Raw genomic sequence first — 72,089 nt, 5'->3', positions numbered from 1 at the left:
TGAAGACAACCTGTCCAGCAGCACTGGGGAGACCCCATCGCGGGTGGCCAGACGCCATGGCGATGCCCCAGGTCTCTGGCTCCGGGGCCAGAAGAAGAGCCTGGGTAAAAAACGGGAAGAATCATTAGAAGCAAAGAAGAGAAAACGGAGGTCCAGGTCCTTTGAGGTCACAGGACAGGGGGTAAGACCAGAGGGGCCCTGGCCGGCAGACTACTGCTGCCCTGTCCAGAGAAAACTGCAGACAGCCCAGTTTCCCCCTCTCCAGCTCCATGGTCACGTGCTCCACAGCTTTCTTCAGGAGGCCCAACCTGGAGGTGATGGATGTTGGGCTCCTTTTGAGATGGATTCTGCCCCAAGGACATCCGTTCAGATTCCTGGGAGGGAGTGGGAGCTTTAGTAGTCTCTTGGTGAAAGCACCCTGAATTCCATGAGAAACAGTCTGAACAGAATTGTTACTAGGGCAGGGCAGTCTGAGCTTTCATCCAGGGTGTCCAAATTCAGAGGCCACTGATTGTACTTCTTCATTGGGCAGAAACAACTGAACTTAGCACCTAGTTAGCAAGAATTGTTAGGTAAAATAGAAGGCTACCCTGACCCCTCCCCTGCATGACTACCATTAGGCTCCTCCTAAACCCAGGTCCTCCCTGTTCCCTTCCCTAGTATCTCAAGGTCTCTGTCTCCCACTCCATGGGGTGGTATCCCAAGATCTTTGACTCCACAGGGTCTTGTGTCCTGAAGTCAGTGCAGTAATATAGGGAGACCTCAAGGGGCCCTGCCCTGGGTGTAGTTTTCCCCCAGCTCATTCTATGGCCCTACCAGATACTGTTTACAGCATCCCATCTTGTCCTTCATTCCACAACTATAGTGAGGTTAGGCAGAAAAGCATCACTCTTTGGAAAACCCCACGCCTAGGAACTCTGCCTCACGGGAATGTGTTTGCTCTGTTGATCAAAAGTTGGCCAGCCCAGGACAAGGCAGATTGACAGACACCTAAGAACCTTGACTTCTTCTCAACTCTTCCTCCCCATTTGGACAGTGCCTTGTGCCTCACTTTCCCCCCATGCTTTCCCCTTGCATACCAAACAGAGTCCTCAATGGGTAGAGTAACCCTCAACTTGAAAATATGGGTTGCTATCCATCTCCTGGCAGAGGAATGATGGACTCAAGGTGCAGAATGAGACATATTTGGGGGTATGGCCAATGTGGGAATTTGTCCTGTTTGGCTGTGTATATTTGTTATCAGGTTCTATTTTTCTTTCTTTCTTTCACGATCTCCTTCCTCTCTGTAGTGGGGGATTTGAGGTAGGAGAGAGAACCAAAAAACCAAACCTCAGGTCCATGTTTTACTAACTCAGCTGAACAGGGGCCCGAGAGCCAGGAGATGTCTATTTTATATTCTTATTTCTATCCCAAACTGCTCAAAATCAAATCCTTGGGAAACTCTTTCGCTTTAATGTTCCCCTTTGTAGAAATGCGGATAATCATCTCCACTCTCCCCACCATGACTTTCTCCAGAGTGTTATGGACCCCTTCTCATAATGTTTTCCAAGGCATGAAATAAAATATATAGAGTTATAAAGGAAACTAAATATATTGAAATGCAATTGTTAAAATATTAAGAAAACAGGTAAAGTAGGGAGAGATAGGAGAAAGAGAAAATACATTTTTGTAAAACTGAAAAAACAGATTAAAAAACAAGAAAATGGGGTTTCCATGTATTTTTGTCCTCCTGCCTAATCCCATATCTCCATTCTGTCTGTCCATTCAGCTATCCCATCCTAAAAACCATCCCCTGCGTCCCCGCCCCCTGGAGAGCACCTCAGACTACAGGATACCCATCTCTGGTAACCCAGTACCCAGTATGCGGCACCTGAGTAAGATTGCACTGCCCCTCGCCAAAGTCAGGCTTCCTCCAAGCCAGACCACAGGTCAGTGACCCCTTTGGAAAAGGGAATAGAGTGAAAGGTCAACAGCAGGGTCTTTGCCAAGATAACTTTAATGATGAGCATTTGCCAGGCCATCAGGAGGGTGCTCTCAGGTGCCCTCAACAGGTTCAGGTGTCCAGGTCTGCTAAGTCACCTTGCTGCTAAAGATGCTGAAAATCCTGCCTATAGAGCTATGAGCCCGTTGTCCCTAGGGGGGGCCTCTGCAGAGATCAGGAATATTGACTGGGGGAAGAGGTCAGAAGGAGATGCTGACTTGGTTGAACTATTTACAATCATCCTTTCCCTCACAGCAGGTCCTGGAGACCCGATGCCCCTCACCGTGCCAGCTGCTTCCAGACGAGCCACTTGTGGTCCACATCAGCCCCAGGGCAAGGATGGGCGTTTCCGACCTAACTGAAGACCTCTGAAGCTTGGAACCAACCTACCCCCAAGAATGAAAGGGGAGAGAGATGAGAAGGAAAGGCCAGGGATGGAGGGGAGTACAGTGGGAGGTGACCTGGGCAGGAGAGCAGAGATGTCCAGATACCTGGCACCCCCTAAGCCCTGGTGGAGTTTGTGTCCTCGAGGTGCTGGAATGAGGAAGGCAGCTTCCTTCCACTTCAGTGACGTCAGTGCAGCCAGGGGTGGGGGGCGGGGGACTTCCTGGGGAAAGGAGATGATCCCAAGAAGGGATCCCCAGAATGACCTGGGGGAGATCTAACCCCAGGGCCAGAGCCCCTGGACCCCCTAGATGACACTGCACAGAATTGTGTTGCCAAAACTCTTTACCCACTGTCAGGCTTCCATGTGGTCAGCAGAGTCTATGGGCCTGAGCCTCTGCAGCAGGGTGGTGGGAAGACAGTGGGGTCCTGGGGCCAAATATAGCACAGGGGCATTGGAGCTGTCGGATTTGGGGAAGGGGGAACCTAGGAGACAGCCAGTACTGATGCAAGAGTCCAGGTTTGTATTGGAGGTGGGGGCTGAGGGTGATGGTTTAGTTTTCTCACATCACAGTGGCTTTCCCCCCTGCTTTTTAACAATAAAAAAATCCTACTTGGAGTTGCATGTTCATGTTTGAGACCAGATGTATAGGATCTGGGGCAGTTAAGTGGTGCGATGGATAAAGCACTGGCCCTGGAGTCAGAAGAACCTGAGTTGAAATCTGGCCTCAGATACTTACTAGCTGTGTGACCCTGGGCAAGTCACTCAACCTCAATTGCCTTCCCCATCCTCCAAGAGAAAAAAAGATGTGTAGGAGCCATTATTTTGCCAGGGCTGATAAAACTAAAAAAGATGAGTCTCAGGGCTCTATGCCCATCTCCGCCAAACTCCTTTGTATAGCAATGATAGAGACCCTGGTGAACAATGAATCACTAAGATCACAGATCTCTAGTACTGGAAGGGCATTCTAGCCTAACTCCCCTCATTTTGCAATTGGGGTAATTAAGGCCCAGGGAAATGGAGTGATTTGTCCAAGTAAGTAGCGGAGTCAGGATTGGAACCCAGGTCTGCCCATTCTACGTTTCCTTCTACTATATCACAACGTTTGCTTCCAAATCCTGAGAAAGAGTGTCAGGGACCTAGCAAGGTCCATTTGCCCTCCTTCCGGCCTCTCCTCACCTGCCTCAGCTGTGTGACCTATCTTCCTCCATACTCTGCTCTCCCCCAGACCAGATTTAACCGGGAGCCAAGAAGAGCAATCTGGCCCACAGGAGCCCCTGAACCTAGATGGGAGTTGGGAATGCCACAAATACCAGGACTGGAACCTTGAAGCCTGGCCTGGAACACTATTCCCACCCATCCCCCACTGTCCTAACATTGCCTGGAGAGAGAGCACGGACAAAGTGAATGGAAGGCTAGACCAGGAACCTAGATAGATCCGAGTTCAAATCTTGCCTCTTTTACTAGCTCTGTGACCATGGAAAGTCACTTAATCTCTCTGAAATTGTTTCCTCATCTCTAAAATGGGGAAAATAATAAATGTCATACTTATTTTCCAGAGTTGTTGTGAGCATCAAATGAGATGATATATTTACTCTTTAATCACTTTGCAAATCTTGAAGTATTATACAATAGTAATAATAATAATAATAATAGCTAACATTTCCATAGTGCTTACACTGTGCTAAGCACTTTACAATTATTATCTCATTTGATCCTTACAACAACCCTTGAAGATAGGTGTTATTATTATCCCTGTTTTATAGATGAGGAAATTAAGACAAATGGGGTTAAATGACTTGCTCAAGGTCACACAACTTGTGAGTCTGAGGTCACATTTGAACTCGGGTCTTCCTGACTCCAGCACAGGAGTGGTTGCAGGTTATTAGTATTATGACCCTACTCTGTCCCCAACCGCACACCTAGCAGCCACATAGCATGTTGAACAGTAAGGCAGAGTCTCTCTCTCTCTCTCTCTCTCTCTCTCTCTCTCTCTCTCTCTCTCCACCAAGACCAAAAGAACAGACCCAGCTCTCTTGGGGATGCTTTTAATGCCCCCATCAAAGGCCTTTGGCCACATGTCTGGCCACCATTCCAGGAAGTTCAGTTGCTTATGGCCACTGCCATTCATGATTGTCATCCTGGGGAGTCCATGGAGGCCTTCCCTTTTTCCTTCCCTCATTCCCTCTGTCCCTCCCTCCACTACTTGTGGGTCCGAATGAGGCTGTGGTAGATGGGCTTGATGATGAGATGCAGGTGAAGGGCATTCTCCACCAGGTACTCAGAGTTGCGCCGTTGCAGGTCAGTGTGGGCCAAGAAGTCCCCAGACTCATCACTGCTCTGATGGAAGCTGTAAGCATGGCGGATCAGCAGCCGCCCTTGCTGTCGAGCCCCGACCAGTACTGTCTTCTGGAAGCTGACGCCAGCGGCATCCCCACTGATGCTGGCCGGAGTCACGACCAGTCGGGGCCGCCCGTCCTCGGGGCGGGCGGCCGGCAGGGCAGCCCCGGCGGTGTCGGCATAGACGGGCCGCAGACTGATGGGCAGCCAGCGTGGGGAGAAGAGGACATTCCACGTCACCCGCCTGCCTGCATCGTGCCCACTGGGGCCCAGCTGCGTCTGGAAGCTGGTGCTTCGGTCATCCCTGGCGGGGTTGCTGATGACCCACAGGGCCCCCCAAGCTGGAGAGAGGTAGTTTCGAGGCAAGAAGGCACTGCCATTGACATCAAAGAATTTGGCATAGTGGAGAGGAGAGGCTGAATGGAACTGGTAGGCCTGCAGAAGGAGATCCCCCACAGCCTCTCCATGACGGGCCAGGGCTGGCGACTGGGCCTGCAGCTGGAACAGCTGGGCAGGCGGGATCATGGGGTAGCGAATGGCCCTAAGTGCCTGCTCAGCCACAGGCGTGGGAGGGCGGGCCCGGCCCAGCCAGACTTCCAGGGCCTGGAAGAGCTCTAATTCATCCTGGAGCACCAGGTCAGAGCGGTCTAGCAGCTGGGCCAAGAGCTCGGGGGTCACTTCCCCCCACTCGGAGCTCCCCACCACGGCCGACAGGTTCCAAGCCAGGAACTGGAGGCAGCTCTCCCTGAGGTCTTCGTTGCCTGTTCGTGCTGCATAGTGGTACCAACCCACAGCTGGGCCCGGACCCCCCATCTCTCCAGCAAGGTGTGACTTCATGTACTCAGCTATGCCCTGTTGTAGGGAAGTCACGCCGTATTTGCTGGCCAATCTGTGCAGAGGGATGGCCTGAGACATCAGGAGGGACAGCTCCCCACAGTACAGATACCTAGAAGGGGAGGAAAAAAGAGATGGTGGGGGCCGAGCTATGAAGCCCACCCTCACCCAGCCAAGATCACTCTGCTTTTCTATGCCCCAGGAAGGGGAGGGCTTGAGGGGATGATCCAGAACAAAGGTTGTGGAGAACTCTCTAGGGATTACGGTACCAACTCAGAATAGACTGAAGAATTACAGCTGGGGCCTCAGAGATCATCTAGTCCACCCTCTCATTTTATGTTGAGGGTCAGAGAGATTAAGGAACTTGTCAAAGGTCAAATTTGAACCCAGGTCTTATCCAAATCTAGAGCTTTCCTCTTCAGCATACTCCATCTTTTCTTCTTCTGATTAGTGTGTCTCCCCACCACCACCACCGTTTCTCTCATCCTCCCTCGCCAAACTTAACTGTTTCTTTCACGGTCCCACAAGCTTGTCCCATCTTTCTCATTGTCTCATCTCTGTCAGCGCCTTTCTCCGGATGATGATTTTTTTCCCCTCTATAAAATAAGGGGGGTTATCCTAAAGGATCTCTGATATTCCTTCTAGTTCCAACATTCTATGGATCAAGAGTTTATGTCTATCTCATATCACTGTCGTGTTCTTTCACTGTTCTTGTCTTCCTCTTCTGTTTGTTTCTCTTGTTGCCTCACTAATCTTCAGTCCTACCTGTCATCTCCCTTCCTTGCTATTTTGCTTTCATTGTCTTCCAAAGGCTGGCTCCCTCCCTCCCTCTCTCTCTCTCTCTCCTCTTCTCTCTCTTTCTCTCTCTTTCCTCTCTTCTCTCTCTTTCCTCTCTTTCTTCTCTCTCTCTTTCTCTTCTCTCTCTCTTTCTCTTCTCTCTTCTCTCTTGTTCCTCTCTCTCTCTCTTCCCCTCTCCTTCTTCCCTGTCTCTCTCAATCTATCTACCTATCATCTATTTATATCAATCTGTCTCTACTTTATATATTTATCTATTTATCCATCAATCTATTTCTATTCATCCATCTGTCTGTCTACATCTATCTCTATTTCTATTTCAGCAGCTAGGTGGTGCAGTGGATAGAGTGCTGGGCCTGGTGTCAGGAAGATCTGAGCTCAAATGTGACCTTGAATACTTACTAGTTATGTGACCCTGGGAAAATTGATTAACCTCTGTAGGCCTCAGTTTTCTGAACTGTAAAATGAAGGTAATAATAGCACCTTCCTCACAGGGCTGTTGTGAGGAACAAATGAGATAATATTTGCAAAGCATTTAGCACAGTGCCTGGCACACAGTAGGTGCTTAATGAATGCATATTTTCTTCCATCTGTATCTATTTATCTATATTCATCTATCTGTCTCTATCCAGCTATCCACTTATAGCTGTCTGTCTATTATCTCTCTATATCTTTAGTTAGTGAGTGATTGAGTGCTTATTTTTGACAGTACAAACACTCAAGAAATACAAATGAATAATTCAACAAAATATGGAATTCACCTTTAACGAAAATATTTGGGGTAAAAATATTTATATTTTGGTCGGCAAAAATAGAGTCAATTGTTTTTCACACAATAAGAATACCAGTTCATCTGTCCCGTGTCTCCTTTCTAAATCATATCTGTGTATGTATAAACTTTTATGGCCTGTGTTACTTCTTTATTGCTTTTAGTGTTTTTTATTATTATTGTTTTTATCACTTTATTACTTTTTTATTTACTTTTTTTTTGGTTGTTGTCAATGTGCATGTCATTCTTATTCTGCTGACCTGGGTTTGCATCACCTTGTATGAATCTTTCTATATGTCCTCATATTCTTCTTATCTGTTACTTTTATGGAACAATAGCATTATATTAAGATACTATAATTTAGTCAGCCATTCCCCAATTACTAAATGTATAAGTTAGTTTTCCCCAGATTTTTTTGTGTTTTTTTTCTACTTTAAGCAGGCTCTTTCCTCTCTTTCTCTGTCTTTCTCTCCTCTTTCTCTGTCTCTCCCTTACTCCCTCTTCCTTTCTCTAACTCTCTCTCTCTTTCTCTCTCTGTCTCTCTGTCTATCTGTCTCTGTCTCACACACACACACACACACACACACACACACACAGTTGTTTAAGATCTCCACTTGTCTTTTGTTGCCTCTGTCTCAACATATTTTTACTGCCACCCCCACAGTGGGATACAGGTCAGTCTATCCAGAGATGAGAAGGTAGAGGAGAAAACTGGATTGTCTACCTTATGGACAGAAAGCAAATGGTCTCCAACCCATGAAAGACCCAGAAAGAGAAAGTAGATTTGTATTGTGAGAGGCAATAGGAATACAATACTAACTAGGAATTTTTGTGAAAATTCATTGTGGGTTGAAAGGACTGTCATTGTACCATAGGTGTAGTCGAACTAATAAACTGTTATGACCCAGAGAGTTAGGCCTGTGCCACATGGGGATTGGGGAAGAAAATGGGCCTTTGGAGAAGGGTACCATGGCACTGGGATGCTGTGGGGGGGGCAGACCCTCACAAGAAGTACCCCCCAAAGTCAAGGTTCTGGAGCAAAGTTCTAATATCCCCATGTTAGTTATCGCTTCAGGTAGGAATACCTTTTATCCTTGTGGTTGCTTAGCAATAGGCTATATAGTGAAAGGAAACTGTCACATTTGCAAATAGGAGTGGCCCACATCTGTCTAGGCTGAAGAGATGCCATTTTGCCCACCAGTTGGGACATCATTTCTGGAGGCCCCTGAGCATCTATGAGTCACCAGAGAAAAGATTTAGGGGACTTAGAAAGGGAAAAGGATATCCCTTGTAGTAAAACTTCACTCCTCCACCCTCAGCCCATATCTGACTCCAGAGACTCCAGCTAAAGCACCCTGATGACCTTGACTTTCCAAAGATCCTAACAGAAAGACCCTGATGAACTTGATTACCCAAAGACCCCAGCAGAAAAACCCTGATGAATTTGACTCCCCAAAGACCCCAGCAGAAAGATCTTAATGAACTTGATTCCGCAAAGACCCCAGCAGAAAGACCCTGATGAACTTGACTCCCCCAAAACCCCAACTGAAGAACCCTAATGAACTTGACTCCCCAAAGACCCCAACTAAAAGACTCTGATCCCCAAAGACCCTAACTAAGGGATCCTGATTAACTTGACTCTACCTGATAAATTTGTCAAAGACAGCAGCACAGTCCCTGGGCTCCTGCAATGTCACCTCACTTTGGTTGTGCAGCAGTCCCTGGAACACCTCACTCTGCAGGCCCAGGAGCAGCCGGTGAGTGTGGAAGATGTGGACTTCATCTGTACCTGTGGCTTGCACCCGCAATACTGTGTCGCTGTCATTGCCCAGCTGTTGTAACTCCCGCAAGCGCTGGAGCATCGTCAAGGAGTGGTTAATAGAGGTATCTGCTGCTTCGCCAGAGACATGTGCTTTCTGAGCTGGGGAGGGAGGAACACAGACTGAAGGGAGACCCTGAGGCAGCACCTTGCAAGATCCACATGAGGAGGGCAGTGGGCGCCCTCCCGTGGCAGCTGCTCACCCGTGCAGTCAAAAAAGCATTTTTTCCATCAATGAGAATTTATTAAGTACTTACCATGTGCCAAGCACCATGCAAAGTGCTGCTGATACAAAAAAAAAAAAGTCTCTGTCCTCAGGGAGCCCATTCTAATCAAGAAGGCATCATTTAAATAACGAGATAGATACAGAGGTGATGGGAGGTAATATCTGAGGGAAGGCTCTAGCAGCTAAAGGGCTGCAAAAGGCCTCCTGCAGAAGGTGGCATTTGAGAAATTTATTTTTATTCTAAACTTAACAAATGCCAGATCCCTAATAGGGAAATATGTCTTGAGTGGCTGCACATGTATAATCCATATCAAACTGTTTGCCTTCTCAAAGAGGGAGAAAGGGAAGAAGGGACATAATTTGGAACTCAAATTTTTAAAAAACCAATGTTGAAAATTATTTTTATATGTAATTAAAAAAATATTAAACAATTTAAAACTAAAAAACAAAAAACATGTAAAATTCAATGAACCTTTCCATAGATATTGTAAAAGAGAAAAAGGGGATTATATATAGAACTACAAATTTCTACTACGTTCAACTTGCTTTTCTTTTTAAGTATATTAAATTCAACTTGTAGCTTTCAAAGCTGTCCTGCTTGTCTGTGTTTCTTTCTGACCTTCCTTTTGTTTGCTTCTATGAATTTTTCAAAGATGCCTCAATAATGTTCTTTTTTCTTTCTTTTCTTTTCTTTTTTTTTTTTTTTGCTAACTACCCCTTGCCACCTCCCACATTTAAACCACCACCCCAACTACTGGAAAAAGAAAAAAAGAAAGGAAAAATAAGCTGAGACTTGAAGGAAGCCAGGGAAATTAAGAGGCAGGTATAAGCAAGGAAAGCATTCCAGGCATGAGAGACAGCCATTACAAAGGTGCAGAGTCAGGAAATGAAGTCTCTTGTACACGAAATAACAACAAGTGGGCCAGGGTACCTGAATCATAGACTTGGTGGAAGAGAGTAAAACCTAAGAAGATTAGAAAGGTAGAAATGAGCCAGGTTATGAAGAGCTTTCAGTAACAAGCAGAGGACTTTGTAGTAATCTTAGAGGTAACAGGGAACCATTGAAGTTTATTGAGTAAGGGGGAGAGGGATGACATGATCAGACTTACATTTTTTTTTAATTTTAAAAAATTTGTTTTTATTTATTTTTAACATTCTTTTCTCTTTAAATTTTGAGTTCCAAATTCTCATCAGAAGGAGCAGGTAGGTGAAGAAGGACAGGTGTTACTGACCAAGGAAGGGCAGCTCAGAGAATTATTGGCAGAGGGGCACAATGCCACTCACTACCTCCAGGACCATTAGCAAATCATTTCACCTTTCCTGCCTCAGTTTCCTCATTTGTAAAATGTGGGGGTTGTACCAGATGATTTCAGAGGTCCTCCCAACTCTAAATCTATGATCATGTTACACATGCAAGCTAGTGGTAGCAGTAGTAGTGGTGATGATAGTGGGCAGGCCATCCAGGGAACCATGCTATTCTTCCTGGAGTTGTACCTAGGTTACCAGAGTAGCTCCCCCAGCTCTTGTATAGAGCTAATAATAAGAGCTAACATTGATACAGTACTTTAAGGTTTGCAAAGCTCTTTACATATGCTATCTCCTTGCATCCTAGCAACAATCCTGAGAGGTAGGTGCTGTTATCACCCCCGTTTTACAAATTAGTAAACTGAATCTGAGAGAAGTTAAATGAATTACTCAGAGTCACTCAATGAGGGAATGTCCGAAGCAGGATTCAAATTCAGGTCTTTGTGACCCCAACTTTGCCACCTAGCTGCCTAAGTGCTCCCATACCTTGCCTTAGGCCAGGGCGAGGGCAGCCTCAGGCCATGGTTCCATAGCCATCCTATACCTCTCTCTGCTTTTCTTCAAATCCTTTAACTACCAGCTGTCTAGGCTTTAGGGCTACTAAAGTAACTGGCTTTGGTTATAATAAGTCACTCCCTCCCCTAAACACACAGCACACACACACATACACACACACACACACACACACACACACACACACGCGCGCCCTTTGGGATGAGGAGGCTGCTGACCCAACTTGTTTAGCCAAAAGTTTTAGATTCTCTTTCCTATAGCTGTACCATAAGCTGATCCAATTGAGTCTTGCTCAAATTCTGATGGGAAAAGCACAGAAGTGAGCAACTCTGGATCCAGTTTTCAGAAGACCCCCTTGTGATCCATAATCAAGCTGGCCACATGGTGGAAAGGATTTTTAGAATGCCCTTATTGTGCTAGGACCAACACCACAGCTACAAGCTGATGATATTGCACCTACCTTTCACTCAGAGGTGTGCTGGAGGCAGCTCTAACCAATTTTGTTAAATTTTCAGCGTGAGCATTCACACCTCAGAAATCAGCATTCCTTAAGTATTAGGACTTGATTTATTGTTTTATTGATTGTCTAGACTTGTTGTTCATACATTTCAGTGGTGTCTGACTCTTTGTGATCACATGTAGGGTTTTCTTGGCAAAGATACTGGAGTCATTTGCCATTTCCTTCTACAGCTCATTTTACAGATGAGGAAACTGAGGCAAACAGGGATAAGTGACTTGCCCAAGGTCATACAACTAGTAGGTGTCTGAGGTCGGGTATGAACTCAGCTCTTTCTGACTCCAGATTCAACGTAGAACGCCACCTAGCTGCCCTATTGTCTAAACTTAAGAAAGTATAAATAATGTAGACTAAATTTAAAAGTATATTGCATTTTTTTTTTCTGGAGAACCAGTAGTTAAAGATTTACTAGTTACCCTTGTATTGTTCTATAACCATTGCTTCAATTCAGCAGGAGTACAGTAGAAGGCTCTGAAATGAAGTCATCACCATACTGGAGACCTGATGACTGCAGGCTAATAATAGTAATCATAACTTACATTTACATAGTGTTTTAAGGTTTGTAAAGTACTTTACATCCATCATTTCATTTGAGTCTCACAACACCCGTGCTTGCACTTCACAGGTTAGGGTTCCAGAGAAGTGCTATGCTTTGTTCTATAGCCAAACCTAAAGCACAAATGAGCCAAGTTATAATGGAGCTTGGAATGTGGTCTTTGCATTGTAAAGTGTATGAATATATTGGGGGAAGGCAGGAGACGAAAGTGCTTAAAAATACGAAAGGAAGGTGACCTCAGCATTAAATGATACAGATCCCCAGAAGTCCCAGATAACATCCCAGAGCAAAGGATATTATTCCACTGTTAATTAATATTGAAATAGCCCAGTAAGTTTAACCATTTACAAAGCACTTGGCTCACAACTTATTGTGATTTTTATTATTTTATAGCAGTGGTGGGGAACCTGCAACCTCAAGGCTACATGTGGCCCTCCAGGTCCTCAAGTGTGGCCCTTTGACTGATTTGCCACACTTGAGGACCTAGAGGGCCACATGTGACCTTGAGGCCCCAGGCTCCCCAGCCCTGTTTTACAGAATACAGACTAAACCTTTCATTTCCATTGTAGGGAAGTGTTAGATAAGGACACTCCAACCAACACAGGTTGTCATCTTATCTGCAACTTTTTTAGCCTTAGAGACTTGCCAGGATACTGAGAAGTTAAATTGACTTCCCCAGAGTTATAAGCCTAGTGTGCATCAGAGGTGGGATTTAAACTCAGGACCTCCTCATTCCAACGTCAACTCTCTATCCACTATAGATGCCAGGGTCACTAAATTGTACATAAGGATCACTGCAGGCTACATTATGGCTTAGAAAACCATATATTAACATTTTGTTGTTTTTTGTTATTTTGTCCTTTTCAGTCATGGCCAACTCTTCATGACCCCATTTGGGGTTTTCTTAGCGAAGATACTGGAATGGTTTGCCATTTCCTTCTCCAGTTCACTTTACAGATGAGGAAACTGAGACAAAGTGAAGTGACTTTAAAAAAAAAAAAAGTGAAGTGACATGCCGAGAATCACACAGCTAGTAAGTGTCTGAGGCCAGATTTGAACTCAAGCAGATGAGTCTTCCTGACTCCAGGCCCAGCGCTCTATCCACTGTGACAGCTAGCTATATATTAACATTTTCTACGTTCTATTTTATTTTATTTATTTTGTTAAATATTTCCCACTTACATTTTAATCTGTTTCTCACCCCATGGGTTTTGACACCCCCGGACTATACCATGCCACTATAAATTATTGTTTATAATAATAAATTATTACTGCCCTCCTCCCATTTTATAGGTAAGAAATTGAAGCTCAGAGAACTTAAATGATACCCCTGGTCTCATAGCTTGTAAATGACTGATCTGGGCCTTGAATGTTGCAATGAAAGCATTAGATTCTAGAATCAGAGGACTTAGCACCTTTGTGACCTCGGGCAAGTCACTTCATTTTTATTTTTTGCTGTTATATTTATTTTCTCACCTGTAAAATGGGGTGGGAGGGGTGAGGACTGGCCTAGATGATTTCTTTTTTTTTTTTAGGCAATTGGGGTTAAGTGACTTGCCCAGGGTCACACAGCTAGTAAGTAACAAGTGTTTGGTCTGAGGCCGGATTTGAATTCAGGTCCTCCTGAGTTCAGGGCCGGCGCTCTATCCACTGTGCCACCTAACTGCCCCGGATTAGATGATTTCTAAGGTGCCTTTTAGAGCTAAATCTACAATCCTATAAATGGAGGGATTATTGACTTGATTTCAAATCTGTTCTCAGACATTTACTAGCTATAAGACCCTGGGCAAATAACCTCTCTTAGACTCCATTTCCTCATCTGAAAATGGGGATAATAATAACATCCACCTCGAAGTGTTGTTGTGAATATCCAAAGAGATAACATATGCAAAATGTTTTGCAAACCTTAAAAAAAAGCTATATAAACGTTAGCGACCATTATTATTATTATTATTATTATGACTCCAACTCTGGTGAAGGAGGGCAGGACTGGGGGAGAGAATGAGAAAATAAAGAGAGGGGAAGAGGATAAAAGTAAAAACAAGTCAATTCAGACAGAGCTCCTAGGATGCCCCAAATCGACTTTTAGAGGGGCAGGGAGAGAAGAAGGAAAGCAAAGCTTCAGTCTGTTCTCTCCTGTCCAGATGCCAACGGCTTCTTTTCTGTCCCTGAGCTGACTAAGTAAGGGAGGGGGAGGGAAGAAGAGGAGACAAACCTTTCTTGGTAAGGATGTGGAGGGGGGAAGGATGAATGAAAAGATCTTTAAAGTCCCTTCCAACTTTAATACTCTATGGGTCAAAGAGGGGGGCAGCTGGTCAGTGAGAGCCTCCCTGGCCAGGACACTCAGAATCAGCTTCACTCCACCAACAAACCCTTCAAAGTTCTGGGACGAGAGAGTAGAGAGAGAGTATAGGCAGCCCCTCCCATGGACCCTACACACATGTCCCTGTGGCAACCAAGGGACCCCTTGCTACCCCTCCTATCCAGCGCCCTTTCCATCAGTTCTCTTTGCCCTTGGAAATGCCAAGGTGGATCCCACACCTTCCTCAGGCTCTATCACTTCTCCCTCACCAGATACTGATCTCTCCCACCTCCTAACCCCCACCCCCAACTCGAAAGGGAAAGGACTTCCTGCCTCTTTCTGTCTCACCCCCAGTCCTTACCTGCATGCACTGCTAGGCCCAGTAAGGTCATGGTGGCCCAGAAGTTGCCCCAGGGCCCAAACTTGGAGTGATGAGTCCCAGGCATCTTTGTGTCCTCACTCCCAACCCCAAGAGCAGGTTATACCCCACACTGATCCCTTCCCCACTGCCCTGGCTCCTTATATAGGATGCTGGCCTTTGGGGGGGAGCAAGTTCCCCTCCTTCCTCCCTCGCCTCCCTCCCCCAACCTATCTTTGCCATGGATTGGTGGAAACTGGCCTCCGCTGTTGCCCAGACAACCGCTTGAGCTTCAGCATGACAGCCACAGGGACTATTGTCCTGACCGGCTAGGCCCCTGAGGGGGGCAGTGGACCCTCTGCAATCCCCAGGCCTTCCCATCTGCTCCCAGAATCTGCTCTTCCCTTCCTGTCTTCCCAGGGGTGATGCAAGCCCCCTGGAGGGCAGGCAAACCAGAGGAGGTGGGAGTTTCTGGGGCCCCTGCCAATCCCTAGTCAAAGATGCCTCCTCCACTCCCATGACCCAGCCTGGCGCCCCAGAACGGAGAAAACTCGACAGCTCTTTGGCAAGCATGCTAGGGAGAGCTATGGTGAGCTGGCTGCAGAGATGGGCAGGAGAGAGAAGAGAAAGGAGGCTGGGTGGGCTTGCCCGCTTGTAGGTCCTGGACTGTTCCAACTCCAGTGCTTGGCTCTCCAGGACAGGCCTCCCACAGGAGGCAAAGACTTTCAGGGAAGTCCTCCTCAGGGCAGGGTGGGCACATACCACTGCAGCCAGTCCATTGGGCAGACTGTCCAGCGGTTCCTTCCTTCTTTTGGAAATATGTAAACATGGCTAAGAGTTTCTAAAGGACCCTAGGTACTTACCCTTTTGACTCTTAAACTAAGCCCCACCACCCTCTATCCATACAAAGCAACCCTGGAAAGTTGAAGTTAATGTAGGTAACCTTTCTCTCTGATGCTGGTTGACCCTTTTGCATGTTATACCGCATCCTCCCTAATTCCTCTTCCCTAGGCAGGTTCAGTGCGCCGGGCTAGGACCCTAATAAGGCTTCTCATTACTCTAAACTCCAAATTGCTATCTGGCGTATTTCTTTTTCCAGAAGTTCCAAAAGCCCCATTCCTCAGATGAGGGAACTGAGGCAGAGCTGGACAGGCTTACATTGTTTGCTGGGAGAACTTGGACGATCAATAATTGGAAAAAGTCTGAAATATGTGCAATACTTGTGGACCTCTCACCTCTGCAAAGGGGCGAGGTGACAAATGTAGTGCAGTGGATCAAGTTACTTTTCAAAGCAAAGGTTTTGGGATAGGAGGATGGAGGACTGGAGGGCTGAAACCCTTGAGATCTGGGGACTGGACCCTGACCTCAGGTCAGTAGGGAATCTTTTCCAGTCCAAATGCCTAGATGCCCACAAGGCACAGTTCCTCTCCATTAGCTTCCCCTTGATGGCTGTAAGGCACCTGTCCTGCTTAGCTTTCCTCCTTGGGCAAGGTCCATGAATAGGGCATGCATGGGTCAGTAGTTCTGCTCTCCCCCACTCAGCAGCCCAATGATCAGATCAGTGCATGGCTTTCTAACTCTGCCAGACCTGCCCCTTCCCTGGGGCCCAGACTGAGTGGTATTGAACCTGGCTTCTACTCTGATAGTGCTGGCATCAAACCACCGGCCATTGGAAACCCCCTTCCCGGCCCCTATGACTTTCACGCCTGGTTCCCCTCATCCGGATTGATCCCTGCCCCCACTCTGGCAGGCAGCCTGTATTTCCTAGAGCCTGACTCTCCCCAGCCCAGGGACTCAGAGGCCAAACCAGCTCCCTTGACACCAGCTCTGAGGCAACTGTGCTTCCTACAGCATTATTATCCATAAATAATGTGGTTGGTAAAAAAAAAAAATAGAGACCAAAGTCAGAGAAATATGGGAAGACCATATGCCACAATGCAGAGTGAAATCAGCAGAACCAGGAAAGCTCTTGTAACCAGGGGCTCAGAGTTCCCTCGGGAGAAGCGTGAGTGGAGGCTTCTCTGGAAAGACCCATTCCGGCCTCTCTTTGAGCCGCATCTAGACAGAGACATGTGGACATTTGTACCCTACCTGGGGAGAACTGGAGGGTGCACACACACTTTACGTAATATATGTAATGGCCACAACAATGAAAATGAAATAAAAAAAATTAAAATGAAGCTGAATGCTGCTGTTATAACAAGGTGGGAAGGATATGGGTGGGTGCAGAATGTCGTATACATTGACAGATACAGTCTACTTCATCATTTTCATTTTGATTAAATGATCAGTCAAAAAGCGCCTACTATGTGCTAGGCATTGGATACACAGTGGTCCCTGATCTTGAGGAGCCCTCTTTCTAATATGGGGGCAACACGCAAAAAAAAAATTATATGAGATGTATGGTATACCATAACGTAGTACAGAAGGTAATGTCAAAAGGAAGGTGTGAGTGGGGGGGGGGGGGGAACCAGGAAAAGTCTCCTGCAAAAGGTGGGATTTGAGCTGAATCCTGAAAGAAGCCTGGAAGTGGAAATGAGGAAGGAGAACATTCCAGCCATGGGAGATAGCCAGTGAAAAGACTACAAGAGCTCAATCAGCATGTGTATGGAGTGTTGTTATTGAGTTGTTTCAGTCCTGTCCGACTCTTCATGACCCCATTTGGGGTTTCTTAGCAAAGATACTGGAGTAGTTTGTCATTTTCTTCTCCAGTTCATTTTACAGATGAGGAAACTGAGGCAAACATGATTAAATGACTTGCCCAGGGTCACACAGCTAGTAACTATCTGAGGCCAGATTTGAACTCAGGTCGTCCTGATTCCAGGGCTGCTGCTCTATCCACTGCGCCACCTAGCTGCCCCCCAGGTCTATTCTCTGTATTTTTAAAAATACTTCTTATTTCTTTCATTAAGTATTTCCCAATTATATGTAAAAAAAAATTTTAACATTCTTTTTTTAAACTTTTGAGTTCCAAATTCTCTCCCTCTGGCCCCTCCTTGGGCAGGCAGGCAGAAGGCAAGTAATATATTAATTATAAATAAATGTGAAGTCCCGAAAAACATGGGAAATGACTGAATAACAATAAATAAAGAAAGCCAGGGAGGTCAGTAGTTGGAGTAGAGGAGGGAGAATGTTCCAGACATGGGGGACAGGTAGAGAAAAATGCCCAGAGTGGAGATATAGAGTGTTTTGTTCATGAATCAGCCAGGAGGCCAGTGTCACTGGATCAAAGAACATGTGTAGAGGTAGCTAGATAGTACAGTGATTAGAGCACTGGCCCTGGAATCAGGAGGACCTGAGTTCAAATGTGCCCTCAGATACTTATTAGCCATGTCACTTAACCCTGTTTGCCTCAAAAAAAGAAAAAAAAAGCATGCGTTGGGGAGTAAAGTATAAGAAGCCAGGAAAGGTAGGAGGGAGCTGAATTATGAAGGGCTTTTAATGCCAGACAGACCACTTTGTACTTGCTCCTGGAGGCAATAAGAGCCCACTGGAGTTTATTGAGTAGGGAAGTGATATGATCAGACCTGCATTTTAGGAAAATCACTTTAGTGGCTAAATGGAAGATGAATTGGAGAAAGGGGCAGACTTAAGGCAGGCAGACCCACCAGTAGGCTATTGTAGACATGAGGCGATGAGAGCCTGTACCATGGTGTAGCAATGTTAGAGTGTCAGAGGAGAGAAGGGGACATACTCTAAAGATGTTACAAAGGTGAAATCAGTGGGCTTTGGCAACAGTTTGGATATAGAGGCACGAGAGATAGTGAGTAGATGACTCCTAGTTTTTGAGCCTGAGGCACTGAGAAGGTGTTGCCCTCTGCAGTAATAAGGAAGATAGGAAGGGAGGGATAGGTTTAGGAGGAAAGCTAATGAGTTCAGTTTTGAACTTAAGGAGCTGAAGATGTCTACTGGACATGCAGTTGGAGACATCTAAAAGGTGGTTGGAGATGCAAGATTGGAGGCCAGCAGAGTCTCTGGCATCCCTAGATCCAGCCCTCACATAATACACCATAGCATGAATGACCTTGACAAGAAATCTCCATCCTTTTTTCTCCTTTTGGAAGTGAGGGTGACTTTTTTTCCTCCACCCCACCCCCTACAATTGCTACTTTCACCAAAGTCAGAGTAGATCACAAAGATAATCAGGTGTTAATGCGTAATTCCTTTACCAAATGTGAATACCTTTCTCTTATGGAATTAAAAAGAGCTAACTCGTTGGACATGAAAAAAAAAAAAGAGGAGGGGCATGCTTTTGTGTGACTTTAAATAGCGAAACCCTAGATGAGCATAAATTTGGCAGTTCAGGTGGGTCCATGGAAGAGAGTCAAAAAAGGAGGAGAAACCCAACTCCAGAGAGGGAATGTTTGCTTTACTGTGACAGGAGTCCAGACAGCTCCTCTGGGACACTTGCAGCCTGAAGGTGGCCCAGAAACCCTGAGTAATCGACCCCAAGGGCAGAATCTTTTCAAGGAGCCCCACGCCTCTCTATGACTTTTCTGAGTTTGTTTTCTGTCATAAATCAGCTTGTTTGGCTTACAGAAGGGAGAGTTTGAACTGCAGTTTGGATTATCCTGTGTGTTCCAGGGGTCCACTGCAGATTTTTCATATGCCCTATGTGTTACAAGAACCAAGAGGACTTTTCATACATGCACAACCTCTTCCCTCACGATTAAACCTAGTCTTCATGGGGGTCTATAGCAGAAGGGCCTCCCTCTCTAGCAGAAGGAGAAGCCCACACAGTCCTGGGCCAAAGCACCAAGACAAAGTGATTTGGTTCTTCACCTGAAGCTGACTTCAGATGACTTCAGAGTCCTTTGGACTCTAGGTCCCTGATTCCTGATGGGAAAGTCTCACATATTCTTCAAACTCTTGTAGGGGACCAGACTTTTCCTTTGATGGAAAGGAAGCTTGATTTTTTTCTTTATTATCTTTGGGATTATGGAGGTAAGTTCCAAGACAAAGGGTAACACTATAAAATCACATATACTTGTTAAAATGGTATAACTCTGAATCTGGAACTAAGTATAATCCCTAAGCCCACCACTTATGATAGGCCAGTATCTTTGTGGAAGAATGCTAATTTCTGGATCAAACTATGAACTTTGTTTCTGAACTATGTCACCTGGACTTTGGCAAAACAAAGCCCAGTGATTTTCCAGGGACAGCAAATGTTTAAATAGAGAGAAGAATATAAAGGAGAAGGGATTTCTTCCCTACCTACCACAGCAGAGGAGTCACAGAAAGTAAAGAAGAGATGAGAAGTAATAAGGTGTTAATAAGGTGCTAACAACTGGTACTCCCTTTACAAAGTGTGAACACTTCTCTATGATGGAATTAAAAGGAATAACCTCTTTGAACAAGCAAAAATCAGATACAACTTTGCTGGGCTTTAAACCTTGGGCAAGTTTGGCAGTTTGGATAGGTCCAAGCAAGAAGTGGAGGAAGAACCTGGGCCTTGAGAGGGAATTGCTCTTGGGGAAGAGGGGATTGTTCTATCCTCCCCCCAATCCCCACCCCACCCTCACCTTTGGTCACAGTTGCTTTGAAGCACTACTCAACCAGTGGGAAATGCGTATCCAGCAGGGAACAGAGACACACATTCCTTCTGTTGTTCAGCCATTCCAGTAGCGTCTGATTCTTTGTGACCCCATTTGGAGTTTTCTTGGCAAAGATACTGGAGTGGTTTGCCATTTCCTTCTCCAGCTCATTTGACAGATGAAGAAACTTAGGCAAACAGGGTTAAATGAGTTGCCCAGGGTCACCCAGCTAGTAAGTGTCTGAGGTTGGATTTGAACTCAGGAAGATGAGTCTTCCTGATTCTTGGCCCAGCACTCTATCCATTGTCACCCAGTTGCCCCACACATATTGCTAATGTATATAAATACATAAAGGCAGTCACTTGAGGAAGGAAGCAGCTTACAGGAGATGAACCTCTCATAGTAAAAAATGGAGCCCAGCTGTGGCTTCAAGAGAAAGCTGACCTTGCAGAGCAGCTAGGTGATGCAATGTATAGAGCTCTGGCCTTGGAGTCAGAAGGACCCAAGTTCAAATCTGACCTCAGACACTCGACACTAGCTGTGTGACCCTGGGTAAGTCACTTAACCCCGACTGACTCAGAGAGAGAGAGAGAGAGAGAGAGAGGGAGAGAGAGAGAGAGAGAGAGAGAGAGCTGATCTCAGGAGGCTGTGGAGATGATGCCACCCCAGGAGCTCATTTGAGCATCCTGCCCAACAGAGATGCAGTTCCCAAGGGTGAGCTTTATGAAGACTCAACAGGAGAGAAAGAACTTTAACCCTTGCAGTTCCAAAGTTGTTAGTTGCCTTGGCCACATAGATATGTGCTTCATTATCATTTTAAGTTTGCGCTCATCCTTCCCCGGGACACTGTGTAAGAATGAGTGTGCCGTAGGTCTACCGGAGAATGTTTTGTAACTACTCTTCTTACTATCTGGTCTCAGTAAATGCCACAGCTAATGGTGTCTACTGGCTGATGAAGGCTCATGAGCTGCAGCATTGGAAGTATGGCAGCACAGGAACCTGAGAGTGCTCAGTCTCTGCAGACCCAAACTTCGATTGTAAAGGCAGGTTGAGGAAGTGATCCAGAAAGGGGACAGGGTGTTACACTTTATTTCAATTGAGCCTAAGTTAGGGTTAAATGAAAAAAATAATAATAAATATACCTGTGTACATTTGACCTTGAAGAGTTTTTTTTTTTTTATTATTATTATATTCCCTATTTTCATTCCTGTTCCTTTTTGCCTTCATTTCTTGAAAGGTTCTGCTTTTCAATCAGACCATGTCTTCAAAGCAGTGTGGTCTAGTAGGCAGAGTGATTGTAATCAAGATGTGAGTTCAAATACCAGCTTTGTTACTTAGGACTGAATGAGCTTGGGTAAGTCAAAGAACTTCTCTAGGCATCAGTTTCCTCATCTATAAAACAAAGGGGCTATGATATGTAGAGAACTGATACAAATACGTGAGAAGAAAAGTCATTTCTCAATAGATGAGTAGTCAAAGGATTGAACAAGCAATTTAATTTTTTAAATTAATCTTTATTTTATTATAAACATAACAAACATCAATAAATATGAACTTCAATATGCAAAGAACAAAAAAGAATGTTGTATATGAAAATGTGAATTCTTGTTACATATATCTTGCTTTTTAAAAAAAGTATATGTTAAATTTATAATGGTAGTAACAAAACTGCTCTGTCGATGTTGAAGAAGTCCTGGGCTTGGGGTAGGGTGGGGTGGGGCAGGGGAGTGAGTTAGATGGTAAGGGAAATAGGAAGTGGAAGGAGAATAAACAGCTAAGAACGAAAGGTAGGTTGAACCCTACCCAACTAATAGATTCCCTAAAAAATTGAATGGAACAAAGAGAACTCAATGATTCCATGAGACAACATGAAATATTACAACAAATTAAAAAGATTGATAAAATAGAAGCACATATAAGGTAGCTACTATATATATATGTATATTATATATATTTTTAAACTAACCTAGAAAACACACTGAGCAGTAATCATTTAGGAATCATTTGGACTCCTTGAAAACCACAACCAAACAAAAACTTGGATGCTATATTTCAAGAAAACGCCTCAGATCTGTTAGAACCAGGTTGGGATAGGGAGAGGAAGGGTGAAAAGGGTGGAGGAGAAAAGAGAATATTTATAAGGAAAACAAACTTCAGCTTTGGAGTAGTAATCATAAAAAGGAGAGAAAGAAAGAGTAAGAATCAGTGATTAGGATTTTAGATAGATGGATAGACAGACATGTAAAAAACAAATAAATACACATATATGTATATTTTAATACACATAAAAATGTATATGCTCCTTTTTGCCTCTTTAGCTTTCACCTCTCTCATCTTTGCTTTGAGAAGCAAAACTACCAGTGTTGCCACCATATTGCTTCTTATAGCTTAGGGAAGTACCACCCTCCTCTTAGCACCTTGACCACCCAGTCTGCTTTGCTCACTAGTGCCACCAGCTGGTCATATATATTTTTGCATCCTTCATATTTATCACTTTGTAGCACAATAATATTCTGTAAAAATTTATATTAGAAGTTGTATTAAACACCTCTGTAAGGCACTGTGTTAGGTAGGCCCTGAGGATACAAAGTGAAAAAATAAAACAAAATAAAATGGTTCCTGCTGTCAAGGAATTTATTTCTGCAGGGGCAGAGGGAAGCATACAGTAAGTACACAGGTAAATCAATAAAAAAAAAGTATAAATTAATGTAAAGTGGTCTCAAAAGGAAAAAAGTGCATAAAGTTTTTTTCCCTTCTAAAAACATCCTTAGGATGTATCACTAGGAGCAAAATGACTGAGGTAAGGGATATGATCCCTTCTGTAACATCTATATTTTTGCAGATTATTTGCCAGCTAACCCTTGACCAAGTCTTTCTTTATTATTATTATTATTATGAACTTGACAAACATCAATAAACATGAACCTTTCTATAAATTTGCTTGTAACACTGCATTGCTTGTAACAACAATTTAGGCTCAGATGTGCTCAGATGGAGCTTGCATATCGAAAGGCCCAATTTCATAGCAATTCTTTCCTCAGAAGTGTAGTTATGAAACATATGGATGGCCCTAGATTATTCCCCCAGTTAAAGAGAAAAAACTCTCTAACAGGCTGTTCTGGGGAAGAGCACTCTATCCTATGTGAGTCACAAAACCATGAACAAAGGGACACAAGGAAACATACAGGACAGGGTCAGTCACAAGTGTTTATTGAAATAAGATTAGATCAGTCAGATGCAATCTTTAATAAAATTAAAGAGTACTCTTAGAAATATGTGCCACGCACATCCTGCTAAATTTAGGCAGGGGAAAGGAATAAAGACCAGATTCTTATTCCAAATTCCCCAGAAAGTACTTGCTGCTGTTGTTGTTGTTGTTGTTTTCTGATTTGTTTGTTTTTTAACTCGGTCTTCCAGTCACCAGAGCAAGAGCCTGCAATTTAAAAAGAAAACAAAACAATTTCATACCTTCCTTCTTGACCCTTTAGTTTTCACCTCTCCAGTCTTCAGCTTGAGAAGGGGAGCTACCAAGCAATCTGCCACCACTGGTGCTTTATGTGGCTTGGGGAAGTACCACCATCATCATTCACTCCCTCTTCTTGTTGTGTTCTCTCTCCCTTAACTCTCTCATAGGAGATTTTTAAAGGTCCCACTGAAGTGTAAGAGTCTTCCCTCCAGTACTAATCCCATGTTAGCTTCTTCTCTTTCCAAAATAGGAAGAAACACAATAACCTGCTGGAGCCAACTCTAACCAGCTCTTAAGAGCCAGTTGTTAAATTTTTAGTCTGAGCATTTGCACCTCAAAAATTGCCAATGCTACAATTCAGGGCTTGATTTCTTATTTATTATCTAAACTTAAGAAAGTGATAGAGAAAATATTAATAATGAAAATTAAACTTAAAAATATATCATGCATACATTTTTCCATTGTAAGAGCTGGTTGTTAAACATTTACCAGAACAATGATGCCCAGGGTCCTTAACAACTTACAGTCTCTCACAAGGCAGCCAGTCCAATCCTTGATGGAAGGACTGATACACAAAGAAAAACAGAAAAAGAGGATTGCACATGAAAAAATGAATCTCTATGCTCAACTTTTTGAAAAATATATATTAAGTTGCTACCTTACCCCAACTCTCCCTCAACTTCTTACCTCCCCCCTTGGAAAAAAAAATGCAAAGCCCTTTTAATAAATATGCATAGCCAAGCAAAATAAATTCCTGCTGTGGTCATGCCCCAAAATGTATGCCTCATTCTGTATTTTAGGTTTATCACCTCTCTGGCAGAAAGGGGGTAACCTGTTTAATTTTTTTGTTTGTTTGTTTTTTGGTTAGGCAATGGGGTTAAGTGACTTGCCCAGGGTCACACAGCTAGTAAAGGTTATGTTTCTGAGGTCGGATTTGAACTCAGATCCTCCTGACTCCAGGGCCGGTGCTTGTTTCATCTTTAATCCTCAGGAATGGTGGTTGATCATTCCATCGAACAGAGTTTTAAAGTCTCTCTTAGTAATATTATCATTGCATAAATTGTTCTGAGTTCTGTTTCACCTTGCAATAGTTCTTAGAGCTCTTCCCAGATCCCTCTGAAATTATCCATTTTACCTTTTCTTATAGCACAATTAATATTCTACCATATTCATATATCATAATTTGCTTAGTCATTCCCCAATAGGTGGGCACCCTTTTAGGTTTTTTTTTTTGCTACTAGAAAAAGAGCTGCTATTATTATTTTTGTATATATAGATCCTTTTCCTATTTCTTTGATCTCTTTGGGTATAGACCTAGTAGTGGTACTACTGAGTGTCAGACAAAAATGTAGTGACTTTGGGGGCATAGCTCCAAATTGCTTTCCAGAATGGCTAGACAAATTCACAGTTCCACCAACAATGCATTACAGCGCCTGTTTTCCTGCAGCTCCACCAACATTTGTCATTTTCCTCTTTTGTCATGCTTGTCACTCTAATGGGTACAAGGTGTGGTATATGTGGTTTTATTCAGAGTTTTGGTTTCAAGAATCTCTCCTTGCTTCACTTCGTACAAACATCTCTACGTTCCACTGTATTCTTTATATTGACAATTTTTATAGCACTCGCATATTGCATTGCATTAATACAGCATCATATATTCAGCCATTTTTGAACAGGAAATTTAAAAATTCAAGCTGTATGGGTTTAGGACATGTCGGCATCTGGGACAGCAGGGGGCACTGCATGCAAAGGGAAAGGGGCTGGACCAACTGGGTCTGGATGGTGGGAGGAGCCCTAGGACCGGACCTTGAACTTAGAAAAAGTGGCCAGCGCTTGGACGGAGAGAAGGGCTTTTTTAAAAGGAGGACTAGGGTCATTGCCAAGGAAATATACCCTGTGCCAACAGCCAGCAGGGGAGGGCGAGGGGGAGGGGAGGGAGAAAAGGGGTGTGGACCAGCTGTTCCAGTTGCTGATTGCGTCCTGACTGTAGCCATGGAGGGCGTGCCAACCTGGGGGCTGCCAGGCACTGCCGTTTTCTCAGATAACATTGGTGGTTGGATGGATTTCCTGTCCACTGCCCCCATGTGAAGGGCCCTTTCATACCCTCCTTACCGCTGCCCAGCAGGGTTGGCTGAATGCCTCCTCCCCTAACCCCACCCCACTTTCTCTACCAACCCTACTTCCTTCCAGGACAAGAGAGGCTCCAGGTCTATTGAACCTCCCTTCCCTGCTCTACAACCACCCTCCTTCCTCTCCTGCCCCCTCATACGGGGAGCCTCTCCAGATACCCAGGACCTCTGTCTCTATGGCCTCAGCCCGGCCCTCGTGTTCCAGCACTCCATGTTCTAGTCTCTTGAGCTTTTCTCCTTGACAACCCTGTCTGCTCTCTAGGGGTCCCTGTCCCCCTAACACGTCTGAGCCTGGATATCCCTGGCCAAGAATGGAGGGAACCAAGAAAAAAGTAACAGCCCCAAAATGGGAGGGGAGGCCACCAAGCCCCAGAGTGAGTCACTGGCAGAGCCGGGAACAGGACACAGGGGAGCTGGCACCCAGCCCAGGGCTCCATCCCCAGCTTGCTGCCTGCCACTCTCCTGGAGTTTGTCAGCTGTGAATTGGTGCTGGTTTACTCTCTCAGACCACAGTGGGGAGGAGTCCTCGCTGAGCTACAGATACATCAGTGCTCCACAGTGGGATTCAAACCAGAAGGGACATCTCCTGAGTAGACACTTGAGTTGTGGGCTGAAGGGCTTTGTGTATTGTGTCAGCTTTGGGGGGTGGGGAGGATTGATAGTGCTCTTCATTGATAGTGTCCCCTCTCCCTAGTGGCATATTATTATCCTGGACACGTGCCCCACCACTTTGAGGAAGCTATCTAACACTGGTCTTGGGGGTCCCCATGCAGAGAAGAAGAGGGAGACGGGTCACCAACACAAACCTGTGATGAGACACTCAGCTCCATGGGGTGGGAATTCATCCCAGCTCCTGAGTCCTTCACACCTGTATTCACAGTGCCCTGTAATGGGATCCGCCCTAGGGAAAAGTTTGGCCTGATGCCTAGTACTTGCTGTGAAAAAAAGAAGCAAAGAACCAAGATAATTAGTCAGGTTATTCAGTAAAAGTGGGTTAGGGCCTGGATTAATTAGGTTATTTATTGCCTCAGTGACTGCTGAATTTTGTGAGGAACTGATTTAACTGTTTTACCAATTCTTTGCCTCAGTTTCCCTTCAGGACAAAGGGAAATCAAGATAGAAAAACAGTATGATATAGTAACTCATGTATCAAGTGCAGTGTGGATTGCAGCGCCCTTTCCTTATATGGTGAGTATAATTAGATCTGTTTTTTTAGATGAAGAAAGGGTGATTTCAGAGAGGGTAATTTGCCCAGAGTCACACAGCCAATTAGTGTCAGACCTAGAACTTAAACGCAGGTCTTTTGGCTAGGATTTTTTTTTAATCACACCACTCTGTAGAAAAGCCTTTAGTCAGCATGCCAAGTAAAGCCACAAGAGACTGGTCCAATAGGCTCAAAGCCTTGCTGCTCTCATTCAGGATGGAAAAGTCCCAACTGGACAGACTGACCCTCAAACACATGCCTTACTAGACTCCAGGGCATTCTGTCCTGTAGAAGAAACTGAGTTCTTCCTAGGGTTATGGACTGGGTGACCCTGGACAACTCACTTATCCTCCCTGAGCCTCAGTTTCTTCATCTGTAAAATGAAAGGGTTGCATAAGACAATCTCTGAAGTCCCTCCCATCCCTAAATCTATGACCTTCCCAAAGAATATGAGGATGCCACGGGTCTTCTAAAGTACCCTATTATCTGGGGGTTTTTTCTCCCTAAGATGAGGGTGACCTCTCACCACTTCCTCTACAAGCCTCTCCCCTCCCAGCAGCTGACTATATGTGAAGGAGTTAAAACTGCCTATGGTGCTTCCTGCTGTGATTCCTCGGGAATGTATATTTAGTAGACAGGGCAGGGCCGTCCAGATGGAACACTATGATGTCCTGGAACCCAAATCTTTGACTTAGCACACCACTGCTCAGAGAATTAGGGTGGTATGGAGCAGAAAGAAAGGTATGAGAACACTGGTAGGATTACAGACATTAAGAAGTGAACCTACTACATCAGGAGAGTAAAGGGAGGAGATAGAGGGGAAAGGAAACATTTGGTATGCACCAAGTAGAGATGAAAGGAAAAGCTAGACTCCTAGAGCAGGAATTTTGAGGCCACAGAATGGGGAAAAAACGTTGTCTATACCAGGGATGGGGAACCTGTGGCCTTGAGGTCAAATGTGGCCTTCTAGGTACTTGGATGCAGGGTTTTGATTGAGTCCAAGTTTTACAGAACAAATCCTTTTATTAAGGGAATTTGTTCAGTAAAGTTTGGAGTCAGTCAAAGGGCCACACTTGAGGACCTAGAGGGCCACAGGTTCCCCCCCACCCCCACCCCGAAGTTATACATTTCCAGGATAGGAAAAATTAGTGATCTGAGCCCTCTGAACATTCAGTAGAGTAGCTTGGGCTCCTGGGGATATTCCTGTTACTTTTTGGGGGGAGGGGGAGTTACACCCTGGTGGCAGGGGATGAGTACTTACTTTATTATCACTGTATATAGTGCTATTGGAACTTGTTGAGGTCAGGGGCCATCTAAGCTTTGCAAGACCCCTTAAAACTTAGAGGTGTATTGTTTCACCATTTGGGTAGGGGTAGGGCTATCAATGGTCCTACCGGGAAGTCATTCTCAATAACTGATACTAATACATAAGAACAAGAGCCATTCCCCAGTAGTTAAATGGTCAAAAGATATCAATAGACAGATCGCATAGGAAGAAATGAAAGCTATTAACCAACAAGGAAAAAAAAGTGTTTCAATTCACTAAAAATAAGATAAATACAAATTACAACAACTCTGAAGTTCTGACACACACATCCAAATAGCAAAGATGAGAAAAAGTGAAAATGACAATAGCTGGAGGAGATATAGGAGGACAGGTACATCAGGACAATGTACTCTTGGGGAGCTGTGAATTAGTCCAGTCACCATTTTGAAACATACCTCAAAAGTCACTAAACTTTGTATAATTTTAACCCAATGATACTGCTACAAGGAATATGCCCTAAAAAGATCAAAGAAGGATGAAAAGGCCAAAATGTACAGAAAATATTTATAGGAGCACGTTTTGTTGTAGAAAAGAACTGGAGATAAAATGGGTAAACATCACTAGGGGAATGGCTGCATACATTTTGACAAATAAGATGGATTCAGAAAAACCTTGGAAGACTTGAATGAACTGTTCCAGAGTGAAGCAGGCAGACCATTTACACATGTCACAACACTGTAAAGGAAAACACTTATGAAGATCTTAAGAACTCTTATCAATGCTATGGCCAAAGTTCCAGAAGACTGATGATAAATCATGCTACCCACCCAGATGAGATATGCAGAATGAGACCGATATTTTCCCCAAAAGACCATTACAACATAAATTTGTTTTGCTTGATTATTTTTTTGTTATACGGGAGGCACTAAGTACTTTTGTCTCCCCCCCCACCCCATCCCCTTTCAGTTTCCTTTCATATGTTGTCTTACCCCATTAGAATACAAGTTCCTTGAGGGCGGGCATTACATTTCTTTCTACCTAGAGTTTTTGTATTCCCAGATCTTACAGGAGTGCCTGTCTCATAGTAAGAGCTTACTAAATGCTGACTGAGAACAGAATGAAGGCCAGCAAGAAACTTAGACAAGCAGGACAGCTTTGAAAGCTTTCCGATGAATTTATTATATACTTAAAAGAGAAAAGCAAGTTGTATATAGGAAAGAGTTTCAGTTTCATATGCAGTCTTTTTCTTTGCTATTCTGCATATGGAAATATCCTTTTAATTTGGTGTTTGAGTTTAGAATAAAAATAAATTTTTAAAAATTCAACAAAAACCAAAATTATAGGCACTTAAAAAACCCCAAGTCTTAACAGACTTTTTTGAATCTATTCTTTTCATGATTTCTTATGGATGAATTATATTCTGTTATATTCACATACCATAATTTGTTCAGTCATTCCCCAATCGATGGTCATTTACTTTGTTTCCAATTCTTTGTTCAAAAAGTGCTTTTACATCTACTTTATACAAGAACTGTGTTAGGCATTGGGGATAAAAAGACTAAAATAAGGTCACTTGCATCCAGAAACACATATGGAAAGCAGGCACAGAGTAAATTCTATTGCCTTTAACTAGGCATGTCACCATCCAGGTTTCCCTCCTTTTATGATCTTCAGCTTATCAAGGCCCTTCTACTGAGTACAGGATTCTTATTATTTTGTACCAACGTGGATGGTACAATGAAGCTGCAAATGAAATTTACCTACACGAAAAGTATTTGCTTCTTTTTTTTAAAAAAAGTGCTTTTATAGATATTTTGTACATAAGAGTCTTTTTTCTCTTTCTTTGATCACTTTGGGGTAGAAGTGGCATATTTGGGTAAAAGGGTATGCAGTTTAGTGACTTTGGGGGTATATTTCCAAATTTCTCTCTAGAATGGTTGAAGTCATTCTCTGCTCTACCAACAATGCATTAGAGTGCCTGTCCTGCAGTTTGGGGTGCTGGGGACCCTGAAATGCAAGGGTCCAGGAGGTTTATCTTGAAAGAATTCGACCACTCAAGCCTTCTTTAGGTCAAAGTAGTGAGGTTTATTTGTGATACCAATAGAAGTGGACTGGATTCTAAGTGAGTCTTTCCTATTGTAACTCCAATAGGAATAGTGAGATCCTAAGAATCTGTACAATTTAATGAGGGTAACATTGGTGCTTATATATAAGATAAGACAGTGAGAAGATCTGAATGGGATTAAGGAGTAGTAAATAGCCTGGGGTGATCTAGGTGTGATGACAGAGAAAGGCATATTGAGTATCCAGGTGGGCTGGGATGGGCTAGATGCCTTGAGTGAGATGCCAGGGACTGGGTTATGTGGGAAAATTCAGGGTCCAGGTCCCATCACCCCATCATTCCCCCCTCAAACAAATGGGAGCCAAAATCTTTTGGGGTAAGGGGTGAAGGTCTCAGCTTCTAAAACTGCTTCCTGCTGGCAAGGGTTGTAGAGCTGTCCCTGCCTCGAGGGGATTCCAGGGAAGAGGTTAGCTGGAACAGAGCATAGGCTGTGGGCAGGGGACAATGGGTGGACATGGGCTGGTACCCACTGTTTGCTACCAATTGTAGGTGAATAGCCCGTTGTCTGGAAGACACAAATCTGACAAGCAAGTTCAATGTGCAGAGCCCAAATATAGGGAGAATTAAAAGTGATGTCAGAATGGGGGAAAACAAAGAAAGAAAGTAACAGCCCCATTAGAATCATTTACTTTTGGCATACGGGGTTATCTGATCTTGTTACTGTATCAAAAGTTTCCACTCTGATTCCAGTTCTTTTAAGAGAATCAGATGCTATTGGGAAGTAACAACACTACCTTTCTCCAGCACTTTCTTCTCTTAATCTGATCAGGGGCAAAAGGGGTTAACAGGAAAATACAGGGCTGTTTACATTCTCCCAAACTGAGGTACCCTCTTGACTCAAGAGAAGGGAGTGATCAGGCTTGAAAGGAGGTGTTTCAAAACTCCTTAATGATCAATCTCAAAATCTGCTAAGATATTTTTAGCTGTTCTAACTTTTTTACTGTAGCCTTAGCCTGGTCAGAGCTGGGACTCCAGGAAGAAAAATCTTAAGAAAAAAAATTTTTAATTTTTACAATTTTTCTTGGTCCTCTAGATCATATTGAGGCCAGGCACAAAGCTTTCCTTTTCAAGGTCTTGGAGACTGAGCTTTTTAAAATTCTGTAAAAGATAACCTAGGGGCAAATCTCAGGGAAGTCCCACTGAGTCCAGCTGTGAAGCTGAGGATCTGGGGGCCAGGAGGCCAGAAGAGAAGGGGTCTCTGGCAGGCATGGGTATGGGGACTGAGAGTCCCTCCATGAAGGAGGATCCCAGGGCGTAGAGGGACTAAGTCTCAGGAAACCAAAAAGCACCTGCAGCTTTCCCAATTCCCTAGTATCCTAGAGAATTGAGAGAATTGGGGATACACTTCCAGATCAGGCATCCCCCATGTGGCGGAAGGTCTGCCCAGGTCCTGGACAGCCTCAAAACTGTCTGACCCAAATGGAGCCTGAGAATGTCAGGCTCAAAAAGCACCTCCAAGCCTTCCCAGGTGGTTGGAGAACAACCCCAACTGCAGAGCAAGAAAGGGATAGAGAAATGAGGCTTTTGTACCTTCCAGTCTTGACTGGAGAAAGGCTTGAGGGCGTCAGGCAACTCCCCCTCTAGGGCCACCAATGCAAGGGTACAGGGAGTCTGCCTTGAAAGAATTTGACCACATAAGCCTTCCTTCAGTCAAGGTAATAACACCTATATGGTGGGCAGATTCCAAGTGAATCTGCTATTGTAATGCCAATAGGAGTGGTGAGATATCTAGTATCTTCAAATTTGATCAGGATGGGCCTGATACTTATATACAAAAAAAGGCTGTGAGAAGATTTGGATGGGATTAGGGAGTGGTAAATAGCCTTGGGTGGTCCAGGTGTGACAGTGAAAGGAATATTGAGTATCTAGGTGGGCTGGGATAGCTAGATGCCTTGGTTGAGATGCCATGGACTGGGTTGTATGGAAAAATTCAGGGTCCAGGTCCATCACCCCATCACTCCCACATCCCCTCCAACAATTGTAATTTTCATTTTTTATCTTTGCTACTCTGATGAGTTTGATTTGGAGCCACAGAATTTTTTCAATTTGCATTTATGTTACTAATAATTTGGAGGGGTTTTTCCAACGGTATATCAGTAGCTTGCATTTCTTCTTTTGAGAACTACCTATTCATAACTTTTGGTCATTTATCTATTGGAGAATTACTTATGTCCTAACATATTTGAAATTGGTTCCTACATATTTTGGATATTAAACCTTTACTATAGAAAATTGCTGCAAAGATTTTTCCCAGTTCCCATTTCTCTTCTAATTTTAACTGCATTGATTTTGTTTGTGCAAAAGCTTTTCAATTTTATATAAACAAAATTGTCCATTTTCTCTCCTGTGATCATTTATTCAGGAACTAGTACCATGAAGTATTTCCTTCCCTATCTCCTCTAATTTGTATATGGTATGGCCTTTTATATCTAAGTTTTGTATCCATTTACATTTTATTGTGGTATATGATGGAAGACATTGGTTGAAATTTAACTTCTACCAGACTGCTTTCTAGTTTTCTCAGGAGTCTTTTTTTCTTTTCTTCTCCTTTTCCCAGTAGTTGGAGCCTTTGGGTTTAGTTAAAGACCATGAGAGTATATTCATTTTCTTCAGTACATTTTGCCATTATTCTGCTCCATGTATAGAATTTTCCATTTTCAGTGAGTACCAAATATATTTTATGATTACTGCTTTGTAGTATAGTTTGAAATCTGGACCAGCCATGCCCCTTTCCTAATTTTTTCCTTTATTTTTCAGTCCAATGATAATTTATTAAGCACTTACCTATGTGCCAGGTATTATGCTAAGTTCAGTAGATAACAAAGAGATAAAAACATGATGCCTTCCCTCAAAGAGCTCACATTCTAATAGTGAAAACAACATATAAACAACTAGTGATATACTAATATATACAGAGTAGATAGAAGATAATCTTAAGGGAAGGCACTAGCAGCTAGGAGAATTATGAAAATCTTCCTACAGAAGGTGGGATTTGATCTTGAAGAAAGTCAACTAAGAGGCAATGAAGACAGACAGCATTCCAAGAACAGGGTCACCAGCGGAAAGGCATAGAGATGAGGTGTAGTGTGTGACCTACAGCAAAGTAGGTCAATTTAACAGGATTATAGAGTAGATAGAGGGGAGTAAAGTATAAAAAGACTGGAAAGATAAGATGGGGCCAGGTTATAAATGACTTTAAATTTCAAATAAAGGACTTTATGTTTTATTCTTTAGGTACTAAGAAACCACTGACATTTATTGAGTAGAGGAGTGACATGGTCAGACCAACTTGTTAGCACACACTTTGACAGCCAAGTGGAGGGTAGATTGGAATAGAGAGAATTGTGTCAGGGATATCAATTAAAATTATATTGCAAAGAAATAGATAAAGGATTCATATATACAAAAATATTTATAGTAGCTCTTTTTCTAGTAGTAAAGAACTGGAAACTAAGGGAGTGCACATTAAATGGAGACTAGATGAACAAATAATGATGTATAGATCACTGGAATAGTATTGTACTATCAGAGAAACCTAAAAAGATTTGCATGAACTGATGCAGAGTGAAGCGAAAAGAACAAGGAAGAGAATTTATACAATGACTAAATATTGTAAAGAAAGACTATTTTGAAAGACTCAAGAACTCTAATCAATGCAATGACCTATGATAATTCCAGAGGACTAATGCTGAAGCATGCTGCCCGCCTCTTGACAGAGAGATAATGGACTTAGGGTAAGGAATAAGACATACATATTTGGTTACAGAAATGTGGGAACTTCTTTTGCTTGACTATGCATATTTGTTATAAAGGCTTTTTTTTTCCTTCCCTCTCTGCCTCCCCAATGGGGAGATAGGTGGGAAAGAAAAAATAAATTCTTGTTATTTTTTTAATAAAGTTTTTTTTTTATTTTAAAGCTATTGTGGAGGCAGCTAAAGGGCACCTTGGATAGAGCACCAGCCCTAGAGTTAAGAGGACCTGAGTTCAAATCCAACCTCAGACACTTACTAGTCTTATGTCCCTGGGCAAGTCATAAATCCCCAATTGCCTCAAAAAAAAATAAAAAGGCTATTGTGGCAATCCAGATGAAAGGTAATACGGGTGGTGACTGTTTGAATAGGGAAAAGAGATTATTTATGAGAGATATGTGAGGGTTGTTTGGTTTTGTTTTTTTTTTTTTTCCAGGATCAGGGAGTTATAGATGTCTTTGTAAGGGGCAAGGAAGGAACCAGTAGACAGGGAGAGCCTGAAGAGTAGTGAGAAAATGAGGATGATAGTGGGAGCAATCTGTTGGATAAGATGGGAAGGCACAAGAGCAAGGGAGTAAGGCCTATACCTTGGCAAAGGAAAGGGCCACCTCTTTGTCCAGGACTGGAAAGCAGGAAGAATAGTAAGGGAAAATGTCTTAGTGATGTGAGATGGAGAAGAGGATAAAACAGGGAGCTCCAAGGGAATGCCCATATGTTTTTTAGGGAAGTATGAGGTAAGGTCCTCACCTGAAAGGATTTGGGGATAATGGGGTTAGGATCTGGACCCCCCTCCCAAAAAAAAAAAACCCTGGACTTTCCCATCTGGCCAAATCTCTGGTGTTCCCCTGAGGCCATAATCCCATCAACTGGCCTTTCATTGTGGCTACAGCCAATCTCCCAATTCTCTGTTTCCCTTAACCTAGCCTAGCCCTCAATTGTTTTACCTCCCTATGCCCCTCCCCATACCCCCCTACTTCCCACCCTTAATCCTATCTAGGCTCCATTCTCCTTTGGTCACATGGTCCAGGTCCTTGGCATTCTGTTACCTCACAGTCCCCACAGACTACTCAGCCATGCCTAGATCCCTCCCACAGTCTTTCTGTACATAAAGTCCTTCTCGTCTCCATTCTTAAAATCTAGCCCCTGCTCAAATTCTCATAATCTAACCAATAGCTCACTAATGTTCAGACTCCATAAGAGTCTGCCCAAGGCTTGGGTCGAATTCTTTTGGGTAGGACCTGCTTGTTGTGATTTTGGGGTCCCAGCACCCCTAAACCCTTAAACCTCAAAAAGGAGGCTGAGGTGAAAAGCTTAAGGAGGGATGAACAGGTTTGTAAGAGTCAGTATAGTATCATAGTGGGACAGAGTGTAAAAGAATTGTCTTGCTGCTTCGAGGGCCTAGTCAAGATTATATAACAAAAATCTGTAGTGGACCCAATCAGTACAGTTAATGATTTTTCTCTAGTTCTATTCCACAGCACATGAATAGGCACAAAAGAGAAGGATGATGGGAATAACAGGGTTTGGATTTATCAAGATGTGATCAGCAAAAGGACAGGGGGCAAAGATTGAACTAATATAGTTGAACTAATTCACCAAGGGATCAAGATAGGGTGATAACTGGGAAAGAACTGAAGGATGGAGAGAATGGAGGTCACATTGGAGATGAACAGGATTAAGGGTACTAGGGCATAGAGGAAGGTAGAATTCCTTGATATACTTGACCTTTTGTTCTTCCAGATAGTTTTTTTAGCTCTATTTAGTAATCCTTTATGATTTGACTAGTATGGCACTGAATAAGGAAATTAATTTAGGTACTATATGGAACTGTTTATCTGTTGATGATTTTCTAGTTCAAATTGTTTTTTAAAAAGTTAATTCTCACCCCAAATAAAAATTCTTTTTTTGTTAAGGTGTTTGCTCCCACAGTTAAAGAGATGTAATATTGAGACAGAAAGCTTGTGGTGCTGCTATTATGAAGCCCGCTAGACCTTCTGTCTCTTTGGGAAGCCAGAGATATCAAGGACAAGTACACCAAAGGTGAAGCTAGCATGGCTATGCATGTGGGATAACATAGTAGAAAGCAACACTGAATGGAATTGAATTCCTGTATCTGAATTCCTGTATTTATTCTGTCATCCATTGAAAATATTTTTAATTTAAATTTTTTCCAACTAACACAAATCTTTTTTCTCTTTTTCTCACCACTTTCCCTCCAAAATAAGAAAAACAAAGCCATTGTAACAAATATGCAGTCAAATTCCTGCATTTTTCATGTCCAAATGCATGTGTGTATACACACACACACACACACACACACACACACACACATTTGCCCTAAATCTATCGCTTCTCTTTCAAGAAATAGTTAGCGTGCTTCATCACTGGATCTCTGGAATTGTGATTGGTCATTGCACTGATCAGCATTTTAAGGTTTTTCTAAGTTGTTTGTCTTTACGTTGTAGTTGTTATGGTATAAGTTGCTCTCTGGGTTCTGCTGCCTTCACTCTGAATCATTTCACACCACTCTTCCCAGCTTTCTCTGAAACCATGCTGTTCATAATTTCTAACAACACAATAATATTCCATTACATTCATATACCATCATTTGTTTAAGCATTCTCTAATATTTATTCAGCTATTTTTCAGTCACTGAAAGTATTTTCAAGTGCACCCAGTCCCAAGAAAGCCAAGTGCTGAGGAGATTCAGTGGTAAATACTTTGGTCTAAGAAGGGTGAAAAATACATGGCTCCAACCCTATTTACTCCTCACTGCCTCTCTTGGTTCTTTTTCTCCATCCCATCCCCAAAGGAATAGATTTCTTGTGCAATTTTCTAAGTAGCTGAAACTTTCCTCAACAGGAACCCAGGAGAGCTCTACAAGCTTCCTGCATAAAGCCTCAGAGTTAATCCAAAGAGACCAGGACAAATGGATTCCAAATTTTCCTCCCTATCCCACCCCATGTTCTTCCCCAAACAAATGAAGCAGGCCAGCCAAGACATGCAAACTTCTGGTATTTCCTGAAATATAGTCTGCGCTAACTCATTGGTAGTTCATACCTGGTAAGGACTTACAATGTTGGAATTGGTGAATAGGGATATGCCCTTAGCTTGTAAATATGAAGTGGGCCCTCTAGAAGTAAATTTGCCATGTTGAATTGCAGATCCCTCAGGGGAAGGTCATGGGCTCTATCCAACCATCAGAACGCTAAAAATTCCTGTTCTTGAAGAGTTCCTATTTAGTAGCCTCCATTCCCCAAGAGTGCCATATTCCTAGAGTCATGAAATGAAAAAAAAAACCAAAACTTTAGGGACCATCTGGTGCAACCCCTTCATTTTACGAATAAGGAAACTGAAATCCAGAAGAAGGGAGTGACTTTTTCAAGGACACATAGCAAGAAACAGTTCAAAGTGTGAGGGCATAATGGGGTTGGTGCAGTTTAGGGGTTCAGGGGTCCTGGGACCCCAATATCACAACACACAGGTCCTGCCCGAAAGAATTTGACCCAAACCTTCTTTCAGCCAAAGACAAGGTTTGTTAGAACATCCATCAAATTAGGCATACTCTAAAGGAGTCTGAAGATGGGTAAGCAGTGACTAGATTATAAGAATCTGAGCAGTGGCTAGATTTTAAGAATCTAAGCATCTTAATGGAGACAAGATGGACCTTATATACAGAAAGCCTGTGGGAGGGACCTAGGAGTGGATCTGAATGGGAGTGGCCAATGAGCTGGGGTGTACAGAACTCCTGGGACCTGGACTTCGTGGCCAAGGGACAATGGAGCCTAGCTAGGATTAAGGATGGGAAATGGCCAGGAGCCATAGGGAGGTAAGACAATGGAGGGGAGATTGGGTGTAGCCACAATGAAAGGCCAGTTGATGGGATTATAGCCTCAGGAGAATGCCAGAGATTTGGCCCTGTGGGAAAGTCCAGGGTTTTTCCTTTCTGGGGCCCAGATGCCAACCCCATCAGTGTCAGTAAAGGAGAAGGTAAGAAACATACTGGGAAGGTATGGGCATTGGGAGAATATCCATCTTAATATAGGGAATGGGAAGACTATTTCTCAGGTGAAGGACCATTCTAGCATCTGAAGCCCAGTTATCATTCCTAGACCTGTCAGAAGTTAAGAGAATCAGTCTAAGGACAGATACTATCAACTCCACCTCTTCCATTGCATTAAAACTGAGCTTAGTTAACACACATAAGCACTATGGAATGTGGCATAGTCATGAACAGGCAAGATTATTTTCCCAAAGGTTTTGATACTGCTTCCTGTTTGCTGTTCCAATGTTAACTAAGCTCAGTTTTAATGCAATGGAAGAGGTGGAGTTGATAGTATCTGTCCTTAGACTGTTTGCTGAAAACCTTATAATATTCACACAAAAAGGAGCTACGGTATCCTCTTAACGAATGATTCTTGACCTCAGTGAGACTAACCCAAACACAGCTTATTGCTGTGGTGTGTGAGTGCAGACAATAGAAAGCTTTAGAGTGATTGGAATGCCTTGTAGCCAACGCCCAAACTCTTACCAGGAGAAATGAATGGTGAAGTGACTAGCTTGTATATGCACATATGCACACACCAGATGTCTCACCCATAGATAGACAACCCTCCTACCAATCACAACTTGGGAGTATGGGGATAGAATGCAGCCTGTGGGCAGGGTATTTAAGCCTCTGCTCTAGACTACTTTCTAAGACATACATAGTTATCCCTTTCACATCATAAGGGTTACCCTGTGATCTGGAAAATCCAAGCAAAAATTTTTGGCCCTCCCTTCTTACCAGAGAAGAAGTCTGAATTTTTTCTTTTTCTTTTATGGGGTGTTTACTGTACCTTATTGTAAAATTGGGGTTAAAAATTTGGTAATAGGCTCTGTGTTGTCTGCTGGGTTTCATGCATCATCTGTGGCTTATGCAAAACTCCCCAAAAATTCCCATTTAACTTCTTGTGCCAGTCTTTGATATATTGAAACCATGGTGGGCAATGTCACAATATGGAAGGGATAACAGTAAGGCAAAGAAGGTGCTATATCTTACATTGGTAGAAGTCCACAATAGGCTTCCATTTCCTTTCCCTCTTCTGTCTTCTAAACCTTCTGTAATCTGGCTTCCAAATTTATCATTCAACTGAAACTGCTCTCTCCAGGGCTACCAATGATCTCTTAATTGCCAAATCTAATGGCCTTTTCTCAGTCCTCAATCTTCTTCATCTCTCAACCTCTCTTTGATCACCATTTTCTCCTGTGTATTCTCTCTGCTCTAAATTTCCATAACACTGCTCTCTCTTGTTCTCCTTCTCTCTCCATGGATAACTAACCATGGGTATTCAGGGGTATGATGAAGCCAACTCCAACAGACTTTGGACAGACAATTGTTAAGTTTTCAGTGTGAGCATTTATTTGCACCTGGATATTTGCAAATAGTACAAATCAAGGCTTGATTTAGTGTTTTGTTGATTTCTAGACTTAAGAAACTAATTCAGAAAATATTAATCATGCAGATTAAATTTTAAAATGTGTCATAGGTACAGTTTTTCCCCCTGGAGATCTGATTGTTAAAAATTGGACAGCCCACCTCTGGATGTTTCTCAAGGCTCCGTCCTGGGCCCTCTTCTCTTCATATACTGTGATCTCATCAGCTCCCATTGATTCTATTATTATCTCCATGCAGTTGCTTACAAGATCTCTACATCCAGCCTCAATCTTTCTCCTGAGTTCCCATTACCAGAATTGCTTTTTGGACATCTAGATTCACCATGTCCAAAACAAAACTCAAAATCTCCCCCTCCCTACACCTCACCTCCTCTTATTTTTCCCAATTTTCCTACTACTGTGGAGGATGCTGCCATCATCCTAGTCACCCAGGCTCACAATTTTGGTGTCTCCCTCAATTCCTTATTTGCTCTCACCTCACATATCCAATATGTTGCCAAATGTTGTCATTTTTAACATTCAAAACATCTCTCCTGTGTGTCCTTTTCTCTCCACTCACACAGCCACCAAGCCTGGTCCAGCCAGGCCATCATCATGTCATGCCCAGAATGATATAGTATCCTTCTGATTGGTCTCCTTCAAGTCTCTCTCCACTCCAGTGTTTCCTCCACTCAGCCATCAAAATGATCTGTCTAAAGCACAGATCCCATCACACTCCTCCCCAATTCAATAAATTCCAATGATGATCTTTGGAGTTGTTATTGTTTAGTCTTTTTCCAGTCATGTCTGACTCTTCATTATGAGAAATAATTCATTTGGACCCCTACTGTATTCCAACCAGTTTGATATGTTACATAAATCACATAGGGTTAGATAGGTTCTTATAATGGGCCTCAAACTTTAATGTAATATTCACTACTTGTTTACCAAGTTGTGAAGCTCACTTGAGCAACCACAAGAATGCTGACAAAGATGTCGCCATTCTGCTTTACTCAAATTCCACGTCCAAACCCAGCATGAGTGGGATATCTTGATGCTTTGTAAAGTCCCTCCGTTTATTTTTGTACCTCTGAACCTCTCTCTCTTGTCCAGCTTGAGCAAGTGACCATCTTATGATCAGTTAGTCAGTGGAGACACCCCATGCTTTGCCCAACCTGTGACCCCTCTGCTGATTTGTCATTTTTGGCCCTTAAGAGCAAGGTCTGTCAACCAACGAGATTCTGTATTTTTTCATGACTCTTTTGCATATTTGGGTATCAAACCCTATAAAAACAAGGTCTCAGAAGAAAGGGGCATCTCGAATTGTGAGGAAGATCTGAGGTCCACTTCATTAGAAGGGACCATGGACCCTTTAATAAAGTGCCATTGACTCAGAGCTCTGCCTCAGTCTCTTTTATTGTAGGTTGGACAATTTTAATCCCCACATCAGGACCCCATTTGGGATTTTCCTGGTAAAGAGTGGTTTGCCATTTCCTTCTCCAGCTCATTTTACAGATAAGAAAACTGAGGCAAACAGGGTGAAGTGACTTGCCCAGGGTCACACAGCTTGTAAATGTCTGAGGCCAGCCTTGTGAAGCTGTGAATTTATATTATGTAGAGCTCACTTTTCTTTTAAAATACATAATAAATTCAATGTGTAATTTTCAAAGCTGCATTGCTTATCTGTGATTCCTTTTGGCTCTTTTCTAATTGGAAAATGGGCACCCTATCTGTAATTATCTCTCTCTCTACTACCCTTCCATAAAAACCAAAACTAAAATAAAACCCTCATAGCAAACATACGTAGTCAAGCAAAACAAATTCCTATATATTCTGTGTCCAAAAATGTGTCCTTTAGAATCCATCATCTCTCTGTCAGGAAATAGATAGCAGGTTTTATCATTGGTGATTTGGAATCATGCTTGGCCACTACATTGACCAGAGTTCTTATGTTTTTCTAAGTTGCTTTTCTTTCAAATGTTATTATTGTTCAAATTGTTCTGGTTCTGTTCATTTTACTCTGTAACACTTCATATGAATCTTCCCAGGTTTCTCTGACGACACAATAATATCCCATCACATTTACACACCATAATTTGATTATCCATTCCTCGATTTTTGGGCACCCCTTCAGTTTCGAGTTCTTTGTCTAGTGCCACAAAAAGGGCTTCTATAAATATTTGTGTCTTTTCCCTCTTTCTTTGATTGCTTTTGGGTGTAGGCTTAGTAGTAGCATCACTAGCTAGGTTCAAAGGTATGCACAGTTTAGCAATTTGGGGGCATAGTTCCAAATTACTTTTCAGAATGGATAGACAAATTCACAGGTCAGCCAACAATCCATTAATGTGCCTGTTTTCCCACAGCCCCTCCAGTACGTCATTTTTTTTGTTACCCTTGCCAATCTGTTGTATGTGAGGTGGCATCTCAGAATTGCTTTAACGTACATTTCTCTAATTATGAGTGACTGGTCTCTCTCCGTCTTCCCACAAAGGAATGTATACTCCCAGGCCCAAGACGTTGTCTAGCTGTTCAAAACCACTTAATCTAAAGTAACTCTGAAGTTTATGTCCTTCATCAGTGTTTTATGACAGGATGTTTAAATTCAGACATTAGAGGAAAATCTGGATGTAACAGATATTCTGACTTCTACCAGATGTTAATTTTTTTCCTGTTCCCCAATGCATATTAAAGGGACATTGGTCATTTTAAGAGTTGGGAATCACTTCTTTAATAAGAAGTGTCCTCTAATTCGTTTAGCTATCTCTTTAATAAAAAACATTTGTGCAGATTTTGCCTAAAGAACAGTGGTTTTGTTACAGACAATTCTTGGAGGTTTTATAAAGATCTCTAATGCTCACCAGTTTTATGCTCTAGGGGACAAGACTATCCACATTCTTGAATAGCCAGAGGTCTCTTTGAAGATCAGGAGAAGCATTTTCTAAGTTTGCCTAGGGGAGATAGGCAAACAGATGACCTGCCTTTTGAGTGACATGCATCACAGCCTGGAGATCAAATGTTGCCTTAGGTAACTGCTCAAGGTTTTAAGTTACTTGAGCTCAGGAAAAACCTTAGAGGGTTTTGGTTAAGGAAAGTCTGCACTTTTGGTTGACCAGGTTTCTGAATACTTATTCAGAGGAATTAATGCAATTTGGTTGGAAGGTGTCTTACTCATTCTAGTTTTCTCATCATTCTCTGAGTAAGGACTTAGAAGCTTTGGACCAAGTCCTGACAGCCATATCCTTAACTTATCCTTATCCTTAACTACCACCTCCCCAGCCCCCTACCTCTTGCTTGAGAAGGAAAAGTTGCCTTGTGTCGGCCCTATATCCTAGGATAATGTATATCCTACATTACAATAGGCAACCAGGTCTGAGATTAACTCAAAGAATATTGTGGCTTTGTCAGCCTGGACTAAGACTATGGCAGCATGAAAGTCTCTGAGGAGGGAAAGATTTAGAGATTCCAATGGTTATACAACCTTGTGGCCTCATAAAAGTTGTTCAGTTTGTGTCTGGTTCTTTGGAGTGCTGTTTTCTTTTTTGGGGGGTGGGGCTAGGCGATGGGGTTAAGTGACTTGTCGAGGGTCACACCACTAGTAAGTGTTATGTGTCTGAGGCTGAATTTGAACTCAGGGCTGCCTAGATCCAGGACCAATGTTCTATCCACTGTGCCACCTAGCTGTCCCTTTTTTTTTTGTTAGGCAATTGAGGTTAAGTGATTTGCCCAGGGTCACACAGCTAGTAAAGCTATTAAGTGTCAAGTGTTTGGTCTGAGGCTGGTGTGTCTGGTTCTTTGGCAAAGATACTGGAATGGTTTACCATTTCCTTCTCCAGCTCATTTTACAAATGAGGGAACTGAGACCAACAGGGTTAAGTGACTTGCCCAGGGTCACATGGCTAGTAAGTCACTGAGGCTAGATTTGAACTCAGATCTTCCTAACTCCAGGCCCAGCACTCTATCCCCTGTGCCACCTAGCTGCCCTACAGCTTCAGGTAACTAGAAACTAAAAGGATTCCAGGAAATCCTTTAGCCACAGTAGACTCAGGATTTAGGGCCCTGTTGCAGGAAAAAAGTGACAGGTCAGCAGTCTGAGATCATATAAAGGATATATATACCCAGCTTAGCTGACCTCAGCTCTATCAAAAACTTGCAGGTTTTTAAACATATTTCATTTTATACCTGGGATGATCCTAATTACAATTCTCCCATATGGGTCTTTTGCTCTGGATGAAATTATTTACCTTAAAAGAATCCTGGAGTTAGAATCTAAATGATAACATTATTCAGCTGCTTAAAGTAAGCTCTAATTCCCCTTAAGGGACATCTCCTATTTGTAGGCAGAAGCTTCTATAAGTAATTCTGAATTCTTGGCCAAGAACCACCAAATTCACAGGAAAAAAAAAAACTAGAAGTGCACATTCAGGAATGCTAGGGTGAAACTGCATTCTCCCCAAATTGTGGTGTAACTTTTAACCCTCCCGGGTTAATTAAAGAGGGCAGCCATCCCAAAATAAGGGCATTTCCTGCAGCCAGATGAAAATGAAGGCTTTTCAACAAAGATAGAGGAAAAAAACCACTAGAGTCCAAAGTGCAAAAGAAAAGAGGAAGTCTCAAAACCTGTCCTGGATCTCAGGAAAGGAACAATGTGCAGGAATATTGGCCTGCAAAAGCATCTGTTTTGCTATCTTTAAAAGTGTGCTGTGTTCAATGTGATGAATTTAGTGTGAAAATTATTAAAGTGCCTTTAATTTAGCTGTGGGAAATTTAGAAAAAAAAAATAAGACTTTTCAATAAGCAGTTGTGTGGGGGGGGGGTGATGAGGTCTAGAGGCTTAGGGGTGCTGGAACCCCGAGAGCACAACATGAGGGTCCTGCCCAAAAGAATTCGACCCAAGCCTTCTTTCGGCCAAAAATATGGTTTATTTAAGATCCATCATATTAGCCAGACTCTTAAGGAATCTGACCATCTGTGAACTATTGGCTAGATTGTAAAAGTCTTGAGCAGTGACTAGATTATAAGAATCCTAGCACCTTAGTGCAGACAAGATGGACTTTATGTACAGAAAGACTGTGGGAGGGATCTAGGCATGGCCAAGTAAACTGGGGAGAACAGAACAGAACTCCTAGGACCTGGACAATGGAGTCCAGCTAGGATTAAGTGTGGGAAATGGCCAGGGGCCACAGGGAGGTAAGACAAAGGAGGGGAGATTGGGTGTAGCCACAATGAAAGGCCAGTTGATAGGATTATAGCCTCAGGTGAACCCCAGAGATTTGGCCTTGTAGGAAAATCCAGGGTTTTTCTTTTCTGGAGTCCAGACCCCAACCCCATGGGGGGTGGGGAAATATAAACAAAATTAGCATTTTTTTCCTTGAATGATAAGGAAAAAAAAACCATTAATTAAGGAAATTTCCCTCTCCAAGATGTGTTCAACAGTACCTGTTCAATGAGAAGGGCCTAAATAGCCCCATTTGTGAATTGTTGGAATCACTTACAACTTGCTGAGCAGAATTAACCATTAGGATGCTTGTATCAATCCCATGGTGAATTGAGCCCTGGGAAGTTGTACCATTTTGCTATTCACTATTTATTGCTTTAGGAGATAACATATGTACAGGATGAATCATTGTTGGAACTAGGAGCTGTTAATTAACTCTTTCCATCTGACCTCCATGTTTGGTGTTAAAAGTCTTCTTTAAGAACATGAATTGGGACAGCTAGGTAGTGGAGAGGATATAGCACCAGGCATGAAGTGAGGAAGACTCAACTTCCTGAGTTCAAATCTGGTCTCTGACACTTACTAGCTGTGTGACCCTGGGCAAGCTACTTAACCCTGTCTGCCTCAGTTTCCTCATCTGTAAAATGAGCTGGAGAAGGAAATGGCAAATCACTCCAGTATCTTGCCCAAATGGGATCATAAAAGAATAGATACTCCTGAACAACTGAACAACAGGAGAATAAATTGCATATGCGATTTGGGGGAAAGTGCATAAGCTGTGATTTCCTACAGAAAGGCAAACATCTTTGAAAGGTGCTAAAAACATTTTACGTTAAACTTTCATTTTCTGCTGTTTGTAAAATTTATAGCTAAAAAAATGCTATGCAATACAGCTGACCTAAAGCCTCAGGGTGCTGCAGTTACCATCCATATTATCTTATCCAAGAAGGGAGATAAACTTTATGAGTCTAGATCTAATTTTACTTATCAGTGATCTCATTTTTAAATAGTGTGATAATCTGTGCAACTGAGATTTAGCAAAGCTGAAGGTCAGAAGGGGTAAAAACACACTGAAATGTAAAGAAGCACTTTCAGATGTAGAGAAAACATTTAACATCTTAGATAGGGTCTGAGAATTGAATAATAGCTCAATTGCATATGAAGAATCTAGGGAGACAATAAATATGTTTTTAGGCCACTGTCTTGCATTCTGTGGAAGTACTGGGCCTGGAGTCAGGAAGATTCCTCTTCTTAAGGTCAAATCTGACCTCCAACACTAGCTGTATGACCCTGGGCAAGTCACTTAACCCCACATGCCTCAGTTTCCTCATCTGTAAAATGAGCTGAAGAAGGAAATGGCCAACCAGTCCAGAATCTCTGCCAAGAAAATCCCAAATGGGGTCACAAAGAGTTGTATACAACTGAAGCAACTGAACAACAAAAACTGTGCTAAGCACTGTGCTAAGTCCTGAGGATATAAATATGAAAAAGACAGGGCTTATCCCTCAAGGAGTTTACAATCTAATGGGGGAATACAACACATAAAAGAAGCTGAAAAGTGCGATGAGGGGGAGGTACAAGTCAAGGGGGTTTGATAGAGTCTAGTACAGGGGTGGGGAACCTGGGGTCTTGAGGCCACATGTGGCCCTCTAGGTCCTCAAGTGTGGCCCTTTGACTGAATCCAAACCTCACAGAACAAATTTGTTTGGATTCAAAACGATTTAGAACAAAAAAGTTTGGATTCAGTCAAAGGGTCTCAGGTTCCCCACCCCTGTACTAGTACAAAGGAGTGTAAGCTAGTGAGAAAAGAAGATGTAGCTGGCCTGGAAGCCATCTTTAAATAGAAGCTTTCTAGAGGAGTTCTTTTCTTTGTCTCCCAACTTTCCAATCAGAGGAACTGAGGGTACTGATGAGATATGAGTACCAAAGCTGATTCAGCTTACAGGGTGACTGAATTTATTGGGGATACAGTTTACTAAGGCAATGGTAGAATCCAGCCCCAAGAGTATAGCTGGTGGGAAAACATCACACCCTGGAGCAAACTTCATAAGACCTCTCTGGAGAAAGGACTTGAAGGTCTAGCAATTCTAGGATTGTGAGTTGCTTTGGCCATGTGTTTCCTGTGTATGTGCCTTACTAATATTATCTTTCAAATGCATAACCACTTTCCTCCTCTACCTACTAGTGACTTGGTATGTATATTTGAGAGAGTGCTCCATTTTCTAGGGGAAAATGCTTTGTAACTCTTATTCTTGCCATGCCATCTGAGTATAGATCTTTGATAAAGCACTGAGCCTACTGACTAACTGTTAAGGGAAAATACACGAGTGGGGCCTTATCTGCTAGTTTAGGAGAATGACCATCTACAAGGTTGCCCTCAGAATCCTAAAAATAATAACCAATTTACCAGTGCCAGTGCAAATTGGAGGAATGAAACCAGAAGGACTGCTAAAATTGTAGCTGGCCTAGAGTTAGGAAGACCTAAGTTCAAATCCAGCTTAAGACACTTAACTGGTAGTTTGACCCTGAGCAAGTCACTTTGCCTCTGTTTCTTCATCTGTAATATGGGGATCATAATAGCACCTACCTCCCAGAGTTGTTGTGAGGATCAGATGAGATAATAATTTGTAAATTATTGTAAATTACAATATATTATAAAATATTATAAATTTACAATTGTAATTAATTGCAAGGTGCTTAGCCCAACAGGTGTTATATGTTACTATTACAGTTGTATTTTTGAATATATTATATGAATAGAAGAAGTTAGAGTGAAAAAATCATATACCCTAGAATATGGCCTATACAGGATGATATTAATTTGGCATTGTGTATTTTCCCCTCCCTCTACTTACCATATACATTAAGAGGGCCTTGTGTATTTGTGTCTCTGCAAAGATGAAGGCTCTTGTCATTAATATAAAATGGTCATATAAAGAATGCCATCAGGCCCAGTATAGAAATGCTAATTTTCCTTAATAAATATTGTTTTAGACTTAAGAACACCTTAATTACATTGTATGGAATTCAGGAGACTATTTTTGTGGCTATATTAATTTCTGTTGAAAAGTAGTTTTTAAGTAAAACTTGAAAATAAGCATAACTGTGAAACAACTGTGCAATTGCAAAATGAAGATGTGCTTTAATAACTGAAATCTATGTCATCTTTGGAATATGCCCATTCTCCAATTATGAAGAATCGCTTATATAACATATTAATAATTAATTTGGTGATGAGTTGTTCTGTACAGACTATTAATCAATTGTTCTTCCTGCTAAAATGTCAGTATCTTAGCCGTCTGTAAATCTCTCCCTGTTTTTCCTATTTATTACTGTTATACTTCTGAGGCTGTGCTCAGATGTGGAGAGTTTTGAAAAGCTATTTCAACTCAAATAGCCTGCATGTACAAGAGTTGCCTGAAGAGAATCTTACTCTAGCTTTTTTACATTATTAAGAGTTTCATTTGGCCATGATGGATGTGACCCTTTGGAAATATTTTGTACAAAAACACCATGTGACTACTAGATTATACTTATTGCTATGATTTTAGTGGGACTTTATGGACAGATCTGTAATCTGGAATATATATTAAATTCTGAATAGCATACAACTGGGTTATCAAATGAGAACAGTTATTGGTTATCTCTATATGAGAATAACTCAAAAGAAACATCTCTGGTAGTGGTACTGTATTGTGATAATAATTATGGTAAACATTGCTAAAGCCTACAGTGGTGACTCCTGCCTGCATTTTGAATTTTACTTAGTTTCCACTGCACTTTTGTTGGAGGTACACCAATCATATGGTAAGAACAAGGAAGATTAGTGGACAGCCCAGATACTCCTCTGGTATCATCATAATGTCTGGAGAAATCAATATAGGAATTGTCCAATCCTTTGAGCTAAACTTCTCTGTTTCCCTCAAATGATTCTCATGTAATACAGCCATAAGAGCCCATCAGATTCATTTTCCCCAGCAGTTCAGGTGAATCCTCTGTACCGTGGGGAGGACATGAGCAAGAGTCACACAGGGATGGGCAGGGATGGATAGGTTGTGATTACATTGTTGAAAACATCTCAATCAATGAGATCACTAATTTATTTCAGTTTTTGTTGTTGAGTCAATTTCAGTCATGTCCAACTCTTCATGACCCTATTTGGGGTTTTCTTGACAAAGATATTGGAGTGGTTTGCCATTCATTTTACAGATAAGGGAACTGAAGCAAACAGAGTTAAATGACCTACCCAGGGTCACACAGTCAAGTTATGTTTCTAAGGCCAGATCTGAACTCATGAAGATGAGTCTTCCTGACTCTAGGCCCAGCGCTCTACCCACTGCGCCATCTAGCTGCCCACTGAGTATTTGTTACTAATATGGTCAATGAAGGCAAATTAGGCCATCTTTTACCTCAATTCTTACCTAGCCTTTAATTACCGATTGGGTGTTGCCTCAGACAAACTGAGACTTGGGAAAGACCTTAGCTTAAAAAGGCCAATGTCTCATCTTGCATCCAGGGCCATTACCCGTTGTCTTGACCTATGTCTTGCCACTGGACTCCATTGACTATGAAGGAGGGAGTGAGGGTGATGACTTTGCACAGCTCTGCCTCACTTAAATCCAATTCATGTGCAAGACATTGCCCTCCTGATGTCCTTGGTCCTCTTTGAGAATGAAGGATTGACAACAACAACACAACTAACATGTTAGTTGATGCTTATAATTATCTTAATGCTGAAGTATCCCTCCTTTCCTGATATAAATCCAATTTTGTCATAGGGTATAATCCTTAAATATGTTATTGTAAACTCTTGGCTAATATTGCATCCAACAATTTTGTACTAATATTCACTAGTGATCTTGGTCTGTGGTATTATTTCTCTATTTCATCTGCTCCCAGTTTAGTTATCAGGGCCATACAGAAAGAGTTTGGTAAGATGACTTCTACCTCACTTTTGCAAGTAATTTATTTACGATAGAGTTTTTTCTTCTTTGAATCTGTGTTAGAGTTTACTTGTGAGTCCATCTGGGTCTGAGCTTTTTTTTTCCTCCTTAAGTTCAATTTATTGCTTGCTCAATTTTTGTTGCTGAGATTGGGTTATGTTCTCTTTCTTGTTCTGCAACTCTGGATATTTCATGCTTTTGTAAATATTCATCCATTTCCTTTAAACTTTTTGGCACATAATTAGGCATAAGAATAGCTAATAGTTTCTGTTATTTCCTCTTCATCACTTGTGTTTCCTTTTTTTTGTTTTTGATTTTAGTAAATCTGTTTTCCTCTGTCTTAAAAAAAAAGCAACAAATTAGCTGATGGTGTATTTTTTTTAAAAAGGCATTTCTCAGTTTAATTTATCATCTCAATAGTTTTGTTGATCTCTTCTTTAATTTTTGGAATTGCTGTTTTTGTTTTTTTGAAGATTTTTATTGGTTGGTTTCTAGTTGTTTTTTTTTTTTTATTACATGTTCAATTCATTGATCTGTTCTTTATTTGTATTGTTGATGAAAGCAATTAAAGCAGAATTTGTTTAACCTGGGATCTATGAACCTGTTTTTTAACACCATATTTTATTTTATACACTAATATATACACTTATATACTTATATATTTATACCCTTATATACTAAAATAAAAATACACTTATTTTATACACTTAAAAACATTATTCTTAAAAAGGGATAATAGACCTTATCAGACTGCCAAAAAAGATTAAGGCTTTTAAAGATATGAATCTTTCTCTAAAACCTGCTTCAGGTGCATCCTAAAAGTTTTGGCATGTTGTCTCTTTTTCTTTAAATAAAATTACTTATTATTTCTGAGATTTGCTCTTTAACCTACTATTTCTTTAGGATGTTACTAGTCTCTAAGTTTGAATTCTTTCCTCAGATATATTTTATTAATTATAATTTTTATTGTATTGTAATCTATAAAATATGCTTCCTTTATATTTTTGTCTGTCAGTTTTTTATGAGTTCTTTATCTCTTATTACAGTCAGTTTTTATAAAGGGACAATTAAGGCTGATAAATACACACATTCCTTAAAATTCCCATTCAGTAATTGCCAGAGGCTGAATTTTTCTAAAATTCTATTCAGGTCTTTAATTTCTTTCTTGTTTACCTTTCTGTTGGATTCATCTAGGTCCAAAATAGATACATTTAAATATTCAACAATTATTGTTTTGCTGTTTACTTATCTGTGCAATTTGATTAGCTTTTCTTTTAAGCTATTACATTATTTGGTGCCTATGTGCTTAGTGTTGATATTGTTTAATTTCATATGGTGCCTCTAAACATAATGTAGTTTCCATGCTTATCTATTTTTAACCATTAGTATTTTTATTATTACTTAATCAGATAGCAATTTCAAGCAATTCCAATTGCTTCCTTGGTAAAAAATACTCAAGTTCTCATTGACTGAGCAGAAAGACAAAGAGAAAAGTAGATTCACAGAACCATAAAAACATACAATCACAAAATTGGAAGGAATCTCAGACAATTTAGTCTAGTCTTTACATAAATCATGAATTCTTTCTACAAAACCCCCAAAAGCATTCACCCAGCCTCCTCTTGAACACTTCCCAGTGATAGGGAACTCACTCCCTACTGAGGCAGCCTAGTCCTTTTTCAGGAAGCTCTAAATGTTATTATATTCTCCCTCATATTGAATTAAAATCTATTGCCCCATAACTCCTCCCTGCTGGTTTCTGAGGGATCAGGATTCTAGGTCTGTTAGGAGCTTAGCATTAGCGCAAAGGACTCTGGGTAATTTAGACATTGCTTCCCTAAAGGATTCTGGGAAATCTCCCTGCGTCTAGGATAGAGGTTCTTAAACTTGTTTGTGGTATAGATCCCTTTGGAAGTCTGGTGGAACTTATGGACCCCTTTTCAGAATTATATATATATATATATATATATTTTTTTTTTTTTTTACCTAGATTTAATTGAAAGAAAGGCTAAATTTCAGTTAGAGGGTCAGCAAAAATAAAAGATGTGATTTTTTTTTTCCTTATCCAAGTTGACCAATCCCCTGAAATCTATCTACAGGGTCCATAGACCCTGTAGGGATTAAGAACCCTTGCTCTAGACAGAGTAATGACAGAGTTGTGCTACTTGCTTGTGTAATTTTCCATAATCTACACCTTTCTCTGAACACTCTGGAGGCCCACATAGAACTTGCTAAGCCTCAGTGGTTCACCTTTAAATGTATCCAACCGTGAATAGTTCTATGGGTTCATTGGTTTCTCAAACCCTTCCATTCTCTGTTCTCCTTATGCTGTACCTCCCATTATTTGATTCTGCATCTCCCATCCTTTAATTTTATTCCCTCAGGATTTTTAAATTTTAATTTTACTATCTTTTGCCATTACCAAGGATTTTCTCTCACTCTCCGTCCCCCTCCCATTGGGTAATTAAGAAAAAAGGAAAAGAAAACCCTGCTAACAAATATGAATATTCAAGCAAAACAAATTCCCACCATGGGCAGGCCCACAAGTGTGTATCTCATTGTGCTTACTAAATCTATCACTTTACTGGCAGGAGGCAATTAGAGTACGTCATCTTCAGTCCTCTGGCACCAGTTTATCATTGAATTTATCAGAGTCCTAAATTTCAAAGACATTTTTCTTTATAATATCATTATCATTGTATAAATGGTTCTCCTACTTTTGCTCACTTCATTTTGCATCAGTTCAGAGGTCTTCCCAATCTCCTTTGAAATTACTCAGTTTGTCATTTCTTATTGACACAATAATATACCATATTTTAATTTGTTCCCCCAAAATTTTAAAAAAGGTTCAACTTGATTCAAATGACATAATGGATGGAAAGCTAGCCTCAAAGTCAGAAAGACCTGCATTCAAGCCCTGCCTCTGACACATACTGGCTGTATCAAATCATCTAACCTCTCAGGGTTCTAAAACTGTGAGTTGCAGAGTAGGTATCACTTTGCATTGGTAGAAGGTGTTTACTTACCTGGGAATCCCCTATACCAATGAAATCTTGAGTCCAATCCCTATCACTATACAAATTATGGTAATAGATTCTTGCTATCCAGAACCACATGGAGCTCTGCAGTCTCCATTGTGTGATTGCATTAGCCAGTAAAGGAAATAAGCCTTATCCTTGCTGTAAGCAGAGCACAGTTTTGGTGCTATTGGATTTGGATGTTATAGTTGGTCAGCATGTAGGTGTGGGGCAGAAGTGAAGGGAAGTCTTCCTTCACCAAATCTCATTCAGTAATCTGGGTGAGAGGTCTTTACTCTCAGGTGAAGAAACATGGTGGACCATTGAACTGCCTTCATCAAAGAGGACGTATGTCAGGACAAAGCTATACAATTTAACTAACACATTAACTGCATTGTGATCTATAAAATATGTATTTTACATTTCTGCTTTTCTGCAATTTTTATGAGTTCTTTATGTTGAAAGCCAAGAAATATGTATATTTCTTATGATTCCCATTCAGTTACTTGCCAGAGCTTTATCACAGACAGGTGAATGATTGTTATTTTTCCCCCTTGTTTAAAGAAGCATTGCTCTACATAAGCAAGCAGCCCTTGTTCGAAGGGTGACGTTTTTCCTGATTCCTTAATCTGCATGGTGGTTGTGGCCAAGCTAGCTTCTGGAAACATTTCCTGATCCATATATTTCTGACTTGAAGGAATTACGTTTCCTGTAATTGACCAAGGCAGCTTCTGAATGGTACTGACTGAGGTTGATTCCTTTGCTTTCAACATGTTCTGGTTCTGTTAACCTGTAAGAAAGCCACAAGCTTCCCTTAGACATGGATCTATTGTTGTTTGAATTTTGTTTGAAAAACTTTGAAGTTTGGGTGTTTTTTCCTTCAAGGTCCTGGTTGCCAGCTCTGTTTGTTCAGTGATTTGTAAGGCAGATATGGGAAATGTACTGTGGAGCTCTGATCATGGTATCCATCAGATTGTGAATCCTAGCTCTCTCCCCAAAAATCTTAGTGGTATCTATTTTGTGTTGCATTTCTGTTGTGTGCTGTGACTTATTTTTCCAAAGTTTGATTTCTGTATGTACTCTTCCCAGAACAGAATGTTGTTTTTTTAATCTGTCTTGACAAAGGTTGGTGTATAAATTCATTCATTTCTAGTCACTGCTTACAGGATTTAGGAGATTTTTGTTAGAAATTGTTGGAGTTGGTTAAGCGTCCTCATAGCAGGTTATCTGGAGTGAAGAGAGGGTGAAGGTGGGGCAATAGAGTTCCAAAGTGCCTTCACCATCCCTCTTCCCCAATTAAGATACCAGTATAGTTTGTAAACATGCATTATAAGGAGCAGCTAGGTAGTGCAGTGGATATAGCACTGGCCCTCAAGTCAGGAGGACCTGAGTTCAAGTCCGGCCTCAGACCAAACATCTGACACTTTCTAGCTGTGTGACCCTGAACAAGTTACTTAGTCCCAATTGCCTAAATAAAATTGAAATTCTGAAATGTTTAAAAAAAATGTATTATAGTTCAAGGTATTGTCAGCTTCTGGACACACAACATTTTTAGACATGGGATGATCCTAGAAACAGTTTCCCTTCAAAACTACTTTTACTTTAGTCAAGATTAATCCCCTCAGAACAGTCCTTCATTCTTTAGGCACCTATGTTCTTCAAAATCAGTTTGGAGCTTCTTAAATTGGTATGATGAAAGTGTAAAATGGCACCAGAAATCCCAAATACCTAGATGGTTTTTTTTATAGTATTTTTCCCCAATTATATGTAAGGACAATTTTTAGCATTTTTACAAAATTTTGAATGCCAAACTTTTCTCCCTCTCTTCCTCCCCTCCCTTCTTCTTAAGATGGTAAGCAATTTGACATGTTATATATGTGCAATCACGTAAAACATGTCCACATTAGTCACAGTTGTGAAAAAAGAAACAGGCCAAAAGGGAAAAAAAAAACCACACAAAAAAATGAAGAAAGTGAAAATAGTATGCTTCAATCTGTATTCATCTATCAGTTCTTTCTATGGATGTGGAAAGCACCAAATACCAATTTTTAAGATTCCCTGGTATTGGCTCCTGAAGGAAAAGAAATTTTCAAAGACTGTTGGTTAGTCCAGTCCCCAGGACCATCCTGATGTCACACACACACACCCTCTCCCATTCCAGCTCCTCCTCGGTACCTCCACTTACCCCCGACAAAGAAAAACAGCCTGAGGCCCAATGATCTTATTGATCTGTGCACCAGCTCCTGAGCACCACCACCTTGTTCTCTGCCGCCCTCTGGTCCCCACTCTTCTTTCTCCCCTTGGTAGAGGTTCCGTTGGCAAGAACCTGGCTCAGCTGGTTCAGCTGCTGGCTCAGCACCCTGATGTTTCCTATTCATCTCTTTCATTTCCCCATCTGACCCCTGCCAGCTCAGCTGCCTTAAATCCCAGCTCTGCTCTTCCTTGATGCCACTCAGGTCAGATTTTGCAAGCTCCTCTCAGACAATATCCTGGCCAGGGTGCTGAGGGAAATGTTTTGGTTCTTGTCCATGCCTGCATGGAATCCAGGCAAATTTAATATCCTTTTACAGGGATTTCCTGAGATCCAGCTAGAGTGTATACAGCACTATCAAGGTCTTGGTTCAAATCTGGCCTTGGACACTTACTAGCTGTATGACCCTGGGCAAGTCACTTAATTACTGTCTGCTTCAGTTTCCTCATCTGTAAAGTGGGGGTAGGACCTACCCCACAGAGTTGTGAGGATCAAATGAGATATTTGTAAAGCACTTTACAAACCTTAAAGCATTATATAAATGCTAGCTATTATTATTATTGTCATTCAGAAATGCCCATGTGTAGAAGTTTAAGAAGGAATTAAAAATTAATATTGAAGCCTATACCCCTTCCTGATTGTCTCCTGGGCAGAATTTAACTAATACTTCCTACTCTTTGCTTCTCCTGAAGTCCCCCAAATCCTACTTTTAGAGGCTAGGGCAGGATCCAGGAACTGGTCAAGAACTTATTCAGGTATGGGAAAGTCCATCGAATACCATGGCAGTGCCCACTAAATGCCATTGTGGTGGCTTACACTGAAAAGACTGGTTGGATAAAAGTAAATCCTTGCAAACAAAAGGACTTCACGGACCTATTGTGTTCAGTATTTGTGTGCCACTCAGGAGCAAGCCTCTGGGCCTCTGGCTTGAACCTTTATCTAGACTGTGCCTCAAAATTAGAGATCAGGTTCAAGACCTGTGGAATGGCAAAATAAATCTCTTCCTGAATTCGTGAACTATTCACTTCACGGCCAATTTCAAACATCAGAAAGACTTCTGAGAAAAAAAATTAGTGGCTTTGCAGGTTCAGAACCTCCAGTGAGCTCAGCATGCCCAGAAGGGAGGTCTTGACCAGGCCGAAGAGGTGGGCGAAGGGCTGGGGGGAGAGGGATGGCCTGTCCAATCTCTACCCTCACAGCCCAGTGTTCCCTGCACTCAGCTGTCCCAGTGGATCAGAAACAAATGTTGCCCAATACTTGCCATTGCTGTAAATAGTCCAGACACTGGAAAAATCAGTGTTATATTTTACTGCCAAAGAAAAACATGAATTCTTGCTAGGATGGCCTGAGGAGGCATGATATCATCTCTCCTTATTCCATTATTTTAGCAGCCTCTTTTATCACTGGACAGTGGGATCAACCTTTAGTCCACAGAATCCTAGACAACAAGAAAGTTTAACTTTTGCTAAATAATAGAACTGCTCACTCCACGGTCCAGTGGGAAGACTTTTCTGATGACCCTCTGTTTGGGGAATCCACAACTACTCTTGGCATTGCCAATCAGGCAATTTAACCCTATTACCCAGCCTTTGCCAGTTTCAACTGGATCTCTTTCTGACCCTCTTTCAAAGCCCTTTCTCACCCATTGACATTCTAGGATAGGATCTCCCATGTCAACTGGGTGGTAACAATCTACTGCTTTTGAAGGTCGTAGCCCCTCAGAGGCTGTCCTTCAGACAGCAGTCAACAGACCACATCTGATTTTTCCGAAAGCAAAGGCATTTCATGAAATATAAGACAAGTGGAAATAAAATATTTCCACTATAAAAATGGGGCTCACTCTCTCACAAGTACACTTGACATGAGTGGAAAGAGTGGATGCATATATGGAACACATCAATCAACGAATATTTATTAAGCACTTAATTTGTGCTAGGCACTGGGGATACAAAAAAAAAAATGAAACAGTCCCTGCCCTTGAGGAGATTACATTCTACTGAGGCAGACAATAAATAAATATGTACTTTATAAATATGAAGCTAATAAATATAAAAACATGAAAAACAGCTAAATAAAAGGTACTTTGGGAGAGAAGGCACTAGTACTTGGGGGGATAGTGAATGGTATCATCATCATCATCATCATCATCATCATCATCATCCTCTCCAGCATTTATATAGTACTTTATGGTTTGCATCTTCATATAGAAGACAGTGCCAGAACTCCATCTTAAAGAGTGAAGCTCTTCAAGGAGAAGGGAAGGAGGGAATGCATTTCAGGTATGATGGATAATGCAAAGGCACAAAGGTGGGATATGTAGTATCATGAGTGAGAAAGCCAGTTTGTCTACAGCCCAGAGTGAGGGAGGGGAAATGATGTTCAATAAAGTTGGAAATATTAAGTTGGGCCCAGGCTGCAAAGTGCTTTAAAAGCTATACAGAAGTTTATATTTTATCCTAGAGACAATAAGACACTGAAGTCAGTTGAGTAGAGGAGTCACATGGTCAGATATATGCTTACAGAAAATGACTTTGGCAGTAGTGTATAGGTGGACAAGTAGGTGGCACAGTGGATAGAGTGCCAGACCTGGAGTCAGGAAGACCCGATTTCAAACCTAGCCTCAGACACTTACTAGCTGTTTGACCCTGGGCAAGTTACTTAATCCTGTGAGCCTCAGTTTCCTCATCTATAAAATGAGCTAGAAAAGGAAATGGCAAACCACTTCAGTATCTTCACCAAGAAAACTCCAAAGAGTAAGATATGACTAAAAAGATTGAACAACAACAACAGTGTACAGGTCAGACTGGAGAGGGGAGAGATTTGAGACAAAGACACCCAATTAGGAGGCTGTTGTAACAAGAGCCTGAACTAAGATGGTAGTTGTATGAGTAGAGAGGAGTCTGATACAAGAGATGTTGTGAAGTTAGAAATGGCAAGATTTAGCAACCAACTGGATGGGGGTGAAATAGAGTCTAGGATAATGCCAAGATTACAAACCTGAGGCATTGGAAGGATGGTGGTGCCTTCAACAGAAAAAGGGAAGGAGATTTAGCAGGAAAGATAATGAAGAAGTTCCATTTTTAGATATGTTGAATTTAAGGTGCCTCTGGGTCATTCAACTTGAAATCTCCAGTATGCAACTGCTGATCTGGGCCTGAAGCTCAGGGGAGATACTGGAGCTGGATATATAGAACTAGGAAGCATCTCCATAGAGATGATAGTTATATCCAGGCTCCATTAGATTGAAAGCTCCTTGAGGGCAGGGACTATATTTTACCTCTTTTTTTCCCCCTAGTGCTTAGTACAATACCTGGAACATAGTAGGCACTTAATAAATGTTTGTTGACTGATTGACTAATGAGGTTACAAGACAGTATAGAAAGAGAAGGAAAAAGGGCCCAAGATAGAACCTCAGCAGAACCCATAGTTATGGGGCATGATGTGGGTGAAGAGCCAGGAAGGGAGACTGAGGAGTGATCAGACTGGTAGGAGAAGTGTCAGGAAAACCCAGAAAGGAGAAAATATCCAGGAGGAACATATGTGGAAAGAATATATATACACACAGGGAGGGGTGCATATATAGGGGACACATCACCGCAGTGCTCACATGGAAAAGCACGTTAGCACAATAGACATGGGATAAATGGATATAATGGGAGTTTTTGCTGCACGTGCTCAGATCACCCAAAGTGGAAGGAGTTGCTTCTAGGAGAAGACATCTTATACACTCCTACCATATGGTTGACAATAGCCTCTTTAAATTGGCTGTGGCCCTATATCAGATTGCCTGCCATCTTGGAGAGGGAGGTGGGAAGGGAGGGGGAGAAAAATTTAAAACTCAAAAGCTTATGGAAGTGATTGTTGATAAATCAAAATAAATTAATAAAAATAAAATAAAATAAATTGGCTGTGGCCACAGAATCTTTTAAAACTGTCAGACTGGGACACTTGCTCTCTTTTCTTCCAGTTGTCCAGAGAGGATGAAGGTTCACCCACAACATGAACACAGGCACCATGAACTGGGCAGGGTTGGGGGTGATGGGGAAGCTACCTTCCACTCTTTCCCCTTTTATCCTGTGACCCCAAAGAAATGCATATCCAATGGGAATACACTACAAGTCCAGTTGTGGCATTGTCTCTGGTAGTCCAATATCTCTTGAGGCCTGCAAATGAAGCGGGTGTTCACTTAATTATCACCTCTCTCTTAAGTAACCTCAGTATTCCTCCCTCTAATCTCTGAAATTCCCTTATTCTACCTGTTAAAAATAAAAAATCCTGGTAAGGATACAGCATTTTGTCCAAGCCCTCCATGATGTCAACTGGCAGTTCAATGTGAATTTCTGGCAGTCCCTAATCTATCCACTCTCCTTTCTGCTGTTTCTCCCATGACAAAATCTTTGATTGTTTTGGCCTCATGTTCTGTTGTTTTTATTTTTTCCCCATGTTCTGTTGTTTTTAAAACAATACTTTGTGCCTATATCATCCAGATGACATTTTCCAAGTTTTCACAGATCGTTTCCTTAACTTTATGCTCACAGTGACCCTTTGAGAGGAATGGGGAAGAAAGCACACTAGCAGATTCCCAAAGAATATCAGAAAACCAGAGTTTCTACTTGGCTAGGGCTTCCAATTGAATCCCAAAGTAAAACAGCCTGGAGTGGGGGTGGGGCAGTAAGGGGCCAAGCTCCAGAAGGCTTCCTCCCTGCCTTCCTGACCTTTCTGACCAGAAGTTTGAAGGGGAAAAAAAAAAACCACACCATCTGCTCATATTTGATGTAACCAAGAGAACTGACAAGAATCTCAATCCTGCAAATGCCCCAGTCAGTAAATAGGGAAAAGGTGAAGGTGGGGGCAGTCAGCTATGAAGTTAGTTTCCTGGTAAATGGCTCAGATTTCCCAGGCAGCCTCCTGGAGTGAAAAAAGCAGTAGATCAGGGTCAAGTGAGTGACCTGAGTTCTAATCGTGCCACTATCAATAACTCATACTGTGACTGTGAGCAAGCTGTTTTACAACTTTGGTTGGACTTCAGCGGGTCTTAGCCTGGGGACTGTGAATTTTTAAAAAATATATATTTTTTGATAACTATTTCAATATAATTAGTTTCTTTTGCAATCTTATGTATTTTATTTTATGCATTTAAAAATATTCTTCTTAGAGAGGGCCCAGAGACTTCACCAGATTGCTTAAAGGGTGCACACAAGGGTATGCTGGTAAATATTTAAAATCAGCTCTCCTGGGGGGGAAAATGTATGCAAGACATACTATATTATATTTAATCCTCACCATTAACTCCTCTCCACCACTTTCTTGAGTGAGAACCTGGGGCCTGGAGGCCACATGTGGCCCTCTAGGTCCTCAAGTGCTGCCCTTTGATTGAATCCAAACTTCACAGAACAAATCCCCTTAATAAAGGGAGTGAGTCAAAAGCCCAAACCCAATGACCTAGAAGGCCACATGTGGCTTGGAGGCTGCAGGTTCCCCACCCCTGGCTCTAGACAATCAACAAAATAAGAAATCAAGTCCTGCTTTGGAGTATTTGTCCATTTCCAAGGTATTAAGATATTAAATTTCCCATTTAATAATTGGCTAATTCGAGCGGGGTCCAGGACACCAAAAAAGCTAAGAACACCTGGGCTATATGACCTCTTAGGCCTCTTCCAGCTCCAATATCTGTGTGTCTGTGTATGTGTATGTTTTACTTAATTCTCAGAGCAGAGGAGAGAGATGGATCGAGTATGAGAAGGGGAGGGCCGGGTGCAAGGTTTGGAGGCTGGAGAAGTAGGAGGGAGCTAAGTTATGAAGGGCTTTGAGTACCCTTTTGAACATCCAGAAGATGGATGGAGAGCTGGAGAGGAGTAGTTTAAGTGACAGGCTTGAAGGTGGCTCAGCAGAGGCAAAGGGAGAGATGAAGAAGCCCACGTTGGAACAGGTTGTGTGGGTGCCTGGAGAAAGTACAGCCAGTGTCTCTTGCTATCTCTCAATTTTTCTGGCAGAGTATAAGCTCCTTGAGGAGAACTGCATTTTTGTTTTGGGGCCATCTCCAGTCGTCCTGATCTGTGTATGGCCACTAGACCCAGATGGCTCCGGAGGTGAAAGTGAGGCCAGTGACTTTGCACAACCATCCCTCACTTAAATCCAATTCACTTGTAAGTCATGGCAACATCTTCCTGATGTCATGGTGCTTTTTTAAAACAAAGGACAAAGCACACAACACAATTTTTGTTTTGCTTTTGTAATGCCCAACACCCAAAAACAATGCTGGGCACAAGCATTTAATTAGTGCTTCCTAAATGAATACTCCTCCCAGCACCCCTGCTCTCTCTCCTCCAGTCTTGTTTCAGTATACCACTGTTTGAAACTGGCCATCTCCATCAACAGAGTCCCGATGGAAGGCAGCCTCCAATGGGGAGGGGCAGGAAGGGGCCACCAGCCTCTCAGATCAACAAAAGGGTAGAATGCCCGCTGGGGCCATCAAACTGAAGGAAATCATTTCACCTGTCTGTGCAAAGAGAGAATAATGGGAAAAGTTAAGAGGAAAAAAAGTCACTTGGGATTCCCAATCAGGTCGGAAGGCTCAGCCTCACACCTGCGCCTTCTCTACTCAATATGGTCCCTTCTCATTGAACAGAGTCTATGAGCCATCTGGTAAAGTCAACATTGTAATACTGCTGTTAGTGGAGGGAGACAAAATTGTGTGCATTCCAATAAATCTGTAATCTCATTGATATGGGTCCAAAGAAGAGAATGGAAGCTCTTTGAAAGCAGAGACTTCTGTACTTGTTTTTTATAGCCTCTGAGCCTAGAACAGTGCCTGGAACATAAAAAGAATTTAATAAATGTTTGATATTTTTTTCAACCAAAGAAATGTTTGACCATCTCTTTTATTCCAGTTTTTCTGCTTATTCCTTATCTTTTACATATTATAGACTGCTCACACTCACCATGTGCCTCTCCATTGCTTTCTGAATGATATACATGTTTTAAGTCTTCAAGGATGGTAGGGCAGTGTATCAGAGTGGATAGAGAGCTGGCTTTGAAGTCAGGAAGATCTGGGTTCCAATTCTATCTCTTCCATTCACATACTGGCTATGTAAACCTGGGCAAGTCACTTAATCTTTTAGTGCTCTAGTCAACTTTCTAAGACTATAAATTGCAGAGAAGTGCTTACTAGCATTGGTGAAGGTTCCCTTAAACAATGAAATCACAGGTCTGGTACCTATCCCAGGGACTGCAGTGTTCCATGACTAATCACAATACAATGGATAGAAGGAGTTTCCTCGCTTGGGAAATCACAGGTCCAGTCTCTTTACTAGAGACCATAATGTTCCATGACTAAGATCAATACAACCCCACCAGCAGAATATTGGTATTTGAAGATGGGCCTTTAGGGGCAGCTAGGTGATACAGTGGATAGAGCACCAGCCCTGGATTCAGGAGGACCTTAGTTTAAATCCAGCCTCAGACACATAATACTTACTAACTGTGTGACCCTAGGCAAGTCACTTAACCCCATCACCTAGCGAAAAAAAAAAAAAGAGAAAGAAAATGAAGATGGGCCATTGTTTCTTCAAAGTTTAAGTTCATTCAAGAAGTTCTACAATTTTCCCAAGGCAATTACGGATCATGCAAAAATCACATATATTTGGTTTTGAAATGTGGTTAACAAATTACACGTAGATATACATTCACCACCATCCTCCCCACTCTCTCTACACCACCCTTATCCAGCTCTGTACTTTGGACAATAACCTGGAACTCAGGTTGATGACGGTAGTTCTGAGAAGGCCCTGGGGTCCCACTCAGTCTACCTTGAGATTGTTTGGTCATGTCCCACTCTTCATGACTCCAGTTGGGGATTTTTTGGCAATGGTACTGGAGTGCTTTGCCGTTTCCTTCTCTGGCTCATTTTACAGATGAGGAAACTGAGGTAAACAGGGTTAGATGACTTGCCCAAGATTCACACAGCTAGTAAGTGTCTGTGGCTGGATTTGAACTCATGAAGATGTGTTTTCTTGATTCCAAACCCAGTGTTCTACTCACTTGAGCCACCTAGCTGCCCCAGCTAATCTATAAAGTAGATTATCTCCTAATCTCTCCTCTACCCCTTAGAATTCCTAATTTCATTCAAAGCTCAACTCAACCGTCCTCTCCAACTGTGAGGCCTTTTCTTAATTCCCCCTAGTTGCCAGTGCTTCCCTCCTCCCTCCACCTCTGACAAATTTATTTATTTTGTATAAACATATATGTATGTATTTCCACCAAGTAAATTTCTTGAGAGCAAGAATATGTCCATTCTTGTGTTTGTATTCCCATCAGCGAGCACACTGCCTAGCATATAATAGTTGTTTAATAAATATTTGTTGATTAATTGATAATCTATTTCCACCCACATAATGAGAACTGATTGTCTTAACTGGAGGACCCTATAACCTGAGAAGTCATCTTTTTTTAATTAAAGTACACTATTTTTCTTAGTGATGCCTATCATTCCCAAGACCATGCTTAGGGAGCCCATCTGGCAGTCCACGAGAATTGAACTGGTTGACTGGGGAGGGGGGGACCCTCTTGGAATCTTCTAGGAAACAAGGCCCATTTTGGATGAAGCATCTGACCCAGCTGGTGGGGGAGCTGAGGGCCTGTGCCGCACAAAGGATGATGCTATTCAGTGCATCCCCAAGGGAGAGGCCTCGGCAGCTAAGAAAACATTTTTATCGCTTGGTACAGGAGGAGCCTGCATTCCACTGGAAAGCCCCAGCTGGGAGGGAACAAGGGGAGGACCCCAAAGGTCAGGTCTGAGCCTTGGTCTTAGTGAGGGGGGTGAGGGGAGACCGCTCCAAACCTCCTTGGGAACAGCCCCCAGCTGGCTTCTTCTAACAGTCTGCCTGCCCCTAAAAGAGCTGGAATCCAAAAGGCATCCCAACCAACCACAGAGGGAGAAGAATGAATGATGAAAGGACTGAAAGCCAGGTGAGGGCTGACAACCCCAGTCAAGGACTGAATTGATGATTTATGAAATTATGAGATTATGAAATGGGGGCAGGTATGCTCAGTTCTTTGGGTACTCACCATGAAAACCCACAATGTGGGGCAGCTAATGGGTGCAGTGGATAGAGCACTGGCCCTAGAGTCACGAGGACCTGAGTTCAAACTCAGCTTCACACACTTACTGTGTGACCCTGAGCAAGTCACTTGACCCCATAGCCTCAAAACAAAAAAAAAAAAAAAAATCCAGTAAAGCCCACAATGGCAGCCAGAAGTGGGGGCTACAATCACACTTTAATAAGGCATGAAAGATACAAAGACAAGCATCAAAAGGGGTGTACATGGCCAGGGAACCGGGTGAGGGGGATGGAATGGTGAAGAGAGGCAAGCAGTGTGGGGAAGAGGCTAGGGAGGGGGAGAGGCAGAAAGTGTCACTCACTAGCCATGGATTGGCATTGGGAGCACTCAGCAGCATGTACCCAAGGGAGACAGAAACGTGCTTGCGGGGCATGAGTTGGGCTTCGGTGGGAATGGATGGACTCTTATCTGTGCCACCTTGGGGTTAGTTCATTAACATATCCAAATCATTTCAAAGCTGTCAGTAAAACTTTAAAGTTAACATGTCCACATCATCTCAAAATCATCAACACTATTTGGTGTTCTGCTGGTCTTACTGAGGATATCTGGAACTTGGATGAGATTTACATAGTATAGGACTAAGAACCCTGACAGCAACGCTCGGAAGGCTTCTGCTGATTCAGCACATACTACCAGGTTAATTTTGGTTAATATAATGATACAATTTGTAAATTACACTCCTTTGATTTCTGTGGCAGTTTGTACATGACTTCCAGGTTCCCCTCTACAATCTTATTTCCTGCTATTGTCCCTTTATATTCTCTACTTAAAAACTTTCTTGGGGGTGGGTTGGGGGAAGGGGGTGTCAGGAAGACCGAAACAAGACATAATTTTAACCCAAGGATATCAGAGGTCTCTATGACCAGTTACAGTATTTCCAATCTCCCTCTCTCATCTTCATGGATGTCAGCTCATGGAACAGGAACAAGAAGCTAGAAAGATATGGCAGTCACAGAAGTTTAGAACTGGAAGGGCCCTTAGTGCAAGCTCATTCAGGAAACTGAAGCTCAAAGAGGTAAGATGACTTACTCAAGGTCACTCGCTCAAATGACAGATCCAGAATTTTAACCCAGGTCTTATGATTTCAAATCTAGTCCACTTTTCATCATGCCACAAGTCCATTAGATATATCCATAAGGGGCATGTACCCCAGAGCCAATAGTTATTTATGGAACAAATTAAAATACAAAATGGTCCTAAGTCTTGTGAGGCCTCCTTCTTCATATGCAATCAGGGTAGCCCAGTGAGATGAAAGGGTGTAGAGGATGCTTAGCATAGCATCACACAGTTTTTAGATCACGAATAAATTGTAATTTGAATGTTTGTACTCTAAATGAGAGATACTTGTCCAATTATTGCTGGAGGAACTAAGTCATCTAAATCTTGACATTCTTGACAAACAAAACCAGAAGAAAGGCAACTAAATGGAAGGATGGCTCGAAGGTACTTTTTAGAGAGGCAAAGAAAGGAATTGGTAGCATGCATTTTATTGCACGAATCAAAACTACAAAAACATATTATTTCATGGGGCATTTGGTCATGATGTAAACCACCATGTAAATGATTGTAATTTACCTACCAATATCAATTGCTAAGGACAAAGTAGCAGAGAAATTCTATGATGAATTCAATAAGACCCTCCAAATCAAATCAACCTCTACTCTGGTACTTGATGACATCAATGCAAAGGTGGGAAAAAGTGAGGATTGGGAAGAAACTTATGGGAAAATATGGGTTAGCCCAGAAAGCCTTACATAACTGATACAAAGTGAAGTCAGTAGAACCAGGAAAACATTGTACACAGTAATAGCAATATAAAGATCTAAGACCTAAAGATCTGAAGGACCTATGATGAAAAATGATATTTATCGCTAGAGAAAGAACTTATGGAATCTGAATGCAGATTGAAGCACACTGTTATTTTACTTTATTTTTCTTGGGTTTTTTTTGTTGGTGTTTTCTTTCACATTACTAATAAGGAAATATGCTTCATACACCTGAACATGTATAACCTTTATCAAATTGCTTGTTTTCTCAATTATGGGGGAGAGGAGGGAGGATGGGAGAGAATTTAGAACTCAAAATTGTTTAAAAACATAAAAGTTAAACATTGTTTTTACCTGTAATTGGGAAAAAATGAAATATTTCTGAAAAATCCGAGTATGGTTTAGAAGAAGGAAATGAAAGGGAATAGTGACTTGTGGATTTTGGAGAATCCTCCTGTATCCATATTATTAACACTTTTTAAAAAATGGTAGGTGTTACATATAGCAAGTACCAAACAACATCACAAAAAATGAAAGTGACTATATTTTAACAGACAGGAAAAAACTTATTACGGACGTGGGAGCTATTCCTGAGTCAGCTGTTTGTGTGCAGTTTTGTCAGAGCTAAGACCAGAATTTATAATCAGCAAAAAAAAAAAAAAAGAATAATAATGAGAAAAAATATACGGCATGTAATTAAAAGGATTTAACCCTGAACTATTTGGACAAGCTATTGAAAATCAAAACTAGGAAACAGGAAAAAGAAATTATTTTTAAAAATCAAGTGAGGGATAAAACAGGGAGATGTATAGAAGAAATCTGATGCAAAGTCTAGGTCAAGGACGTGGCATGAGGCAGTCCTACAGATGCTCGTATTTGTAGATGACATTAAGTTGATTTGGGGCAGCTAGGTGGCTCAGCAAATACAGCACCAAGTCTGGAGTCACAAAGACCTGAGGAAGGTCTCTACCACGTCAGTTGGCACTCATGATGAACTTTGAGGAGGACATAGACAAGAGCTACACAAGGTGGACGGGCATGAATGAGTTGTTCAATGTACGTGCTGAATCACCCTTCTCACCCCCCCATCCTCCAAAATAGTAAATTCTTTAAGGGCAGGGACTATTTTTCATTTCTTTGTATACCCAATGCCTTGTACATAATAAAAGCTTAATAACTGTTTGTTGAATAGATTGAATAGGTCTCCTGACAGTATATATGGATACATTTCTCCATTCTACAAAGTACAATAAGGAATATAGTAGTTGCTCCATAAATGCAAAGTGACTCTTGGCTTCTAATCCCTAGACAGGGTATATGGGATGTTCAGGGAGGACTAGCACCTGGTGTGAGGGCTTGTCAAGTCTTTTTCAGGGCTGCTCAACCACCTTTGGTGTCTACCTGCTACTCAACTCTTACCAGTGGCTCCAAAAAGCTATAACATGGGCAGCAACCACATCTCATTAAAACCATCTAGTCAGACAGGCTAAACCAGGTTGAGGATAACTGACAGGTCTCAAATCCATCAGTGAGTTGGGGGGATGTCTACCCCAAGCATTTGAAGACTTTCCCTCTGAGAAATGGGTGGATGAGAACAATTTGTTCCAACGGTCATGAAGACGGCTGAAGCAGGCACTACAGGGTGCTAAGAGCTTGGTCAGACGTAGAAGAAACCAAGGTCATTCATTGCATCCTAGGTTACCAGTCTTCCTGACTTTTGTCTTGCCACTGGATTTAGATGTTTCTGGAAGAGAGAATGAGGCTGATGACTTTGTGCAACTCTGCCTCACTTAAATCAATTCACCCTATGATGTCATTGGTCCTCTTTGAAACAGAGAACAAACAACAATCACTCGGTAGAGGGGTCCATCCTGCGATGGGGCTTGAAAAAGAGGGAACTGCTGAGATGCAGACATCCCTACTCTTTCTATGGCATCAACTAGAACTCTCTAATACTCTCAGAATGAAGACTCCTGTGATCATTTCTGCTGCCACTATCCTCAGAGTTAAAGAGGTCTCTCTACTTCACAGGATTATAGATTTAGAGCTGGAACAGACCTTAGAGGTCATTGAGCCCCACCCCCCTCCCCTCTTCACACCTTTTTGGATTTTCTCACTGGGGATTCTGCTCAAAGATTTTTTTCTCTCTTGGACTCTCCCCTTCCCAACCCCTTTTAATGGTAGCTATAAGCATGCGACAGCAGGAACATGTCCTTGCCCAGGCAGATCTAAGAGGAAACTTCAATTCCCTGATTGCCGCTTCCTGTTTTGTTTCCTTTAGTGGCATTTTAAAAGGTTCAAGAGACGGGTAATTTAGTCATTTTATTAATAAAGTCAGCACATTTATTAATAAAAGGATGGCCATTTGTTTATCTTAGGCCAAAGACAATCATGGTGGCAGGTTTACGGTGTATATACCCATCAAAGAGTAAGTGTCCCCCACGTTAGGAATCAATTAACAATCAATTAACAATCAATTAACAATTAATTAATTGGTTAACAATTAATGAGAGAATGAATATTACAGTGAGTGGCTGAAAGTGACATCACATCATCCTTGGACAAAGAGACTATTTCTATACTCAGACCACCCCCAGCCTCAGCAATTTAGACAAAAGGGTCTGTCTCCATCCAAGCTTGATTGAATGGAATTCACCTTAGACTAGAGTTTCCTGGTAAGGTTGGGTGGAGTCAGATAGAGGAGAAGGCTAACTCAACTTTCAGAGACTGAGGTCTTGAAAATAGAAAAGGGGGGAACTCTGAATCTCCCCAGATCATTAGTTAGTAGTAGTCATTTCTCTCACTTTCCTAAGCACAGGTCATCAACCAGAGATTCTGGAAAATGAGTGTTTCTAGAACTGGTGGTATCTGTGAGTTTGAGAGTTCCTGAGTTGAGAACCAGGTGGTCCTCACAGGGGAAGACCCTTAAGTTCAAAGATTAAAGAAAGCTATGCCTGGCTGGCCAGAAGATCTGCAAAAGATTCTAGGTGAGTGAGAATGCAAAAAATCTGTCTCTGCAACAAAGGGTCTTTACCTTCCAAAAAATATATAATTAGTATAATAGCCTTTGAAGATGTCTTATTTACTATATTTCTTCATATACCTTTGAGTCCTTTGTGTTTTATGCATTTACTATGGTAGAGGAAATATATGACTATCCTAAACATGACACCCATATTGTACATTCAGTGCATTTTCTAGAAGTGACCTTATTATCCACATTTTGAGGAGACCCTAGATATGCATTATAATTATGCTTATTTTAGAAATTTTTGTATCTAGACTTTTGCTCCAGAGATGGAGAACAAAGCCAGAAAGAAAAAAAAAAAGCCTGGCTTTCCTTCCCCTTTAGGATCAGCCCCACTCCTCCAGAATGAATCTGTATCCAAGTGAACCCAAAGCCAGAGACTCTCGTGAATGCTCACCCACAGCTTTCCCTCCCCATCCCAGGCCAAACAATACATTTAAGTAGAGGTCTCCAGGAAGCAGGAGGTTGGAAATGGAACAAATGATAGCTCCTCTAGAAGAAAATTGGGCATTTCTTTTTTTGTTTGTTTGTTTTTTGACAATGGGGTGAAGTGACTTGCCCAGGGTCACACAGCTAGTAAGTGTTATGTGTCTGAAGCCAGATTTGAACTCAGGTCCTCCTGAATCCAGGGCCGGTGCTCTATCCACTGCACCACCTAGCTACACCAAATTGAGCATTTCTTAAAGATTTCAGGGATGACTTAGAGATTCAGAGGATTTTAGAGCTGAAAGGCACTCTTAGCTTTGTCCTGTTCTGGAGGCACCACTGGCCTGAGTCCTTGACCATCCTGCCTAAGAATCTGGAATCATGGGAATTTCCTAGGCCACTTTAGGGAAGTTTTTGGGCCCTGCCCTATTACTAAGAACTTTACAGTTGGCACCAAGAATAGTAGCCCATTAAGTCAATGGGCTGATGGGTCCTGAATACACACTCTAGTTGGTTTAAAAGCTGTTCTTTAAGTACCGGCACATGAAACAAATTGCAGTGGGACCCTATGACTTAGTTACTTGGAAGGGTCTTTATCTCTCTACCCCAATATTTGCAATGGTGTGTTTCTTCCTCTCCTAACACAAAGGCAACGGTAGCTGTGGCCGGCTCCTTCAAATTTCAAATGCTGAGGGCCAGGCATTCAGAGACAGGTATAATATAACACAGAGACCACCGCCTCACAGACAACCCTGCCTCAGAAATTCTAAAGGAAATTTGCTTTATCTGTGGGTCAGAAAATAGCTGCATCAGACTCCCCAAGGACCCAGAAACCCAAACACAGGCACTCCTCTCAGTGAATGAGTCTTACCAGATGGGTGGGACTGTTCTAAAATTTTATGTTGGGTTCTCCCACAAAAGGACCAACCCTCACAGTCCACTTAGTAAGGATTTGCCTTGGTAAAGCTAACTCACATGGCACTCTGTGAGTTTAGATATATGGAGTAAAATATTCTCCCAGTCATCCTTGGATTTATAGAAACAGAAGCCATCTTGTCCATCCTCTTGCCTCTGGACCTAACTTAAGGGTGGTGAAGCACTTGTAAGGAAGATATGTATATGTATTGTTGGGAGAAAAAAGTTCCATTCCCTAAGGTTCTATTTTTATTTTTAAATATTTCTGAGGGGCGGTTAGGTGACACAGTGGATAGAGCACCAGCCTTGGTGGAGTCAGGAGGACTTGAGTTCAAATCTGGCCTCAGACACTTGACACTTTCTAGCTGTGTGACCCTGGGCAAGTCACTTAACCCTGACTGCCTTACCAAAAAGAAAAAAAACAGATTTCTGAAAGATTTAAAGATGAAAGACTCTACAGAAACTCCCTTCAGCCTATCGCCATTACTATATAATTATATAATTATCACTATTACTGCTTTCTGAAAGTTCATTTCCATACTTCTCCAAAATCTCCTTTATATTAGGGCAGCTAGGTGGCCACAGTGGATAGAGCACTGGCCCTGGAGTCAGGAGGATCTGAGTTCAAATCCGGCCCCAGACACTTGACACTTACTAGCTGTGTGACCCTGGGCAAGTCACTTAACCCCACTGCCTAGCTAAAAAAAAAAATCTCCTCTATAGATTCAGCACATTTCCTTTTTTTTTTTCCTATCAAATAAAAATATGCCTTTGTCTTCTCCCTGCTTTAAATTCCTTCCTGAAAGCTGTCTACCACCAACCCCAGGGTCTGAGAAAAAAAAAATGATACTGGTTTTCTCATTCAGTAGTATGGCTCAAATCCCCACTATGTTCTAAGTCAGGCCAGCACAACATATGGCCTTCAGGCTGCTCGTGGCCCACCCAAGGATTTTGGGTGGCTCTGAGAAAAATGTAGGGTTGCCACTGGGCACTCTTTCCCGTTTGTCACATGACTCTCAGCAACCAACCATCACCAGTCTGTCTCTCATCTAACCTATCTTCGGCCCGGAGTTTAGCCTAATTTTGGCCCCTACCTACTGCCGAGTTGTACAGGTCTGTCCTAGGTGTGTGACATAGTTGAAAAGATACTGAAGCAGATGTTGGAGACTAAGGTTCTAGTTCTCACTCTGTGACTTTTATCATGTCATTTGTGTGACTTTGGGGATGTCACTTAACTTGTCTGAGTCCATTTCCTTCTCAATAAAATGAAGGAGTTAAACCATCTTGGTGGTCTTTAAAGTCTTCTAAACTCCAATATTCCATTCCCAAGGTTGCTTTTAGCTCTCTTATTCTGTATTCTTCATTTTGTGTTTTAATATTCTATGTCTAAGGTCTTCCAGCTCTATTATTCTAAGATTCTAGGAATTCTAGACACGATTCAGGTTGTGGCAGAGGGTGAGACCTCCCCATGAATGTAGGAGCAGAGTGGGACCTTCCTTTTTTCCTTCCTTTCTTCCTTCCTTTCTTCTTTCTTTCCTTCATTCCCTCTTTTCTTCCTTTTTTCCTTCCTTCCTTGTTGGCCCTGAACGTCTAAGAAAATCTTATACAAGGTCATGTAAAAGGTGTTGTTCATGTGGCCACAGTCATAGGCTAAGGTTGAAGAGTTAAGGTGGCACCCTGATCTGGAAAGAGTTGGAAAAAGTATTAGGTTTGGAGTCAGAAGACCTGGGTTTGAATCCTGCATCTGATACTTCCTGTGGGACCTTAAGCAGATCACTTAAGCTCCTTGTATGTCAGCTGCCTCATAGGTAAAATGAGG

General features: G+C 42.0%; 2 protein-coding genes and 1 long non-coding RNA gene across 4 annotated transcripts in view; 1 reads left to right on the top strand and 2 right to left on the bottom strand.

Annotated features, from left to right (window-relative positions):
- Nucleotides 1–2,944, top strand: part of KIF19 (kinesin family member 19) — a 57,498-nt gene extending 54,554 nt beyond the window's left edge. The window contains exons 18-20 of one of the 2 annotated variants that reach the window (XM_027873152.1): nucleotides 1–181; nucleotides 1,769–1,928; nucleotides 2,240–2,944. The exon at nucleotides 1–181 is cut by the window's left edge and continues 217 nt beyond it. In XM_027873152.1, coding sequence (XP_027728953.1) covers nucleotides 1–181; nucleotides 1,769–1,928; nucleotides 2,240–2,343 — 445 coding nt within the window. In that variant the 3' untranslated portion in view covers nucleotides 2,344–2,944. Of the gene's footprint in view, nucleotides 182–1,768; nucleotides 1,929–2,236 lie in introns of both variants that reach the window. The other variant, XM_027873151.1, reaches the window with a different exon arrangement.
- Nucleotides 2,945–4,568: 1,624 nt separating this feature from the next.
- On the bottom strand, nucleotides 4,569–14,788 carry BTBD17 (BTB domain containing 17). Its single transcript, XM_027872710.1, has 3 exons — nucleotides 14,704–14,788; nucleotides 8,749–9,025; nucleotides 4,569–5,652 (listed from the first exon to the last, which is right to left on the bottom strand). The coding sequence occupies exons 1-3, from the start codon at nucleotides 14,786–14,788 to the stop codon at nucleotides 4,569–4,571; spliced, it is 1,446 nt and encodes a 481-aa protein (XP_027728511.1).
- An 8,598-nt stretch (nucleotides 14,789–23,386) lies between these two features.
- LOC114050792 lies at nucleotides 23,387–55,043 on the bottom strand. Its single transcript, XR_003570077.1, has 3 exons — nucleotides 54,950–55,043; nucleotides 26,639–26,767; nucleotides 23,387–23,670 (listed from the first exon to the last, which is right to left on the bottom strand). It is a non-coding gene; the product is annotated as an uncharacterized LOC114050792 (long non-coding RNA).
- Nucleotides 55,044–72,089: the final 17,046 nt, after the last annotated feature.

The sequence above is a fragment of the Vombatus ursinus genome, unplaced genomic scaffold (genome assembly GCF_900497805.2).
Source record: "Vombatus ursinus unplaced genomic scaffold, bare-nosed wombat genome assembly UNPS02014801.1, whole genome shotgun sequence".
NCBI classification, from domain to species: Eukaryota; Metazoa; Chordata; class Mammalia; order Diprotodontia; family Vombatidae; genus Vombatus; species Vombatus ursinus.
The sequence above is the reverse complement of the archived record's forward strand: the minus strand, read 5'-3'. Positions and strand labels throughout refer to the sequence as shown.

Coding starts and splice junctions, on each gene's coding strand:
- BTBD17 (XM_027872710.1), bottom strand. CDS start 14,788: ATGCCTGGGACTCATCACTCCAAGTTTGGGCCCTGGGGCAACTTCTGG. Junction 9,026..14,703: donor GGGCCTAGCAGTGCATGCAG/GTAAGGACTGGG, acceptor CTCCCTCCCCAG/CTCAGAAAGCACATGTCTCT. Junction 5,653..8,748: donor GTCTTTGACAAATTTATCAG/GTAGAGTCAAGT, acceptor CTCCCCTTCTAG/GTATCTGTACTGTGGGGAGC.